The following is a 68,002-nucleotide window of genomic DNA, read 5'->3' as shown; positions in this document are numbered from 1 at the left end:
GCCCGCCCGCCCCGCCGCTGCGCCTGCGAGCCGGGCTGCTGCGAAACCTTCGCTTTCTGAGAAGCCAAAGTAGAAATAGGCTTACGGCTCCTTTAGATCCTTTAACGTATACTCGTGGTGTATACCGGGAGGCCTGTGGGAGGCTTATTTGCCCTTCTGTGCTCCTGGTTAAAGAGAAGTTGAGGCTCGCCGGTCACGTGTGGCCTGGGCCGGAGAGGCTCCGGGTTGGAGGGCGGGTACTGCGGGACTCGGCAGCCTCAGTCCTGTCAGTCTGGGCCTAGTCCCCTCTTGTGCACCTTTCTGGTTCTCACCGAATAAACCTGTACACACGCTTTCCCCACACACACTCCTTTCTCCCCAAGAGTTTCAAAACAGTTTCTTTTAGCTGGATTCTGATTTACAAACTCGGGATTTTACTTATCTTTCTCCTTATTGCTTGCTCTCTGAAGACCAGTGAGGATTTTGCAGGTGGTCTCTAGGCGCAGAAGGTGGCTGTGCCTCAGGTGGGGCAGAGAGCAGCCAAGAAAGGGTTTCTCTTGACATTTCCTGTCTGCAGCTCCTCTTCTGCTGATGGGGGTGGGGAAGGAGAAAGGGCTGCTAGAGCTCACTGACTTCTCCACCCAGCAAAATCCAACTGCAGTGGGGGAATGAGTTAATGTCTGCATTCTGCCTTTAAGGTATGATAATTTGGTCAATATGAGTAGGTGGACAATTAGGTGGAGGAGACACAGGGCGGGCATCACGGAAGATGGGAAGCAAAGGACAGCTGGTGTGGAACAAAGAGGTCTCAGTTATCATGAGCAGAGTTCTGGAGGCCATGTTGCATGGTGTCAGTGGCTATGCTCCTGTCTCTAGCACAAGCATTGTCATTTTTACAGAACTAATATACAAGTTAAATGATTAGCCCGTGGACAACTGAGAGTTGGCTGTTTTCATTCACCAAAATTGTTGATATAACTCCTAAAAGTGAGCTGTTGAATTGCTCTCTGATACACTTACTTGTGGGCTACTTGCAGGGACAACTGAGTTTCAACTGTAGCCATCTGAACAGCATTGTTTGCTGTCACAAACGTAATAATGTAGTGGCAAAACTTAGTGGCTGTTAGGAGAGAAGCTAGCGCAGAAGTTTGCAAATGCACTCCAGTTGCTTTAAACTGGTGCATGTTGTGCTTTTTCTTACTGTAATTTTAATCTTACAATTTATTGTCAATATGCATGGGGAGTCCAGAAACCTGAATATGAAATCAGTTCAGTTCTTATCAAACAGTCATCCTCTGCCAGATAGGCATACATGTAAGGAAGGCCGTGCTGTCAAGTGGGAAATTACTGGAAGAGACAGGTGACCTGATTAACATTTGGCCAGATCTTGATGTACAGTTGTAGTCAAGGGAAAAGTATGCAATGTGCAGCTGACCAGCAGAACATAATCATTGGTTTTCTGCACCCACTAAACCAAGCTTTGAGTATTTGCCAAATATTTACTATAACTCTGTCTTCTCCTGTAAGTAGCCCTCCCCTACCCAAGAGGCAGAGTCAACTAATGCTCAAGATTATTAATGGCAAACACAGAGGGATGGATGTCTTCAGGGCTGCACCATGTGACCTCTTCCAGCTGTAACTGATTTACCTGGAAAGGCCACTGCCCTCAGCTTATCCACAGGTGCTTGCCATCCTTTCACAGTGATCTTTGTTTAAATCAGTTGCAGTCAAAATGCTCTGGGTTAGATGTGCAGGGCAGGCATAGTAGGTGAATGGTGTGGCCGTAACAGCATTTTTATTAAGCAGCAGCATACCTGCTTGTGGCTGTTTCTAACTGCTGGCTGCTTCAAAGGGAGAACTGAATTTCCCTGCCATTTGCTCTCTCACTAAATACATACCTGACATACATTAAGTACTATATTTAATAAGTAGCTGTCTCTTAGCTGGTAGCAGTACTCCAGGACACGTTAAACCCTTGCCTTTATCTTTCATGGTCTAACAATGCACACATCTTCTGTGGCTTAGGCACTTTGACTTTTGAAGGTTTTGACAGCTTGTGCCAGCAGCTTTAACAGTAATTCAAATTATTTGCCCTGTATTTCACAGAGCATTCTGTAGGAGTGTTTTCTAACAGGGCTGCCTAGTGGTAAAATATCTTTTACTTAAAAGTATATTATTTGAGTCCTTTTCTCTGTATCTGCTATTTCTGTGCTTGCTACCTGATGTCATTATTTAAGCAAATTTCTGGAGCTGCCATTAGAGAGCATCTATCTGTTTATCAGTAAGCCAAACGCTTATCAAATCATGGTGTATAATGTTTTCCCATGTGATTTTTTTTTTTTTGTAAAATAAATACATTTTTGTAAAAGCCCTTAATTAAACTTCTTTGTCTGACTGTCTTCTTATCACTGTTCCTTAGTAGAAGAACAAGGTGTTTACTTGGAATAAACAACAGGTACATGTAACACAAATAAAAAGACTGATTTACATGAACTAGTCAGAGGGTCACTAGTCTAATACACTGATACATTTGCCATCAGACAGTTGTGTAAAGAAGGAGGTTAAAGAATTTTACAAGTTTGGCATTCCACAGGGACCATTTGCAGAGCCATTCTTGGGTACTTGGGTTCACCGTGATGCCTGCAGGGGCTGTAGGAGTCTGCCTCTCCTGCTCTGCTCCCAAGGACAATGGAGTATAACGGACCAGATGCTTTATATTTTGTCACCTTTCAGGAAAGCATCAGATGCAACTTCTTAATGCGACTTCACAACAAAATAGTGAAACACATCAATGAGCATCTGCTTTGTAGTGTAAGATAATAGCATACTCCTTTGGTTTCACTGTGGAGATGCTGACATCTGCTACAGGGGTTTTGTGTTCCTTTCGGATGGAATTTTGATGCAACAGCATTGTGGAGAAAGACAGACATTCAGTAACCTTTGGTAGAGGCAGAAAATGGCAAGTAGGATGTTTAAAACCAATCAGATAACACAGCTTGTTTGTGTGGAGCATGAACTTGTGCCTAGATACAAGTCTTTCTTCAGGCCACTCAGTAGAGAGATTGGAGGGGGGAATGGCCTGAATTATAACACAAGGTCACATGGCAAAACAACAGTGGAGTTGATTGCCAGTCACATAGTTTTATCATTTATTGTACTGGTAAAAGAGTAAATTGTGCCTGGCCAACCTAATTGCCTTCCATAGTGAAGTGACTGGATATATATGGACAAGGGGAGAACAGTGGATGTAATTTACTTCATCCTTAGGAAGGCTTTTGACACTCTTTTGGAATATTTTGTGTCCAAATTGGGACATTTGGATGGGTGGATGCCAAAATGCTTAAAAACCTGGTTGGATGGTTGGGCTGAGAAGGTGACGGTCAATAGGTCATACTCTACTTTGAGGCTGGTCCTGAGAAGGGTCACACAGGGGTCTAGCATGGGACTCATCGCATGTAACATTTTTTTCAGTGACCTGCAAGAAGTGATGGACTGCTGTGTCATAGAGTTTGCAAATGAGACTAAATTAGCCAGATCATTCAGAGGGACCCAAACTGACTGGGGACATGGGTCAACAGGAGCCCAGTGACACTGATCAGGGCTGAAGGCAGAGCCCTGCACTGGGAAGGACGGGCCCCGGCAGCCACACAGGCTGGGGCTGCCTACCTGGGGAGCAGCTCTGCCCAAAGGCCCAGGGGCTGGTGAGCAGCGAGCTGGGCATGAGCCAGCACTGACCCAGCAGCAGAGATGGCCGCTTGACCCAGCAGCAGAGATGGCCAGTGGCCTTCCAGGCCGTGCCAGTGGCAACACGTCCAGGAGCTCGTGGGAAGGGAGGGATTGGGAGGGATTGTTCCCTCTGTTCAGCACTTGCTAGGCCATATCTGGAAGATTATGACCAGTTTTGTTGTCTCCCAACAGAAGAAAGAGATTGATAAACTGTCACAAGTTCAGCAGAGGGCCACCAAGACGGTCAGGGGCTGGAGCACCTGCCCTGTAAGGACAGGCTGAGGGAGCTGGGCTGGGGAAGCAATGGCTTCAGAGGTTCTAACAGCAGCCTGCTTATCCCTATGGGGAGTGTATCAAGAAAGAAGAGCCAAGCTTTTCATAACATTGCATGATGGGATGAAGCAAGACAGCAGGCTTGTCTTGAGACAGAGAAGTTCATACTGGACATAAGGAAAAGCTTCTTCATGAAGGACAGTCAGATTGTGTGGCAGATTGCCCAGAGTGTCTGTGCAGTCTCCATCCTTGGGGACTCTCAAAACCCAACTGAATAAAGCCCTCAGCAGCCTGGTCTGAACTCAGAACTGACCCTGCTTTGCACAGGAGGTTTGACAAATGACATTCAGAGATCTTCCAATCCAGATTATTCTACGATTATATGTTTTTTTACCTCTGTGTGTGTCTTATGTGTGTGTGTGTGTATATATATACACATATGTATTCTGAGTAATGAATAATTAGTTACAGTTGTTTTGCAAAATATGTTCTTGGATTCTAAAAAGAAAAATATCCGTATTGCTCAGCCCTTCTAGTTGAAGGGCCAGAAATACATTCATTATATTTCAATTGATATTTTTAATTATAGTTGGTATTTCTGAGCCATTTACATGTGAGAGCTAGCTAGCCTGTTGGTAAGTGGCATTTAGATAATGAAGTCTTGCATCTCTTTTCAAGATAACGTAATTTTGTTCTAATATATTAATAGCTAGTTTTAGCCTGTACTGTGGCTCTGTTTTTTCAGTGTTCCTTTCTAACACCTATTGAATCTGCTGCACAGTTTTAATCAAATTTGAAGGACAGATAGATGTCTCAGAAATAAGTAAGTCACTGGGTGGAGTGCCTGCATTAATCCCTCTGTTGAGGGAAGGGCAGACACAGCTCATCAGTTACAACACTTCTGATTATATCTTTTTTTGGGGGCTTTATGCAAGTAACAATGTCCTGTTTTACTCCATAGCTGTAAGGACCATAACAGGACAGCTGGGTTATTGGGGTGAGGAGAGGCCTCTGGAGCCAGGAGAGAAGAGAGGAACAGCAGAGGACTTGGACCTTCAGAAAATCAAGCTCCCATTATTCTGCTGCTTGCTTTCTGAGGAAAGGCTTGTCAGTGGCTTTCAAAGTGCTTTGGAGGATACCGTGATCCATTTTGTGTGATCAGCATGAACACTGTGTGATTTCACTAATGTCACAAGGTAGTAGAGCTGATTTCTAGTTCAGGACTCATGCCTTGGTGTTGTGCTTTGAGTGTCTGAATGCTGATGACTTGGAGATGGAACTTGTCTCATTTAAGGAGGAGCCATCTGAAAATAAAACAGGTCCATAGCAAGAATCACTGTGAAAAAATAACTACAGCTTCTGTCTTGAAGAATCCGAATAGCTCCCAAACTTCTAAACAGCTTATGTGGTAAGATAACTGTAATGAGACCTGATCCTCAAGCCTTTTCTCTCTTTTCAGTGGCTTTGCTTGGCTGTGTATGGCCAGCTGGGGTCAGGTTGTGTCCAGCTGAGCGCCTCATTTCTCCACTAAAGGTTCAGGACGCAGTTTCACTGCTTCTCCAGAAATAACAGCTTTCATCGCTTCCCTTACCATTTTATCATGTGTTCATGGTAAGAGCAGGAGCACACATGCTGTTTCTGGCACAGAGGAGGAAATAACCGGTTAAGAGGACAGCTTCTTTTGGGGAGAGTGATGCCTTAAAATGCTTGTGAAAGTACAGCCTCAGGCATTCTTGAGCTTTCTGTTTCACCATCTGAAGGGATGCCATCTACACTTTTTTTTTTTTTTTAAAAGCTTCTGAAAAGCTTAGTCTGTTTTATGAGGGATGTTAGGTATCTTAGATATTTATGTAATTATACTAATTAAGTGCTTTTATTTATTGTCTTATAAGGAAATGCTTGGTATTTTTGGATTCATGGTCTTCAGAGAGGAGATGAATTTCCTGCTAAGGTTTGGAATATGATTTTTTTCAGATGCCTTCAGAGAAAAAAGTAAACTTGAAGGGTGATTACAGAATATTGGCTAATTAGCTATAGTGTAACTGCTTTAATTACTTTTATCCCTGAAGCCACATGACTGTGCAGATGACTAGCAGATGACTTATTTAAAAAAAAAAAAAAAAAGACGTGTTCACACTGCAAGGTTAATGAGCCTAATTAAAAATAGTTTTCCTTAGCCAGATACTAAATCATAAAGCTTGGGGGAGGGTGGGAGGGGAAGAATCCGAAAGCAGTCAGTTCTATTTCAAATAATGGTTTTATTCTGATTTTTAATGGAAAAAAAAAAAAAGCTGGAATTGTGAGTGATTTTTCTGAATAGAGACACTTACATTTAAAAATTTGGTGAGACCTCACATGGCAAAATTTGAAAGTCTATTTAGAGACAATTTCGCTGAGACATATTTGTTTTCACTTGCCCACTGCTTTAATTAATGGAGAAGTGGGCTTGAATAAAAGGTCTGTGTTAGATAGAAGTCTCCATCTGCTGCTGGGTATTACCAGAACCTTTGTCCTTCCTCGCTGTGTGTTTTTTTTTATTACACTATTTTATTTCCTTTAGTAAGCTGCATAATTTCTCACATTAAGTTGTACTGACAGGATCGAATTCTGGTATTTTTTAAAAATTAAACCTTTTTTTAAGTTTTCTGCCTGTGCTGTGCACTTCTTTTTTTCTTTCTCAGCAGGTTTCAAAAGTTATCTTGATCAATTGGATTATGATTAAATGATTCTACCTGACTACTTGGCTTCCTTCCTTCCTTCCTGCCTTCCTGCCTTCCTGCCTGCCTGCCTGCCTGCCTGCCTGCCTGCCTGCCTGCTGCCTATGGTGGCCCAATGGAAATTTATTTCTTACCATGTTGGAGCCTCAACCTTAGAGCAACTGCAGAGGATATAGAGGTTTCACTACCTTGTATTTCAACTGTCTGTGTTTCTATGGTTTGCAATTATTCATATTCAAACCCAAGGAAAGTTGTAGTCATAGGTTTTGTTGCAATAGCTTTTCTCACCTGAGCAGATAAGCTTTGAAAGTGGAGGGAAGTGATGAGGGTTTGTTGTTCAGTTTGCAACTTCACAAGCTCCTCCTTTTCTTTGTTGCCATACAGTGAGACTGATGCTAAATTCTTAAATAAATCCTTAAATTCCTTAGGATTCCTTTGAAATGCCTTCTTTGATTTACTTCTTCTGCTTTTGGCCAACATTTTGACCTTGTAGGTACTGCTCATTAAATTACTTGTATGTGATAATAGGAAAGTGGTAGCAAGGTGGCTTACTATGCTCAGAACAAGATTTTACTTAGCTGTGTTTCATGCCTTTGTCCTGCATTTCCACTGAGTCATGTTTACCCTAAATTGGTTTCTCCAGAGCTTTTTGTAAGTCTAATTGTGAAAACAACTTGCATTTACACATATTTTAGCTACTATACTAGTTCTGCACTTTTTTTGGTCATTATAACTATAAAGTAGGAAGAAAAAAAATTAGGATAAGATATCTGTACAAAATTAGTGATTCTGTTGATTTTTTTTAAAGTTTTAAACCTCTTTTAATCAATGTGCTCAAGGGAAATGCAAGTTTAATACAGTACTAAAGAAGACTCATAGAGATGAGATGCTCTTAATTTAAGTCACCCAGAATTATTATTTTAGTATCTAAGCCCATGTCCATATACTCACCTTAACTGATGGTGATACTTGATGATCGGTGGTGGTAACTTGATGATTGGTGATTAATGATTGTTGATGCTGTTCTCAGAGTATTTTCATGGATTGCTTATATGATTAAAAGAATTATATATGATTTGGGATATGAGAGATTTTAAAGATACTCTGATTTTTTTTTCCTATGTAGGTCTGTGAGAAGTTTGTGTTTATTAACATTCAAAATGACACTTTTGGTTTATCATACTAAGCAGAAATTTCAAGATTCAAGAGCCTGGACCCTTAGTTCTTTATCTGCCAGTTACCCTTCTTTAAGCAGTGTCCAATTTTTGGTACTTCTGTTTTTAGACAGTTCAATTATTTTAGTAAACATTGAGCATCTGCTTCTCCGTGGGTCTGGTTATTGTTTGTGGATACTGAAACTCATTGAAATTGTGAGCTAGGTTGTCTGCAATGGTCATCTGAAGGAATTCACATCTTGAAGATGTTGCCCCCAAGTCTTCTTGGGTGCTTGGCAAAGTGAGCACTTCTCAGGCAGGCATGCATCTCAGCAACTTCCAGGCAAGTATTGTTGCCCAGGAATTCAGTGCTTCAGGAAAATTGTAGTTAGTCAGGCCCTAGTAGCAAATTCAGTAGACAATAACAACCCAAGTGCTTTCTTATGTGAGTGTATGTGCAGAGATTTTGGTGACTCTGTGTGGTACGGTTCCTGTAAACAAAGGTTCATGCACACAAAGAATACTGTCGTATCCTGGGTGCCAGCAGACAAGCAAAGGACTGAATAAATGTTACCATATCTTGAAATCAAGAAGTAACTCAGCAAGCAATGACAGAAGGCTGTTTTGTGTTTTTTTAATTTTTTTAAAATATGCTGCAGTATAATAAACTTAATAGTCCAGGATTGGTAAGACAGTGTCATGAGCAATAAGTTAATTCAGTTGTAATGGCAAACAAAACACCCTGTGTGAAACATCCAGTTCACAGATCATACCCTAAGAGAAGTTAATGCTATTATAATATTTTGGACCGGTGATAAGTATGCAAGCCCTTAAAAGGACATAAAAGCACAACGTGCTCTTCAGAGGTCCCAAACCAAGCTACAACTTTCTTCTGAAGTCCCACACCATATCTTAAAAGAATACAGAAATGGATGAGACTTTTTCTTCTTTTTTTTCCCTCCCCAGAACTTGGCTGGATGTCAAAAGTGCATGTGAATCGACCTGCAGTTGTGAGGTATGCAGAACGAATTCAGAAATGGAGAACTGTGAAAGGTAATTGGCAAGTAAGTGCTCTTTTTATGCATTCTGTTCCTGTATTTTTAAAGCAGTCACTCTCCTCTCCAGGCTGCAATATTGAATTTTTTTTCAAGATGCATGTAAACTTAAAAGATGTGCTTGTCCATGTCTTATTTTAATAATTTGTATTTGATGATGATGGGATGGAATAAGGTGACGTATTTATCCAAACAAGTTAAAAACCTTATAACTCATGAGTGGCAAAACCGCAAATGAATTTAAGTCATCTTTATTCATGAGTGGATTAAATTGTATATTACTATCCCACCACATTTATTCTGTCTCCCAGACAGACTTCTCTGCACGCTGTGTTCTTATTTTTTAATTTTAAAGCTGTAAGATATAATCGTGGTCCCTGTCAAGTTTGACCTACCTGGATGATTTTTCTTTACTTAAACATCCCCAATATGTGTGATTTCTTTGCTTAACTAGTTCTTACCTAAAGCTTAAATATTCAGACTTTCTATGGCATTAGAGGGGAGAAAGAAGGAAAGAAAGAAGGAAAGAAGGAAAGAAGGGAAGAAGGAAAGAAAGAAAGAAAGAAAGAAAGAAAGAAAGAAAGAAAGAAAGAAAGAAAGAAAGAAAGAAAGAAAGAAAGAAAGAAAGAAAGAAAGAAAGAAAGAAAGAAAGAAAGAAAAAGAAAGAAAGAAAGAAAGAAAGAAAGAAAGAAAGAAAGAGGAAGGAAGGGAGGGAGGGAAATGTTAAGGGGGCTGACTTCTCAACTCTTCCATCTTAGTATAACATAGATTCAGGTAAGTCACCACTAAAGCCAGTGCTGCGAATGACCTTCTCTTCAAAGCTATACATTTAATGTCTCAACTGTTACTGTCAGCCTTTGCTGTTATTGCCCCCATGGCAGAACTGTCAGATAACTGGGCCAGTATGCATTCTGGTTTCTCTATGTATGTGAGAATCATAATGCAAAGCCATCAGGTCAACAATGTAATCTAGTATCTTCTGCAAAGCAGAGACAGTGAGGCACGGCTGCATGGTGGTTCCGCAGCAGGAGAGGAAGCACTGAGAGGGGAATGGCAGGCAGAGCTGGCTGCAGGGTGCTAAAAATGCTTTTCCAGCATTCAGCCAAGGGCAAGGTCCCTGGGAAATGCTGTGGAGGAGACCTGGAACTCCTAGTGAGCTCTTAGCTGTGGCGTTGTAACTGGTGTCCAAAGACAAGTTGATTCTTCATTCATAAAGCAGCTGTTCTGCAAGGAAATGTGTGTGATTCCTTCCCTCTGCATGCTAACAAGTTGTTTACTTCCAACAGTAGCTGTTAATATGGAAGCAGGAGGAAGGAGACACTCAAGGATCAATCTTAACAGTCCAACATAGTATAATAAAGCAAGAATCATTTAATTATACTTAATTCTTAAAAGAGCTGTTCAGAATCATTGGTATCCTCAGCTTAGCATGTCAGGCAGTCATTCTGGGGTGGCTGAAGCTGCGTTCATAATGAGCACAGGTCTTGCAGGTGACATTTTGGGGATAATTTGATGTAGCTATAAGGTCCTACTGGAAGGTGATAGAAAAAAGCTTACTTCCTGTTACATGAACCTGAAAGTTTGTGCTTTGAATGTTATGATTAAATAAAAAAGGGACATAAACTGAGGAAGGTTAGACATCAGCTCAGCATTTCTCAAGAGTTTCTTATGCATAAAAAAGCACTTGATAACAAGTTTGGCAGTCCAGTGACTCTGGGTTGGGAAATAGCATCAGTGAGAAAATCCAGAGGGTATTCCATAACCTTGGCCATCTTCATATACATCAGGAATGAAGAAGTTTTCTGATTTGGCCAAAGTTGCTATAGAAAGAAAAAAGAAATAACCACAGGCTTTGATTACAAAGAATCATTGGGAAGAAAGGGATTTAGTATCACTCCCTCAACATGGCTGTAGTTCAAATGTTTGATTATTACTAACTCCATTCTCCTGTGTAGTAACACTGGTACTGAGCTACTTACGTAAGGTTTTATTTTGAAGAATGCCAGAAGCATCTCTCCTGTATTTAAACACTGTCATTGGAGGATAGTCATGTGCTGTTTATTTCACAAGAGATGATTTTGAACCTTTACATCTTTGAATCTAAGTAGCACCACAGACTCAAATTTTGAAGCCCATTCCCCAAAATACATATTTGAAAAACTCTTTAAAAAAATGTTCATGCCAGTTCTTGGGACTCTCTGACTACATCTGTCTTGATGACTTTATGATTCATGTCATAAGAGATAAGACAAAAATTCCCTCAAATGAAGGACAAAATAATCCAAGTAAAAGAAACTTAAAACCATTTAAAGTGAAAAACCCTTCTGAAGTATTATAGGGTGAAAGTTAGAAACAAGCAGTCAAGCTTAGACTGACAGAGGCCAGTAGTGGTTCATTACTCTGTTCAATCAGCCCAAAGCAGTTTTCAGTGTAACATTTACTGCAGGTTCGGAAAGGAGACTCCTATCAGTGAAGTATGAAGGGTTTGTAGGCTGCCAGCCACTTAAGATTTGCAGACTCCATGCAGAAGCAACAAGTTTTGCTGCCTGTACTGACCAATCGTGTCACAGAGCAGAGAAGTCAAGATAGGGACTTTATGGTCTCAAATGGACTTTGCCATTGCGAACTCTCCCCTTGTTGAACAAATGCCTGCTAAGAGATGTCAGCTTTGTGAAGTCATTGCTGTAAATGAGAATTTGCTGGAAGACCTTCAATGAATATTTCAAAATAATGTCTTCAGCTCAATTCTTGTTCATCAAAAAAACCTCAAAAAAATTTTAGTTTTGCTTCTGTTCCATTCTCTGATTAATAAATCTTTTAAAATTCTGTAGCATTTTCATCTGAAGAGTGCTTTAGCCTTGTCACTTAGCTCTTACTTCTTTTTTTTTTTCTCACCAAATAATTACAGATGCTTTTTATTCCTGATTCACACAAAAGCATGTGGAAACATCTGGAGTCTAGACCCTAAGTTTTAAGAAATCTGGGTTCTTACCCCCCACTGATTCCATGTTTCACTCTCACAGCAGGAGAAGCATGCAAGCATGCAAGTGTGCAAATTGCTGATGTGTAGATTCATTTGGTTACTGTGCAAACCTGTGCTCCTCTGGAAGGATATGTGTAATTTCTCTTGCATGCAAGCCTTAAAGATTCAGACATACTATATAGAATGGCACATATTATAACAGTGAGGTTCTTCACTTTTTGTCCAGGTGAAAATGTTTGATTCTTACAGAGTCCCATTTGGCAGTTAGCTTTTGCACCAAAAATTGGAATTTCATCCTTTGATTCTGAGAGAGTGGACTTTTGATTCCAAATCCTTACTGTACCAATACTGCTCGAGACATGGAGACATGAAAAACTGTCTGTCAACCCTGTCTGTCATAAATCATTCTTTGCATATCCTCCATGTTATATCTCCTGTGTTTCCTTATTCTTAGAGTGAGAGCCAGGCTTCTGATTCCTGCATCTTCTAAGTCAGTTTGGCTTTGGAAGTGTAAATTGAAATACTGTATTCCTTGCTTCACTCCCTTTGTAGGCTGCTTGGTTTCTGAAAGCTGTCACCTGTATAGACCTTACCACTCTTTCAGGAGATGATACTCCTTCAAATGTTTACAGACTGTGTTTTAAAGCAAAACATCCCATCAGAGAGGATCTGCTGAAAGCCTTGGACATGCATGATAAAGGTATGATAGTTTTTGTTGTATGTATTTTGTAGAGAAAATGTCTACATTTCCTCATTATTTTTTCAGTTTTCAGAAAGCTGTAGAAATGGCCTCCTTCTTCCTGTAATGGAATCAGTTATGGTAGGCAGTACTGCAGAGCTAATAGTCCTGAGAGAACAAACTAGGTCCTATATGGTCTTACTCAAAGCAACTGTCTTAAGTTCTAAGTGCAAAATACCTATTCCTTTAATACAGGAATACAAGGAGAAAAAAAACATTTTCAGTTTGGCAACCAAAGGAAAGCATGGACTCAGGGCAACACTGTAAGTTATGATACCTAATGAGCAAATTTGATGTGGAAACCAGTAGTGCATAACCTCAGTGTATGTCTTTTAATAACAGTGCACTAAGGTGAAACTAATTGAGCATTATGTTAATCTGCTTATGTCCTTAGTAAATTGGAGAAGGGGGGAGTGTTCATGTGACTCCTTTGGATTTTGTGCTTAGCTGCTGTTCTGTTTGTAGCTACCGAGCCTGCCATTTTGCCTATCAGAAAAAAATGCATTCTACAGTCCTAAGAATGTAATTTTTCCTTCAGAAAATACTATCTTTTACCTGCTTGTTTCAGTAGTTAAGACAGGAGACATCTTTTCAGCCCATTATCCTTTAAGGAATCAGTCCTGTAGTGAGTGTATGCAGTTGTGTGCATATCCATGTATACACACACACACACACACACACACACAGAGTTCCCAGCTAAATCAACAGAGCTGAAGGGGCTGAAGACAGTCCTTAAGAACTGGTCATAAAACTTTCATTGACATTACTCAGGCAGGCTCCATCCCAGTGTTACACTTAAGAGTGAACAGAGACTGTCAATATAACTATCAATAAAACTTCTTTATATCTGAGCAGCATTTCTGAATTTTTCTAGATGTAATCACTGATGTGTCAGTGAATACCATTTGACTTTTGTCCTGTCATGTTGGCCTTATGATCTATAAAAAGAAGATCCCAGCGACATTTGGGGCATGCTTTTACTATTTCAGTTTTACACAGGCATTGGTCCACTGATTGAAGTCATATGATGTAGAACCAAAGGGGGATCAGGCCTTTGGTTTTAAGCCATACAGATAAAATATCAAAGATTAGTGTTTTTTTAAAAACTTGGATTTATGAACTCTTCAGATAGCTGAAGTATTAAATATGAGGTCAATTATCTGAGACTTTGAGAGAATACCATTTTAACTAGAAATGCAGTAGAACTACATTAACATAAAGACTGCTCAGTTGCTGCTGGGCTCAGTCTGGCTCAACAAGTAATGACAGAGCTTGGCAGTGTGGTTTCTCTCGCAGCAGTTTGCTGACTAAGCATGTCTTTACTGTACGTGTTGGTTTTAAACAGTGAATCTGTTGATAAAAATCTTGGCGTTTTAACTCCTGCTAATGTAAACTTGGTCCCAGGATCAGGTTAAAGAACATGAGGGAGGGAACAATATGGAGAATTACCTGAACCGTGTGAGCAATATAACAGACATCCCTAGTGTAGGTGCTTAAGATCCATGTGCGAATGCACAAGTGGGAGGTGAGAAGAATGTGCACATCCTTATAACATGGATTACACTCAAGAAGGTGGAAATCTATATGTGAAAAGTGAACTGTGGCTTTTGCAGGTATTACTGTCGGAGCAGTTTGTGTATATCCTGCAAGAGTCACCGATGCTGTTAATGCCCTAAAGGCTGCTGGTTGTAACATTCCAGTAGCTTCCGGTAAGCTTTATTCAAACAATTAAATATTTTTATGATATAAAATATGTAGAAAAATCCAGAAGTTTGGACTTGCTTTTGTTTCAGAGAGTAAGGTGAAAAAGTATTGTATCAGGTAGAAGGAAGGGAATGGATGGGAGGATTTGCTTCTGGTATAATCTTTTGTTTTCTTTCAACTTCAAGCTTATCAGGAATGCCAAATCTGTTTTGCTGGAAGCTCTTCAAAGAGGTCCTTAAGATATGTCAGTGTTTTCCTCACCCAAATAGAAGAAATTGAGGTAGTATGCTGGACAGAGTATCAGGAGACACTAAGTAAATGATAATAATAATCAGAACAACAATAATAATATTGTGATATGAGCTTTAGGAGTTCTAATACAAGGGGATTTTTTCCCTATCAGTTTTTTGGCTTTTAAGTATAATCCTGCAAGCTGGATTCAGTGAAGCTGTATGCAGAGGCAAGGGTTATTGTCTGCTGAGCAGCACAGAGGTTCAGGACTTGTACTTCCAAATCTAGTAGTGCCAGCTCTTCCTCCAGTCACCACACATGAGAGAAAAGTCCTGAATCTACAATAAGCAAGAGGCAGAATCAAAGAATTATGTAGGTTGGAAGGGAGCTCTGGATGTCATCTAGTCCAACCTCCTGCTCAAAGCAAGAGCTAATTTTGAAGTTATATCGGGTGTTTAATGCTAAGATCCATGTTTTCTGGTAGTGTTGTTTCACTGTTGTGTAGGGGAAAAATACATATTAAATGCATTTATATGTCAGAGAGAAAAGGGATTATTTTTTCCATTTCTGAAGTTACCTTTGGATTTTGTACTTGAACATCATTAATGTAATCTTAAGTAGACGTCATTGAAAGAAATTTTTGTGATATTGTGATTTAGCTGTTAAATATATTACTAGGATTTAACTTGAAATACTACTTAAAAGAATGGAGGAGAATTAATGTATTGCTTCATGTATGAGTTCAGTCCTTGTTTGCTCAGTTCTGCTGGAAACAATAGATATTGTACTTTCTCACGTAGGCCGCTTTGGAAAAATTTAAGTCACGAGAAAGAGACCTTTTCACAAGGTGCACTTAGTATCTTGCTGGACATTGGTTCTTGAGGGAAGAGCTAATGCTTCTGGATGAAGAGAGGGCAGGATGAGGTGCCTTTAGATTTTTTTGAATCATGGTAGGGATAAAAAAAGAATAGCTTTCAAACTCTTTGGTGTATTAGAGGTATATGCAATTTTATGGTCAATTAATAAAACATTTTCTTGCCTCTGCCTGCATCCCCTTTCTTGATAGTGGCTGCTGGTTTTCCATCTGGACAAACTCCTCTGGAAACCAAACTGGCTGAAATAAAACTAGCTGTGGAATATGGTGCCAGAGAGATTGACATTGTCATTAGCAGGAGTCTGGTGCTGACTGGCCAGTGGGAAGGTAAGTACCCACCCTTTGGCAAGGAACCTAAACCTCTGTGAATGTACACATGCAAGTTATATCTTTGTCTCTTCCCCATCTCCACACCAGTCCTTGAAGAATTGGTCCCTCCCCTAAGAGTATTCTGAGGCACTGAACTAAATAAAAGCTATTTAATTTATGATGAATGGTTGCATTTTTTGAAAAGAATGCTGTTACAAGCCCTGTCAGGCTGGGCATGTGGAATGACTTTGTATTTTGAAAATTCAGGTCTATTCCTTCTATGCCTTTAGAGGATTTTGTGTACAGGATTAAAAAAATAGCAAGTGAAGTGGAAGTGAATGCCTAATTACTTGACCAGTTTTGTTAAAACCCCCAAGGGATTGTAACGTGGATGATACCTTGTTAAATATACCTGTTTCAACTCTTGACAAAAATATGTATTTTAGTTGATCTCTTTTTCCTGAAAATTGAGGGTACAAATTGACTGTTCATATTATTATTGATGTTCTTGTGTCTGCAGACTACTACTAATTAGTAAGAACAATAATGCTGAAGATGATTTTGCTCTAATTGCCCCCTTAATGTATTGTGAATGGTTTGCCTTAAGTGCTGATAGTGGTCCTATAACTAATCTCCATGTGAAGGTAAACACCTCATTGTCTTGGAATGAATTGTCCATTTAGTTGTATTGCAGTGCTGTAATTAGTCTCTTTGCTTGGAAGACTTCATAAAGGACCGCAGGTACATGAGTTTGGTTAAGGAAATACAGTTATTATGATAACAGATCATATTTTCTGATTTTGGTTTTTTTTTTCAATTAACAGTTAGAATTGAACCAACAACCCCACATGTTTCTGTGTCTGTGTCTTCAGGACTGATATCTCGGTTTCCACTTGCTGTAACATCTTGACGTCTTTTGTAGTATTTACCATCTCCATCCGTTTTTCTCTTAAATATATGGAGCTTTACAAATATTTGATTTCTTGAGGATGGGCATCGTTGCATACATTTGTTTCTTTCAGAATGGCTGTCTTAAATTCAGGTATGGCCTCAGAAATTGCTGTAATAAGGAGACTGGGTGAGAAGTTTTAACTAAGACATAATGATGGATCAAGTTCTATACCAGCTGGCAGCAAGACTATACGCACATCTTCCTACATTGTATCTTTGTTAGTGTCTACACTACACTACACTACTCTAAACTGGAGGGTACGCCCTTCAGGAGCTGCATTCAGCTGTGAATGTGTATTGGACTTGGATACAAAGTGAGCTGAGTCAGTAATCTGTCACTAAGACTGAAAAATGACCACTAAACTGGATTTAAGCAGCAACTTGCAATTATGTCTGAAAAAGTCCGCCTTGTAGCAGTTTCTGACATAACTGCGGTTGCCATACTTCAGACTTCATGGTACAAACCGCTGTTAACTGCAGGTTGCATGGAGCAGAGATCAGAAAATCAGCGCGTGTAGGCAATTGAAAATGCAGGCTCAAGGTTGTATTGCCTGGATTATGTGAAGGAGAACTCAGAGAAGAAATACAGGTCTGGATTTAGAGAGAAAGTTTGTATCGGTGATTGAAATCAACTGGACATACACTGTTAAGGTTTTCCGTGTCAGAAATGAATTTGGTTTTGTGATCACAGATTACAGGGGAGGAGTACACAGACATAGCAATGATGGATGTAGTATAAAGCTGTCAGTTTACTAAATGAGTAAATCAAGGGGTGACTTTTGATTCGGTATGCGTATTCTTTTATCCAGACTTGAGTCATGACAAGGTTGAAAGCCATCCATTTTTTTTTGGCAATGGTTAGTTAACATTTTTTTTACTGAGGGCAGAATTGAAATTATTTCCAAATATTTTCTGAAAGTTTATTGATGAACATAAGTCTGTGTGTGGCACATATTTACACGGTCTTGAAAAAAGCTTCCTCATGTACAGAATTTACTTGCCATCTAGATAATAATGCTACAGGGTGAAAAATTATACTATTTAACTTGCCTATCAAAAAAAAATTACTTAATTGGGTGTTCCAAATGCTTTGGTGGAAATCTAGTGTTCTCTCGTCCTGTTTAGCTTTCAACAGATGTAATGTTACCTGTGTGAACATGCAGCTTTCCATCTCTATCTAGTGGTTAGATATGATACACAGCAATGTATAAGGTATGTTTAAGGAAGCTAGAAGAAGGGATGAAGAAGTCTTTTTTAGGATGGATCCCTGTATTACATAAAATTGAAGAGTCTAGCGCAGTAACTATGCCAGTGTTCATTCAGAGTGCTTCATTAACTAGACCTGCCTTGCAGTTTTGACACAACCTCTGCGTATTCTTAAGATGCTAATATGTTTTTATTGCTATTTTCTCACGCTGCCTGTCTTCACAGCTTCAGGAGTTATTGACAAAAACATGTATGTGGTAGAGTGCTTCATCTTACTGTTCCTATATTTTTACCTTTTCTTCTATCCTGTGCAATAATTGAGGTCATCATGATAGAATAGTTTTGCTTTGTGATTTGTTTCAAAGGCTTGTTTGGTTATTAAATATTTTAGTGTATGTCCAATTATGTCAAGTTATTTTAAAGCACTTCTTAAATATTGTTGGAGCTCTTTATAACACTTGGAATATATTTTGTAGATCTTTATGAAGTAATTGTTAAGATCTTTTTAACAGTGCTGCACATGAAAGCAGCTTTATTGAACAGTTAATTTACACTGGAAAATAACATTAAATGAGATTTAAGTTTATGAACTTATATACCTTTTACAATTTATTAGCTTTTAAAGCAATGCTACTTTACAATAGTTTACTCAACCATTGTCTTGTATCACTTGACAATGTATGGGTTAAGCTTAAAAATCACATTTTAGATAGTCTTTAGGCAGAATGTGTCGCCTGTATGTAAAGAATTATGAAGTTGACTAAAAAATTGCTGAAAAAAAATGGATTTATTTCATTTTTTTCTTTTTTTTCTTGTTATCAATGAATATGTTAGAGTTGCTGTACCTTCTGAAGCTGTGTGGGGTGCTGTAATGTTACTTCTGGTTCCACAGCTTTTAGCAAACACCTGGACATACTACATTGTTGGTGGCTTCAGAGGTATTGTTAACCCATTGTTTGCTTTATGTCAGTTGAATTTTCCTACAAGAAAAGGGTAAAAAGACAGTACATTCTAAGCAGTTTGAAGATGGTTGCATGCATGAAATACATTAGGTAACCTCATTATGAAAGCTACTGTCTAATTCTGTTAATACGTATTCAACTGTGAGCTTAGAGGCTTTGTTCAGGAATTGGGGCCCCCTTTTGTGCTACATACTTTACAAAGAATGCAGAGGAAATACACTTCCCCCTCCAGAGACTTGAATAAGACTCCACATGTTGTTCAGAAATATTATAGTTGGATTTACTGTTTTCTAGATGTGCAAGCTGACTTCGAATCTTGAAGTCTAGTTGCACAATTTCTGTCTTACATTCTTAGCAGCAGCTCAGACTCCTGAAACCAAGCTCTATTTTCAGTTTCATGTGAATCACTGGAGCCTAGAGTTGCACATATGTGGCTGAGAGCAGAACTGAAAGAGTCGTGTTGTGCTGATAGCCTTGTGCTTGTCATTTTGTTAACAAACCTGCCATTAATGTGCAAGACAGAAGGGACTCCAGCTCTTTTTTCAGTTTCCCATCGTGATTACCTTGATCTTTCGGTCTAACAGAAATCAAAACATCTTCCCCCCTCATCACAGTTTCTACCCTTAACATCAGTCAGTGTGACTGACTAAAAAATAAAAACAGCAAATGAGCTAAATTAAAAAAAAAGAAAAAGTGTTTTTATCACCACATTTTTGGAGATGGGTTGTTTCGTAAAAATTTAAGCTGTGTTTTTTTCCCCTTAATATGAGTTATCCCCTTTATTCTGTGATTTTTAGGACAATATTAGACCAAAGCAAGAGACCATCTAGACAGTCTAGGGCAGATTATAGCCATCAGTAATTGTCAGGGATTTTTGCTTGAGAAATGTGGAGGGGGAAGAAAATTTTCTTTGGTGTATTTAATAGCTGCTAAAAATCAATATAATGTACTGAATAGTTAGAATTTAGGAAAACTACAAAAAAAGACACCTTCCAACACTTATCTTTTATAACAGTGAAATTAAAACCACAGCTATTAAGGTTTTTTTTTTCCTATAAAATCTGAATTTTTCTGACTTCTATAAATGCATTCAATAAAGCGGATCTAAAGTTCATGAAAGCAGTAAGATATCTTAAGTAAGTGGATGCAAAGTAGAAGGATTCTTATGTCACATCAATTTTAACAGTTAAGTCAGCGGAGCTACTAGTGACTACATCAAGTGAGCATCTGGCTCCAGATATATTCTGTATAGGTTGCCTTGCTTTGGGGACTTTTCTGGTGTTTTTAAAACTTTTTTTCCCCTGCTTAAGACTTAGACTTCTTTTGGAATGGATAGTATTGGTGCTGTGTTCAAGATGCTACACAGTACTGGCCATTTGCTTTGAGAGCTCTTGATTTTCTTTGCTTTGCTTTTAGCAGTCAGAAGGCGAGTCTCTTGTAACCTTTTCATCGTGGTCGTAGCTCACAGTTGAAAATATGCCTGCAGGGTTTTCTGTGATAGAGGTTTTTCCTAAGATCTTTGTGCCACTGCTGCTAACCAGAGAAATGCTATCTGCTGTGTCAGTTACTGGTGTTGTGCACAGGTTGCAGATATTCCCAGAACTGCAGTGTCCAGCTCTGCTCCAGCGTCCAGCTCTGCTCCTGCTCCTGTTCGGCTTGATGGAACTGAGTAGTTAAGTGATGGACTTTTTGGCAGCACTGACTCCAAGAAGCAGTCCAGGACCCCTTGAAACACTGTGTTTTCAGGTGTGATTAACTCCACCCATACTTTGCCAGGAAGTGTCAGGATAATCAAGTTATTTGTGCCTTGATTTAAATCTGACTGAGTACTGAAACATCTTTTTTTAATTTTGAAAGGAGTAAGAGTTTTTGAACTTGTTCTGTATCAAAGCAGTTCCTGCTTGTACTGGGACTGGGACACTCTGGTTAATATTCTCTGTCCTAGAGGTAGTTGCATTTCTATTTGTGCTTTTACTGTAAGGTTGAGAATGTCCAGCTATTGTCTGCAATAATTGATCTCTGAATAAGGAGCAGTGTTTATTACCTACACACCTACCCCATTAAAGTATGCCCACTTTTCCACCACCTCAGCTAACCTGATAGACGTGGATGATTGAAGATCCTCAGTTGTTCTTGTCCATGGGTTGATGCGTGCTGTCAGATAGCGGGACTGTTCAAATGATCTTGGCACTAATGGCGTATAAAATTACCTTCCAACAATAGGGAGGATGCTGTAGCTGTGGTACTAACTTGAGTGAACAACAGCTATGAAGATGCAATTTCTTTTCATGGAATCCAACCTAAATGTACATTTTGTTGATTTTCTTTTTACATTTTTGGTGGCATATCTTAAAGGTAGAGAAAACTCTGGTATTTTCTTCTTATTACCAAAACTAGAAGAGCATGAAAGCTGCTTTCTCTGGCTTTCCAAAATCTTCAGGAAAGAGTTACTCCACAAAAAGAGAATGTATTTGGATCTAACATGAGCAGTGTTATCAAATGCACAAGAAAATAGCACAGGTTCTTTGTATTTCCTTTTTGAGTCTTGATTTGATGTAGGTTTCTGGAGTATGATCAATTGATCAATAAAACATGTTAGACTGCATGCTAGTACTGATTAATTCACGCCTTTGGTACACAGTAAGAAACAAGGTGAAGCCTGGAGTCTATAAAGGGACTTGCTAAGTGCATTAGCCAGTTGTCTACTAATGCGTGTAGAATGTCTCAGAGGACCACCCCAGCAATTGCAGCCCTGGCCACCTGGTGTGCCGATGGCATCAATAGAATGCAGCAGCATCACGGGTGGAGGGGATGTCCAGCCATACAGCAGCTAACAAACCCTACTGTATGTTTCCAGCTCTCGCTTGAGGACTGAGGGGAAAAGAAAGCTAGTATTGCTGAAAAAAATGTAGTCTTCATAGCCATATCCTGGATTTTTTTAGCAAGAAAGATTTATTAAAAGCTGTATTTTAGCCTTCCATAAAATAACTTTTTGATTATATGTTTGAAGATTATGATTTGTGAAAAGGACTGTCATGCAAAGGATCCTGTTTGCTTATTTTGCATCTTTTTTCTTTTTTTTTTTTTTTTTTTTTTTTAGAAATGGTGGCTGTAAACTGTAAGAGCTGCTTTTCTCTCCATATTGGAGGAGTCTCAAACATCACCAAGTGGCCAGCTTCTAACAGCTGTTTTGATAATTTCTACCTCTTTTAGTCTCCCTATGTTTAGCATTTTGTGGGAGCACTGCTGAATTTTACCAAAAAGGGTGGGAGAGTTTCTCTGTGCTCTCTGTGTTGCCTTACCTGACCAGGTCCACAAGGTCTAGCCTTCTTATTTGGTCTAGCTGTTATGTCCAAATTTATTCTGGTCCATACTGAATCTGTGAAAATACAAAGCTGTTAGAAAGTTAAGCATGCCTCTGGCCATGACACTTTGTGAATCCAAAAGCAGGAGTTTGTGAGGGGGTGGTCTGCTCTAGACAATGTCCATGAGCAGCCAACTGCTCCAACTGACTGCTTGGAGATGAGAGCTAAGGGAGAGCTGTAGGTCAGAAGACAGACTGATAGCAAGAGGCCTTCCAAAGGCAGTGGAGCTCTCTGTGAGGAGCAACTCCAGGTCAGGGTTTGCTTTTTGTTTTCCAAGTAGTGTGAAGATAGAGAGATAATGGTTTGCTTTATCTCTGATCTAGAAGGCTTTATATGTCAGTCCTGCTGTCTGTGGCAGTGGGTGGAAGTGCTTGTATGTTTAACAGTGGCTAATGACAAACCTCCTTCTGGAACTCCAGCTGGCTTCCTCAGCGAGCATGGGCATCAGAAGCAAGGGTCCAGCTCAGCCCTTGGAGCTGTAGTTCCACAGCGTGCTAGACAGATGTTGTGCTGGCCCTCCTGCTGCAGTGCTTACTTCACCTTTGCTGGCACTGTCTGAGGTCACAGCACAGGATGGTCCAAGTCCTTGGTAGCCCTGTGGGCAATGCAACTACTTGAGGTGGTTTGTAAACACAGATCCATGTGGATTTGATCCTTATGGTGTGATCTCAGGCCTTGGTCTCTCCTCATCAGGTTTGTTAGAATTTTTTCAGAAAATTCTTATTTTTAAGAAGCTAAAAGTAGAATTCAGATGCCTAAACACAGACATCAAACTCCATAATAGAACTTCCCGAGATGGTCTCATGGCACTAGGGGGAATGGTAAGAAACCAGGGGGAGATGTGAAGCCTCCAGGAGTGGCAGCTGGAAGCGTCATGGCATCTCAGGTGACACTAATGTTTGTAATTAGACAACTTTGTCACAACTTTGGTGTCTTAGGCTGAGCACTTTGGCAAATTTGGCTGAAGGGGCTGAGAGGCTGATGATGTGATGTGGACAGGAAAATGTAACTGTCCCTTAGTACTACCATATTTATTTATATTTATTTCTGAAAAAGCTGTTTTAAAATAAATCTTTACTATCATAGCATTTTTTACTCCTGATGTATTCATGAGTGTTTGGCATACTGTGCACATTCTTAGTTTTGAGAGAACCGATATTAATAGCTATTAAGTCAAGTCTGAAACTGTGTGGCATTGTTAATTACCTCTAGTCATGTAATTTATTGAACTTACAAAACTCAAGTTCTTGAGTGCTATGACTAATTATAAGATTGGAAATTAATCCAGAAGTGGAAATTACAGCCATACTTGAAAATGTCTCTCAGGCAACTTTGATCATTTTCACATGCTTTTATCCACAGGTCTCTACGAGGAGATCCGTCAGTGCCGTGAGGCCTGTGGAGAAGCTCATATGAAAACAATCTTGGCAACAGGTGAACTGGGTTCCCTTACTAATGTCTACAAAGCCAGTATGATAGCTATGATGGCAGGTAAATATATGTGGTTTTCTTTTTAAGCTAAGATTGTCTTTGCTGTATTATTTATGAAGCTTAAAAAATTCTAGTCGTGAAAGTTTAGTTTTGCCGATTGTAGAAAAAACTATTATGCAGCAATTACTGAAGTTGCAGGCCTAGTAATGGAGTGTCACTTGTTTTGTGTAAACTACAAAAACTGCATGAAATGTTAAATATTGCTTAAAACTGCTAAATGACAAAATTCGAAGGAACAAGCAATATTTGTTGTCAAATGTCTGATCCTTGGTATGTTTAATAAGGAGACATACATTTGGGGCAGATACACAGTATCCAGGCAGTTGTGGTGAGCTAAGAATGTGGTGTAAGTAGATGCCTTGTAAGCTTATTTTAAATGCAGGGGGAACTTCCCTGTGAAGGTTCATGCTGACAGCTCTTGTTTCTGGTTTGCAATCATTTCTAAACACCCCTATGAGAGTGCAGTTCGACATACCAACTGTAGTGGAAATGCAGCGAGGGGAAGAAAACTCTGTGCTCCAGCAGGATGGACTAGGTTATAACTGGTTTTAACTGGTACACAAAAGAAGTGGCACTCACTACCAGCAATTAATTGGCACTTAAAAAGGTGTTCAGTCTTCCCCTGTCTTTGAAAACTCGATTACATCTGACCTGGTGTTTGGGATGCTGTCTTGTTTTTTATTCTGAACCTTTCAGCTGAGAAACACATTCCCATGAGCAGGATAGAGTTTTAGGGGCTACGGATAGTTTGTAGGTATTACTTTTTTGCATAGCTTTAGCCATTGCAGACTGAATGTAGCAAAGCATCCATTTGAACCCAGATTTACAGCAGTATATTCTCTCTTCAGCTTTGGGTTTGCACTGGTACAATTTTCCCTAGTTTAACCAGGATTTTAGGGTTGTGCTTTAATGCTGTCTTTAAGATGCAAAATTGGCAATTGACTGATAAGTCTGTGTTCTTCGAACTCTGTTCTAGACACCTGTTTCTTCCACTGTGCTTGAAAGAGGGCTTTTCAAGTATACTGATAGGGAGAAGTGTAAAGATATACTAAGAACCACTTGGGTTAGTCTGTCTTCTAAACTTTCCCTCATTTTTTTGTTGATTTTTTTTTTTCTGCTGTAAACTCTTCAGACCTGGAATTTCTTCTTATTTTAGAGCAAGAAAAAAATCATCCAAGTGTCTTGACAGTATTTAAATACATATTCAGCTTGCTGCTGACCTCATTGTTTCCTTACACAACACTATGCTTATCTACTTCAAATGGAATGGGAAGCATTTCAAGCTATTTACTTGTTCAGCTATAATGTCAGTTAGTATCATTACCTATAGAGGATCAGTATTATGCCAGTAAATACTGCTTTTCATTAGCAGAGGTGTAAGAACTACACATTTCCTGTCATTTAAACTGATCTACTAATCATTATGATCACTTTTTGTAACATGGAGTAGTGAAAAATTCAGGTTGTAAAGCGTTTTAACATTTTCAGATATTTTGCTGGTGTAGTTTTTTTGAAATACAGCAGATGGCTCTATTGTTAATGATTTTCCTTGCATAGTTACTTATTTTACAAGCTACTTATCCATCTGAATATGTGCAGTTATTTCCTTGTTTCAGTCTCTTGCTTATTCTTTATGGGTAGGTGTAAAAATAAGAATTTTTTTGTGCCCTATGTACATGTATTGAGGGTCAGATTTTCAGACTCTGACTTGTCAGAACCTCAGATTCCAGTTGAATTTTGTTTGATTTGGGTATTTGTAGCATTTTGGGGAGAAAGTAATTTTGCATAGTAGTTTTAAATTCTAGCTTTAGTATCCTTTTTTTTTTTTTTTTTTTTTTTTTTTTTTTTATGATATAAAAGAAAAAAAAACAAAGGAAAAAAGCAGATAATCTTGTGGATATGGCAGGCCATGGCAACTCTTTTCTAAAGATAAACCAGCAACAACTCTGATAAACTTGACTCTAGTAATTAGTTTTATATGGGGAAATTAGTTACACAGTATAGTGAATTCAACTGCAAAACTGGCTTTAGAAGTTTTTGCTGCCTCTGGCTAATTGCTCCTGCCCTTTACACCAAAATTGGGTGTTCCTTCAGCTGTGCTGTTAGAAGTGCTCGTCATGCTGCATTGTAAGCTGAGTTTGAAAATTACATTTTAAGCTGACTTAAAAATTATTCCAGAAAAGGGTTAACTAGTGTGCTGTATGTTTTTTGTCAGTGAGGTTTTTTTTAATGGGTCACAGCCTCAATAATCTGTGCACAGCCTTGCCTTGCATATGATTGTATCAGTGCAACTGAGGACATGGTATGTAGTCCTTAAACTGTTTTCACTTCACTATGTGTAATGTAAGCCTATGATGTAGGGAGTGCAAAATCCTAGATATACAGGTGTTTACATTGTCCTTGCTGAGCATGCACACATTCACCTACATCCTGAAGCACAAAGTCACTAGATGTGGTGCAACATGTATATGCTATATATGTATTTCCCATGGATCTCATTTGTGAGACTCAGAAGACAAGAGTAACACAGTGCTGATTTATCAGTAGTTCTGTGGTTAAAAAGCTTGCCTGTGATGTCTGGGACTTGATCTCTCTGACTGAGGTTCTTTACCCACACAGAGATCAATTTTACAGTGTATTTGTTGTTAAGGATCTCAGTCCCTCCCGATAAACACACAAAGCAATTAACCAAGCAGGCAATACAGCCCAGATGTCTCCTCTCCCAAATAACTTTCCAAAATTTCTATACAGTCTTCCTCATGCTGGCTAGAGGAAATATTGGTGCATGCTGGGAACCAGCATGTTACGTTTGGTTTGACTTAGCTAGCAGGTGGAGGTTCAGCCACTGGACACGAGGCCAGTTGCACAGATCACTGACTTGAAAAAGGATGGTAAAAAATGTGCACCTCCGCACAGGCTTTTGGAAGTATGCTAAGAGCTGTGCTCCGGCTGGGGTGCTGTGCCCGTGCACTTTTATATTCAAGGCAGATTGCATAGGCCGCTTCTGTGGGCAAACAGCTGTACTCTGAATCACAACCCATGCAGGACTCAGCAGAAGCCATTCACTGTACGCCAGTGAGTGAGGCTGAGCCCAGTGAGACATACAGATCCCAGCAGTGCACTGGAGGTGGAGACCAGTTGTAGAAACAGTGCTTTGCACAACATGCCTGTGTACAAGATGTTAATGCTTGCGCCTGCAAGAACTTGGGAAGAAGTGTTGCTTCACAGTGTGGTATGAGAATAATTTGCCTCTATTTGAAGCAGTGGCTCTTGGCTCCTCCTGTGTCTGCTATCTCCAAAGCACCATGACTATCTTTTCTTCCTTCTCTACCACATAAGGAGAAAGACATCAGAATGGGAACAGGCACCCAGTTTCTTAAATTCTTTTAACCATACCTTTACAGATTTGACTGACATGCAATAAATTCTTCTGGAATATTTAAGAACCTATTTCTGAGTGAAAGATGCTGACAGCCATCTAAGGACAGTGACTCACCTGGCAAGAATAATCCTTGCAGTGCTAAGGAGGACATAATAGGTAGGATTGCACATCAGAGGCTCTGTGTCACTACCAAAGGAGCACATTTTTTTCAGAAAGCTGACCAAGAGAAAATCTCAGCATTGAATCAGGGAATTTTTGGTCATTGGTTTATAATGTCCACTGCCATTTCTTGAGCTTCTTGAAGTTCTTGGTGGTAGTTTGAGTACATTAGCTTCTTAAGGGAAACTGTCTGCATCTTCAACTCTACCAGACAGCTTCCAGAGAATGAGTTGAGCAAACTATTCAGTGGTTTTCACTGTCTGGTGTATACTTGTGTGTCACATCAATTTCTACAGGAGACACTCAAATCTATGTCTCCATAGCCTCTTGGATTAAACAGTCCTAAGGAACACAGATGGGAGTGCCTGACTCCCCCATACTAGTGGTAGCTATTCTGGTTTTTCATCATGGTGTCTTTAAAAAAAAAACCCAGATCTTGTACAGAATTCACTTATGACAGCTAGGCCATTTTTTAACTTTTGTTTTTGGACACAAACGTCAGAAACTGCCAAGGAAGCCAGGCAAGGAAGGGGAAAAAGGTGAAGTTGCAGTGGGAAAGGAACACTTCAGTAAAGGTGTGGGTGACTTAATTGCATATTTCAGTCATATGTAAGGGTTTTATTTTGGAAAATCACATTTTAACCATATTATGTAATTACAAAATCTTTATTGTTTTGTGTAACAATTCATATTAATTAAGATATACAAACTGGAGGGGAGAGGTGGAGAAAGTGATTAAGTAAATGTACTGTACTTTAAAAGTGAAAACTGCATCTGTGTCATTTTGACTGTGAAAGTTGGTCTTGATAGTACAGCTCCTTTTATGTCACCTTTGGGAAGCTAAACAAAACAGCAGTGACATGTGAAAGATATTAGATATACGTAATGAAAACAAAACATGTACCTGTGGAAAGGTCAAGAAGGAGTGATATATGTTCTGCAGCTCTACTAAATGTATGGGTTTAAAACAATTTTTTCATAGGTCATTAAGCAGTTAGTCAAATAAATTGTAAGTTGAGATACAGACTAATTTAAGAATTTAATTTAGAAAGGGAATGAGTTAGTGTTAAAACTAACTTCTAAAGACTCTAGAACAAAAAACTGCAAAAAGTAGCAAAAGATGGCTGAGGCAATAAGGTCTCTAATGCTGATAGTCTAGAAGGAGAAAATTAAAACACATTAAATGTGTGATCAGAATTTTTTTTAGATGCTTTGATACTGTTCATTCCAAAGTGAACAGAAATAATATAGCCAAACAGTGAGGAAAAGCTGTGCCTTGCAGTTCTCAGAAGAGCCCACTATCAATCCGTCCAGGATTGATCCTGCTTTACATGAGTGGTTCCAGTTAATACACACTTACCATTTTCACAGCAAACCTTACCAAAACTTAAAGGCACAAGTATGCTGGCCTTGTGGTAGATCCAGAGAGACTGGCTGAGGCCTACAGTATCCAGTCTTTGTCTCTAAAAGCGGAGAGTAGTGCCACAAGGTTCCTCCAAAACAAACTCAGGACACAGCAGTACTGCATGAAGAGGTTTTCCTCAGAAATCCTCAAGATCAGAACATCCCACTGCACAAAAGCCTAGCCCTGAATTAGGAAAACAACAGTTTAATGATTATAAGAAGAGAGAGCAGAGAAATATGGTTTGGAACATCACAACATAATGCCTAGCTACACAAAGCTTTACCTCAGCTCTAAATAAAGTTTTTATACTGTATTTAATATTGGTACAAATTCACTTTTAGTATGAATGATGGGAAGACAAATTCTATGGTACCAGTAGCTGTTGTTGCTTTGAGCAGTGTCTTGTGGAGATTTGTTTTGAGCAGGGTTAGGTGGTGTGGCTGTAAACATCCTAGCAGCCATCTGAGTGCTAGGGATGACTTACTTTCTGCTGGATGTGGACTGCCATGATCCAAAACTTCTACCAAGCAAATTTTTAATGAAAAATGGAAGAAACCAAACTAGCAAAATTTGACTGAGGAGCTAGGCATGCTTTTTGCAAATGTGACTAATGTAGGAAACAAGACTACTGAATAAGTAATAATACTTGGCACTTAGATAGCACTTTACGTCTTCAAAGCACATACTGACATTAGCAGAATAAATCTTAACAATCACCCTGTGAAGTATGAGACAAAGATAATAACAGACAAGTCAAAAGTCAAGCTAAGATCAGTTGTGAGTTCTTGGCTTTAAATCCCACGCTCAAATCAGAAGTCAAAGGTCCCTCAATAGCATGTGACTTGTATTATGTATTGATTTACTTATGTGTCTACAACTTCAGCTGTGATTTGATACTAAATCAGTCAGTTATTAGAGCCCAAATGAAAGGCAAATCAAGGGAGGAGGGTTGGTAACACATGTAAATCAAGATTTCAGTTTGTGTCTGGTTTTACATGTCTGAAATACAACCAACTGTACTGAGTTTACAGTGTATCTGTAAAGGGTACACTTTACCCTGTAAAAGGTCTATCAGGAATCAGGGGCAATGCATGGCTGTCACCTGCTAAAAGCAGACTGGATCAAAATTGGCAGGTCCTTTCTATAGATGTGAACTGTCTCTGAGTGCTTTCTATTTTAACAGATGATGTTAAGCTCTGGTCTGGAGGTCCAATATAAGGCTGGGGACAAGCTAGTAAGTCCTTACTCTTCTGAATGTGTGGAAGGAGGGCTTACTGCCTGACTGGTGACAAAGGCTTTCTCAGTTACAGTCTGGTGGCTGTTTCCTCTCTCCCTCCAACTGAGCAGGAGTCGGAGTGAGTCCAAGGTGTGATGGGGATTGCTTGCTATTCTATCTTGGCTGAGCTGCACTCGTGGGCTGGGAAAGGTGGATTTGAAATGCAGCATATTCCTGAATTTGACTGCTTATCTTCAGAGAACAAAGCACAGTGCAGAGGGAGTTCTCCCACCTCCTTTGTCAAATAGTAGAGAATAATCCAAATTCTCTTTGGCTGTGATCTAGCAGTACAGATTAGATCTAGCGTGGGCATGAGCATATTTCTGAATTTATGTCAGTTTACTGAGAGCACATAAAATGATGTTTATGTCAGCTCTCTTCTGTGTGCATGCATGTAGACAATACCTCATTTGTCCAAAGATCTGCCCATTCCTTCAGAATTTTTAGATAAATTTGAACTTGCAGAGTTTGTACTACTTCAGCACTTTGCATCATGCAGATGCAGTGTTGTATGTTGTTTTGGTTACTGTCTTGAATATGTAGAAGTGGTTGCAGTTGGCTGCTGTAAGAGGCTCATCAGGACAGTGATTAACACTGTGGAATTATATTAGTAATTTATAACTTTCCTGTCTGTTTGCTGCAGCAGATGTTCTGTATTCTGCATAGTCTGTGGTTGTTCTGTATGTTCAGAGCTCTGGTTAACATCACCGAAAGTTTAGTGAAAGGAACAAAAATGAAACATGCTGTAGAAAACTAGGATACAGAGCACGTCAGAGTGAGACAGTTGTCTCAAAATTTTGAATGATATTGTGGACTAAAAAAGTTTTAAAATTAGGAGTTAGATCAAAAAGTGGATGGTCTTTAAATACAATCAGTCTAAAGGAGATTTCTACAGGAACAAGTTGATTTCATTTATTCTGGTACAGAGTGGGGGGAAATAAATAAGCCAGTAGTATAAAAATGCAGATAGCGCTATGTTCAGTAGGCTGCTCCCTTAAATGATGTAATTGCCTACAAGCTTAACAGTGATACTGCACCTAATCACTAGAAATAATGTAGGCATGACAGAGAAGCTTGGAGTGGAAAATTTCTAACAATGCAATTGCAGTATCCTCAGGTTTGAATTACTGATGAGGGTCCATACAAAGAGTAGTAACACAAAATAAGAAGTTGGGCTTGGGTAAAGCAGACCTTGAAGGAATGAGAAATAAGACTTAAAAATCTGTCTGAAACTCAATAGTGTATGTATAGGGAATCAGAAGTGAAAGGGCAGGAGGTGTTTGAGAAACACTAGGGCAGGCTCTAGTGAAAGGTCTTTTCAGTAGAGTCAAAAGAGCAGCAGAATCCTGTATGGGTAGGTAGAGGACAAAGTAATACCTAAGAGAAACAGATGTTGCAGGAAAAAAAGATACAAAGAGTCTGTGAAGGGAGAACAGAGTTAGAGTGTATACAGTAAAACCTAATTTGTTTGCAGTTTGTTAAGCTAGAAACCCAGATGTGCACGCAGTGCCACATTTTGTTATTCATTTATTTATGTGCTTACTGAACTATGCATTAGCCTATACAGCCATATTTGAGGGGAGATAGTTGTCTGGGGATGTTTATACTTGTCATACCAGGATGCCTGGCAACTCAGTTTGCTAATTTTGTGAAAGGTCTATTCTATTAATAATATTCTACTGTAATCAGAAAATAGCAATATGCACCCTCTACTGAAGTCAAAGAAGAAACACCAGTGTAAAACAACTCTGTAAAACGGTGTTGTCAGCACTGTACCTGTTTGATTTTGAGTTATCCAGAACATGACTTGACTTTCTTCCTCCACCATCTCAATTTACAAATAGAAATAGTCCTATTTCCAAGCACTTTTCACCAGAAGAATATCAAGTTAAGTCAGAAGATGGGTAGGATTGTTTGAGGTAGCAGAATGACTCCTAACTGATCATCACGTTTGACAACTCTGTTAGCGTCCCTGTTTCTCCATACGTAAAATTAACATGGAACATTTTGTAGGACCTCTGTGAGGTCTAGAAGATTAAGATATAAGCAGAAACTTGTTCCTCTTATTGGAAGGCAGAAATTTACCATGACAGTGCATGAAGATGGAATGCCCTTCGTCACAAATGAAATTGGGAAATGGGACAAGAGAAAGCCTGGAAATTTGCTGGTGGGAGCTGCTGACTGATTTTGTTAGTACAGCCAACCCCAGGAGGGACAGTGGAGGTGGGAGCTGGCACAGCTTGCTGTGGTATTCTGGGATGATGGTATTGTGCACAGCATGATTGACTGGTACTGCCCATAGGAACAGGGAGGTTACCTTCCTTCAGCTGTTTTCATAGCACTCCGCTCAAAATTTTCTTTTAAATTAAAGATTGTTGCCATGCCTCCTGTACGCCTGTTTTGCTGTGGTTTGGTGTTCCCCCTGCCCTGAGCAAAATGGAATGAGCAGTATGCCCCTACAAGAAATCATAGAGGAGCAGGAGCATGATAAATCCCCAGAAATCCCAGGGCCTGTCACTGGATCTCAGAGAAGGGTTTGAACCCTGATCTGCAGATTTCTGCTTCTTGACCTGTAAGAAAGTAGCTATTCTTTATGCTTGAACCTCTGAAACTGTTTGTGAAATAGTTCACAGTGAGTAAAAATTTACTGACAGTATAACATACTGTTGAGAGGTGTCAACCTTCTATTAACAAACTGTCCTAAATGACTGAATAGCATTTTTCTTTTGCTGATATTCAGGATTTTTGCAAAGCATGTTAATTAAGGAATATCTGAATGGTATATTTTCAATTTATAACAACCGATGCAGAGAGGTGAGAAAGCACCCCTGTTGCGTTAATTTTCCCCATGAATGAAACCTTGTTTCTATGTTAAATAATTTGTTAGAATTTGACTGAAAACTTCTGAAGTTTCATATCACCTCAGACTCGGAAATCATTGCACAGTTAATAGTTCTAGTCAAATATGCCATCAAAATAACACGGCTTCCTAGCAAAAAACTTTGCATCTATGAAGCTCTGGTATTGAAGGTAATGGTTTGGGAGAATGCAATTTTAAAACATGGAAATATTATGTAAAATCAATAGATGTACAGGGTACTATTTATTTCTCTGATACTTCAGGTTGGTTTTTTATTCCGTCAGCAGCAGGTGTTAACTTCTACTAAACCAGTGAAAAATAGAAATAAATATTTAATTTACTGTATCTATCAATTATACAAAATTGACTTATGAAATATTAAAGTATCTTTTAAGAGATTGCAAGTAGGAACACTACTTAGAAAATCCAATCCCTTAAGAGAAAGTTAATACAGATGTGGAAATAAACTAAGCATGATTTTAAGGTTGTAGGTACTGGGATTTTTTTGTTGCTTTTTAAGGTGGCAAGACCTAATGATCATTTCTACCAAATTTGAAGGTATATGCTCATGACAGCAGATATGTGAAATCAGGCTTCTAAAGAGAAAGATCTTGAATGGAAAAATGCACTAGGAATATGTGATCTTGGAACATCAATAGGTTATTTTAAAACACTATGGACACTCACCTGAATGTACCCATTTAATTATAAGGGACAGGAATACAGTGGAAAATAAAGCAGCATAACAAGAGATAGACACAAACATAAGTGAAGTACATATTGAGACATAAAAGTGGGACAAAAATTAGTCACATGAAACAAGAAATTTGCCACAAGGTTATTGATAGTTTCCTTACCAATAAACTGGATGGTGAGATCAATAAAGACATCCACTAACTTTTAACAGATTGTGTCCTAATGGTGTTGATGTTCACAGTGTTACATCATTAAGTGCAGAGATAGAGGCTGCATACCCAAGCTGACTACTGGGTTGCATGATGCTACAAACATGTTCCTCACTGAGCTAAACAGGACTGCCTGTTCAAATGCAAACATTTATGCTTGTGTTTAACATTTTCTTTTCCTTATAAATGTTAGTTTTTAACTGGAATTTAAAAGGTCTTCTTAATAGACTTTGTCAGTCTTTTCTCAAGGGAAAATATTTATATCAGAATATGACCACAGGATATAGCAATATTCTTCAGGAATGTGCTCATTTCAGTGGTGTTTGGAAAGAGAGCTCCATGGCTTTTTTCCAGTGTGCCTCTGTGGTTGCTTGCAGTATTTTTGGTGAGTTGCACAAGGTACTTGAACTTCCTTGATAGGTACCTAGGAGCTTGTCTCCTAGGCTTTGTGCACTCCTTTGATTCGTGTTGCCAAAGTGCAAACTGTGTTGGAAGGTGTTGAAAAGAAGATACTCCCCTCTTTGATACTATACTTTGGAATTTCATCCCCTGGGAAATGTTCCTGATCTATATTTTTGTAATTCCCTTTCTGAAATGGTAGTTTTTAATTTCATCATCTCTAGATAAGACAGTTTCTAGTTTCTGACCACACTTACTTTATAGTTACCAGAGACAATAGCTTTGCCAGAGCTGTCTGTAATTGTCCTGCTTTTGATATAATTTTTTCAAAGACAAAGATGACAGCAAAGTCCATAGTCTTCATGGCAAGTTCAACAGGGATCTCACATCTGATTGTAATTTTCACCTTTGATGTTTCTTCCCCTCTAGCATTCGTGCTATAAAGTGATTTCCCCGCAGTGTACAACTGCAGCTGATTTCTCAGGTTGAGTTCTACCTAAGTCTAAGATGTAGAAAAGATTCCTCCTTGATGATACCAGGACTTTTTCTTAAGCAAAAAGTCTTCCTTCACCACCTTCACAGTTACACTGCCAATCCAGTGTCCAGTTTACCAGCCTATCCCAGACATTGCAGAGGTGGAGCCTTGTAGTTTATCAAGATTTGTTCATCTCTTAATGGACCAAAAAGGAAACAGATGACAATGTTCCATATTCTGTGCAGCACATTGAACTTAAATTATACAATACAAAATTATGAATCATATATCTTCAAAAGCCTCCTTCCCATTGGTCCTGGAAAATAGTTGTGTAGCGAGCTCAAAGGAAACACAAAGTCTCATGCATAAACGGAGGTTTGAAATGAACCTGAGTCCCAGGATGAGAAAGCAGCTTGGTGCGGTGTGATGAAAGGGGCTGGCACGTTTCTCATGACTTCCAGTGCCCTGTAAGAGGAGGGGTAGCATTTTCAGGTGTTGCTCTGGTAACAAGACACCATAACTTTTGATAACATAAATGTAACATGCTGGTTACATTTATGTTGTAATCAGATAACTGTGTTTGCAGCTACTCTGGATGTAAGCAAATTTAAGTTCACAGCAGTTTGCTTGGTTGCCAGTTGCAGCGCAGTTGTGGCTTTGAGGCAGGCTCCTCTGGGAACTTCAGCTGAATGGACCCTGTGCTATTGTAATGATGCCATTTTCAGTGATTTTCAGCGCCTGGGTTAGAATTACAGCTCACTTAGCTTTAAACTAACTGTCTCTAGAGTGTACTGCAGAAATGCTGGTTTGTTACTTGGAAGTAAAACAAAAAAATCCTAGTAAAATAAACAGAGCTACTCCATGCTTTTGAACAACTTCTTCGCAAGTTAATTTGCAGGGACTTGCTTGTATTAGGGAGTAAGAGCTGAAGGCAGGAGAGAAACCTAGGAAGAAAGGAATATATTTTTCTGCTGAAATGTTCAAGAGATTAAGTTTTTAAAAAAACATGTTAGTGAGCAGTAAAGAGAAACCTTTAGGTTTGAAAGGTTCCTGTGCCTTTTTTACTGTATTAAGGACACAACTTTGGAGTGAAACACAGGAACATGCAGAGCACTTTGCAAATCTGTTTGTGAAAATGATACAGATGAGAACAAATAATTATTAATTAGTAACATTGCTGCATTTTGTTACTCGGAAATAATTTAGAGCAGGGTTCTGCCAGTGAGGTTATTGTCTAATGTCTAGTCCTTGAAAGATAGAAATGCAGGAGAGGATCTGAGATTATTTGAGTGAAAGTTTTACATGGCAGAAGGCAAAGGGAAGGTAAGAACAGAATCCGTTCAAGTTGGAACGAGTCAACTAATACGGCATTTGAGGTATCAGTGATGTGTTCTGTATTATTCACAGCCATGACTCCTGTATGGCTTGTAGGTTTTCTATGCTTTCATTTGCTAAATTAGGTGGGACATCACATAAATAGTAAAGTAGTCAGTGAAACGTAGAAAGGTTTAGATCATCATGATCATGCAAAGCTTGCAGATGCCTTTCCACAAAATGTGAGTTGCTACAGCACTGATTTTTATGTTAATTTACTAGTGAATAATTTAAAAAGACCTGTTTATTTTTTAATAAAAAGGAAAGATAGAAATTGGCTGAGTGTTCCTAATGTTACTTACAGCTGCCATTGAGCAGATGTTAGGGATTCTTAGTGGCGTGCTAGACCAAAATAAGTTTTATGAATAAACAAACAATTTCTTTTTGCTACCAACTCTTTCAGACTGATCCTCTCCCAAATTCACAATAAATAGCCTTTTTAAGTCTCCTCATAAATAATTACCTTTCTTGAGCCACTTTTTTCTAAGCGCTTGGATTTTAATTATAGTGATGAACTGTTTTAATAAGTTGTTACATAATTTTATCTTTTTTAAAAAGGCTGAAACCATTTTCCATTTCTCTTCAACTTATTTGATTCCTGGGATTTTAATCCTTTTAATTTTTGCTAACTCACTTGATGTTGCGCTTTCACGCCCCTTTATAAATTCACACTGGAGAAACAAACAGCATGCAGAGGCATCTTTTTCTTCTGAACTCTTATGCACATACACCCACCTTAGCTTGCTGGTTAACCATGGTCTCTTGTTATAGTAACCATTTTGTTTAACTTAGTCATTTTGATCACAGTCAGTTTGAAAAGATAGGTAATTAAATGGAGACAATGCAGTTTTGCTTTGGGCTAATGTCTGGGGTCTTTAAAACGCTATACAGAAGATATTTAGCGAAGTGAATACTGTGCTTAGTTGATAGGTAAGGGATATGCAACACTGTTATACTCCACTTCAGACCAGTGTTTTCCAATATAAATACTTATTAGATACTTTTGTATGTGATTTGATGTACAGAAATGCTGAACACATAATTCCTTATAACTTCAGCCGTGATTCAGTATCTGTGAAAACCAGCTGCTTTATTGAAAAGTTCACATCACTATTGGGATGGGGGAGAGAAGAACCAAGTGACATATTTTTCAACTTCCTGATTTTTAGTCTCATGGCATGATGAAGATTTACTTAATTAAAAATGACTGCTATTAAAGACAAAGACCCTACAGGTTGTGTTTAAACTTCTATAGTTTTCTTAGAGATTATGGATGAAACACAAAACATAGTAGTATGTCTCATGATCCCACTCCTGACACTGAATAATTGGAGTCACTACAGAAAATACTACCGATTTAGATGTTAGAAGTCATAATTAAAAGTGTGGATCTTGCAAGGCTTTACTTTTATTGGGTTAGGGTCTGTCTCTTCACATCAAATATCTGTTTCTTTGGGATGCAGTCTTGAGTAGCTTTGCTTACTGTTATGCTCTGTATAACCTAAACAGAGCATGCTTAGGACCAAGCTCCAATGGAGTGACAGTACTGCAACTTTTAGCTATTTATGTCAGAAATTCAGGATTACAGAGGGAAAGATATAGGCCAGGTGGTCGTGCTTCCTGGTGTGATGGTGACACCATCACTACCACTGCAGTTTGGGAAGTGAAAATTCGGTAAAACACAGGTAATGTTTTGCTTGACTGCTTCTGTTTTTGAATGTCTAAGTGTGGGTGAAGAAGCCAATGATACCAAAGTGAGGCTCTGAAATAGCACCATGCAAAGCTACACACTTCAGACAGAATTTTTTTCTTTCTGTAAGAAAGACATGAAATGTACTGTCTCAATGAATAGTGACATTTAATAACTTGCCACTAAATACCTATGAGAATATATATACATCTAACACAAAGAGAGTTTGATACTCAATTTCTTTCATTGACAGTATTGCAGTAAAACAAGTGGAATGCCAAAGTACAAAATGATAACATATATTTTGTGTAGTTTTTTAAAAAATATAAAGCCTATATATAAAATGTAGATTTGAAGATTGAAATACCATCTTCATTTTGCCAGTGAACTAATGAAATCTGCATTCTGTATCAGTTTCAATTATTTTCTAACCAAAACCCAGGCAGTTTAATCCGATTGTTGGTACTTCTGGTTTGAGATGCTCAGCATGATTGCAGTCCGTGGCCAGATCAGCACACATGCTGTTGACAAATGGAGGTGGAGAAACAATGCCCCAGCATATTAAATACCTTTTTATGAGTTGCTGCCTATTTCTGACAGCGCTTAAGGGGCTTTTTGATTTCCTTCATTTTTTAGAGTAGTGCTCAATAGATTATTATGGCAGAAGAGTCTGACTGAATTTATCAGCAACATGCCTTCATAAAGCATCTCTTTGAAATAAAAATATTAGTTCTACCATGTAAACATCATTAATAATACAGTTGGAGGAAAAAAGTTTTCTTAAAAAAGCAGAAGTGTGTCTTTCCCTGACCCCCAGCAGAGAGGTGCCTCCTGCTTGGAGTGTGGCTGCACAGTCAGGTGTTTTGGTTGTTTTTTTATTGAAGGGGACTGGCAGGCTTTTTGACATTCAGGCTACCTGAAGAGCTAGACACCTTGTAAAACACCCTACTAAAAGTGGTGAAAACATCTGTCAGTACCTGGAAGTTCTACCCACATTGCAGCCTATACACATGGGCTTTTGCAGTTTTGCCATATGACAAATTATAGGAAGGTGGGGAGAGAAGAAGGAAACACTCCGAGGGGCAAAAACTTATGGGAAGCAGGAGCTGTGAGTAAGATTGATACCTTTTAAAAACAACCATAGCTTGTCATTTTACTGTGCTGCCTCATGTGTAGGTAAGACCTTCCAGGATGATACCCTTTGGGTATTTGTTGCATCAGGACAATGCCCAGCACCTGCACCCCAGAAGTCCATGATAGAATCTACGTGTTTATAAGTTGATTGTATTGAAGACTTCAAAGTGTAATAAAAATTAAAACTGAAGGTGCCTAACATTTTCCTAGTAATCATATGATTACTGGAAGTGGAATATTCAGCCCTCTGTGCAAGCCCATATGTAACCTATTCTACCTGATTCGTAAAAGCCAGGAGGAAACAAAGACGTCACAGATGAGTCTAGTGAGATCTGGCACCTTATTTTTCTTTTTTCAGGGAAAGCCAAAATCTTAACATTGGCCAAAACGTGCTCTTGGGAAATGCCTTTGATACTGGAAATCCCCCCAGTGCTGAAGCCTCCACCTGTGCCAGCTGCCTTTTTATGTGTAGGGAACAGTGTGAAAGAGGGGCTGATGCTGACTGTTTGTCCTCTACATGACAAAGAGACTGGATGCTGGACAGATTCTGACTGTGGCATTAAGATACGACTTTTAAATCTCAAAAATAAATCCTGCCTTTCTCTGGGTTAGAGTCAGAATCTTAAACTACTTTTATCACAGAGTGTTGAAAAAACACTCAAAATGACATTGAAGTGTCATGATTTTGGCTGTATTATATAATTAAAAAAATATATATTTCATAGCACCTTCTTGATAAAGTAGTCTGATTTTCTATTTGTATTGTTCAGCGTGGAATATTTCCAAGTGGGTTTTAAACAGCTATTTCTTCAATTTGGGTAAACTTGTTACAAGCCAATAGACAATACGTGAGCACACCTGAGTTTTAATGTTAACATATTTGTTTCAAAGTTGCTATCAACATTAAAAAGCACAAAGCTAAATGTGGTTGCTGAAACATGGTATGCAATATGCCATGTAGTGCTGTGATTCTAAGCAGTCATGCATATTTATTACTTTCTTCCAAATTGCAGTGCTATTACTGGTAGAAATATGAGGCTTTTAGCCTCAGTCTATAATATGTCATCTTCTGGACAACATTTTGAGACACCAAAATATATTGATCCAAACCCAAGACTACCAAGAGGGAAAAAGCCCGACCTAGATCAGTGCTGTTATAATTACATCACAGTTTAGGATAGTTTATCATTGTTTAGATTAGTTTAAGTGTGAACAAGTAAATGATGCAGTGCAATTCAGTGTTTGTAGAGAAAGCTTAATGGATGAGATTTTCAAATCAAGTCTAGTTTCTCCCACAGCATTTTGCTTTCCACCCAACCCAGCAGGAGCATGTGGCTCAGTACTGAGTGCCTGCATCTAACCTTTATGTTGCTCCTTTATGAAGCTGCTGTTTTAGCAGCGACCTGTGTGTTACTGGTAAGGTGATGAGAATGAATGTTGTGGTTCCTTCTCAAACATCCAGCATGCCTTTAGCTGCTGTATGTGCAACACTAACACTCTGCCCAAGCAGGGCAAGTCACCATTCCCCTCCTGGCCACATCCATATCCTTGTACAGAGACAATGTGTTATTTTATAACCTTTAGATTTTTTAATGCAAATGATGACTTTGAACGTTAGGGCAATCTTCAGCATTCAGCCATCACTATCTTTGCAGCAGAGTTAGAACGAGGTATTGAAAGATGTGACTGCCTTTTTTGTAGGTAGCTGCTGTGCAGATGATGGTGGTGGTGGCAATGAGAGGAAGCAGGTCTGCTGCTCTGTGTCTCCATGCATGCTGTGGAGCACTTTCACTAGATTTTATGCAGGTGCTGTGGCTACTCTCACCACTAGCATGCTATCCATTCTTTTTTTCAGTTGTTTGTGGTTCTTCTACTTCTTTCCCTCTTATTCTTCAGGTATTTTGGTAGCTGATGGAACAGCCACATCTTAAAGCTAATAGTAACTAACATGCTTCTGTCTCCATGTACCACTTCTGCTATTCCTTTGACCCTGTTCACTCCTCTCTCCACTGGATAAAATGCACCACGACTGCCTGCTTCTGTTTTGTCATGGGTATATGTGATAGTTTAGGCCCTGCTGGGACCGGAGACCACGTTGCCGTTGTCCCTCCCCCACCCTCAGACCGAGTAGGGCACAAACCCTGGGTTTAAAATAAGGAGAACTTTAATACAACAGTGTAATAAACAATCTGAGCAACAACAATAGCAATAACAACAATAAACAGTAATAACAGTAAACAAGACAAAAGATATACAGAGAAATACCGCAGTGAATACATCCAGCCCGCCGCACGTGCTTCCTGCCACAAAAGCCACAAAGGAAAGCTTCCTGCGCTGCCCAGTTGGACCTGACTTCAGCATGGTATGAATAACCCGGATGGAGATCCCTTCTCCCTGCTTGGGAGAAACTTAACCCTATCCTAGCTGAACCAGGATAGTATAGTGCCAGAGAGAGCCATGTGTTTGGGCATCTGGAGTCAGAGCTGTGCCACCAGCATTGCCTCCTGCTCTGGGTGTGCTGGGATGCGCTCTCAAGCTGAGCCTGTGCTAGATTAGAGAGATTTGCACTGATGTCTCTCATATTTTATGTCTTGCTCAAAGTCAGAAGGGGTGTGGCAAAAAATAGCCCACAGAGTAGTCTGTAAAGGAGAACAGCATTGTAAGTGGATAAGCTGAGAGGAAAGGTGTATTTTTTCTCAGTGATTATAGTAAGGATAGGTTTAGGTGTTGGGATGCATTGATTTATTTCTTATTTCTGCCTTTGGCTTGTCATGTGTCATTAGGCAAACTGCTTAGCCAGTTCCAGTAATGTCATCTGCAAAATGAAATAAGGTTAATATAGGTCATAAACTGTAAAGCTCTTGAGTGTAATACATGGTACACATTTTTAAAGAAGAAAAATGAGATCTTAGCCAAGAACCGTGAAATTTAACAAGCAGATAACAATACAGCTATTTGTTAAGCTTCCTTGTGGTCTCACTAGTCACTCTTGGGAGAATATCCTGCTGCTTCCTTTTCAGAGAGGAAGAGGAATGGCTGCTCCAGCAGTACGTACTTGCCTGAAATGCTCACCCACCCTTGCATGTCCCAACACTGGTTCTGCCTGGCAACACAGGATGGGACTGGGAGCATGTTTCCTCCTGCGCTTTAGTGTGGTTTGAAGCCTAAAGCCAAATGATAGGGATTCCAGCTGTGGTCTTTGAGCCTGAAGCACATGTCAATTATTTATATTCTCTTTCACCAAACCAAATAGGGCTTGGATTGGAAAGAATTCTCTAAAAATAGCAAGAGCCCATGGTATATGGCCAAGCAACAGAAGGTGGTATGGATCTTTTTGTTGAACCTTCTAAAGAAACACATTTTAAATGAAAACACAAGAAACTAATACTAATTAAGTAACAATATTCTGTGGAGACCTATGGTAGACACTATAATAGTGCATTAGTGAGCTGTGTATAATTCAGGAATGCTGAATTCTTTCAGACATAATCTACAGGATATTTTGCGTAAGTATGGATTTAATAATTTGTCCCTTCATGTACATGCATAAGTTTTCCTAGGGGCATCATTTGACCTGCAGATTGCCTATTACCAGAGGTGGTGTGCAAGAGAGGAAGCATCCATTCTGAGTCTTGAATACCAAGCTGAAATAATAGGAGATGTTGTCTTACTTGTAACCAGACATTAAACGTGGAGCCCTCTGATATGATTTATTTTCCCTGCTCTGTGCAGAAACTTTTCCAAAAAGAATTAAAAAAAAATAGGCAGTTCACAAAAGACCAAGTTATAAGCTAACATTTTTCAAAATGGTAGCTTAGACACAGGTGTGTGAAAACACGCATAAGCACCTAACCAAGTGATCTGGCAGTATAGATGTGTGATGGAGTTAAAGCTACTTTGTGAGCTACTGCTAAAGTGAGTTGCCACAGCTTCCTGTTCTCTTCTCCTCCTCAGTGGCAAAGTTAAGCCAGCAGGGAATGTATTTTATCTTGCCACTGGAGTAGGATAAGTGGGCAGTTACAATGACTCAACTGACAAGAATTACCTGCTACATTAGCCTTTTGTACCTTGCCCTGCCTCTTATTTTCAGACGGTTGATAACCTGGTCACCCCTAGTCAGGCTAATTGTGTGTGAATCTTAAAACCATTATTTTAGGTACTCATAAGATAGAAAGATGACTTACTAATGCGACTTTATGCACATTTGATAATGTACTATTTTGTCTTTGCTACCTTGTCAGCACAAACAGCAGGGGCTTTTGCAGGTCCCCTCAGCAGCATGTCTCTTTTTGCTACCAGTCCTAGAAATCTTGGAAGGCTATGTGTTCACCTTATGTCACCGCATACTGTTATATCTGAGGTGCAGCAACCAAGATATATTTGTTCTTATTGCAAGTACTTACAAGGTAGCATGGCATAATTGTCCCTCTGCAAGCATCTCTCTCTAAACTATTGTTTAAAATTGCCAGACGCATCTTTGTTCTTTATTAAGAGTAAGACAACAACAGAGAGTCTAGTTATCAGGAGATAATCATTCCCCAAGGGCATTTTAAGCACTTGACAACCAAAAGGTTGTGATTACTCCACAATTGCTATACTGTTTATTATTCCTTATTGCTTAATTATGGAACCAGAGTGTGTTTCCTAGATGCTGTCATCTACATAAGATTCTTCAGTTCTCATGCTCTGCTTCAATGTTACATGGACTGGGAAGCTTTGTAGCATTTCTAGATGATGTAGGGGATAGCAGTAGGGCAGACCAGTCATGGTAGCTCTTCTGGCTTTTGGGAGACGAGGGCATCCAATCCTTGCCCTGCGAAATGCTTGCTGAGGCGCCTTGGGCAAATCATGCAGCTTCTGTATACCTAAGTTCTACACCTCTGTTCAAGTGCTACCATAAATAAGGCTGTGGCAGTATCTAGAATAGAAATAATATAATGGACTTTGTCTTGATCTATAGGTACAGACTCAGGCAACACGCTATGAAGACAAGGATGTTCTTTTTAGCATGTGCACATTCAGCTGGCTTATTTTGTGTGGTCTTTGGTGGAGTGCAGTGGCTGAGGGTCTTGTGTGCGTGGGGGCTGAGTGCATGGGAATAGGGGGTTTAATTGCATAAAATACTCTATGTGATTTCACAAGATGTGTGACTGCCAGCCCAAGTGGTCTGGCTCCCAGTGGCGCTGATAGTTTGGTTGCTTGTGACCAGAAAGAGCCTCCCCAACAGGGGCTGTTCACATTTCTTAAGCTTTATTCAGATTTCCATCTCTGGTTAAAGTAAGCCAACACAGTTTCTGCTTGTGGTGCTGTAATGTATCACACCCAGGCAGGTTACTAGTTTGGCAGCAAGCACACCTGAATCGGCGTGTAATGCTGTTGTGTTTCAAAAAGGCTTTGATGTCTCCACTCCCTACTCGTTCAGTGAGTCTTACGTGACTCGCTGCCCTGAAAGGCAGTGTGCTGTTGTGGTTACACATTGGAAAAGAGTAGAATGTGTGGCATTTTCCAGACTCACTGGGCCTAGAAATCTATCCTGAAGAACTCATTTTTTTAAGTCTTTGATTTAATGTTTCACTGAAACATGTAATCTACTCTAAGGAGGGGGAAAGCCATCCAGCATGTATTTTAACATTAGCCATGATTTTTTGAGCATGTACATTAATGGGAAGATGAGAAGATGGGGGATAAATGAAGTTTCCAAATCATCACCTAAATTTTCAGATGAAACTCCTGCTGAACTTCATTCGTTAAACTTGTTTTTGAAAACTTGAATAAGAAATAGACTGGGTGAATTTCCACTATTATTACAAGGTTGGCATAAAGTCTACTTAATGAGGGGCTTTTTACAGCAGTAGTTGATTTTTAAATCCCCCTTTTCATTCCTGAAATTTAAACATTAATAGTACATTGTGGCACTCCGTGCTAGTGTGCATCTTCTGTCTTCTGCAAGAGGCTGCATGCAATCCTCCTAGCGAGCTCTTGTGTCATAAATAGAATTTGTTCAGGAAATAAAAATGTATTGTTTTCATTGTTAGAGGATGCTACTAAATTGGCTGTATGTTTGTCTAATAATCACATCTAAAGCTGATTATTCTGGTAATAGCCTTAAGATATTATTTAAAAATAAATATATAAATGCACTACTTTTGTACTAATACTAGTTTTTAATCTCTTCTTGTTTCTATGAAGTCTGAATGAGATTTTCAAAATTGGATAATAATTTGATCCGTTAATCTTTTGAAGCTAGTAATTTTATTTTCCCCTCTTTGCAGTCTCTGAGGCTCGCAAATGAATAGAGCTTCATTACTGGAGTCTGCATTTAATAACCATTATCCATTATCTTGTAATTAAGACTCCCTGTAACGAATCATGAGGACAATGCAAAAATACATAGTACATTTCTTTAATGAACTGGAAAATGTTCATCTTGTTCTATTTAGTAATGAGTTGCTGAATAGTCGTTAAATCCACTGGAGAATAGAGCTAGATGGATTTTGAAGACTATCTTGAGTTTGTGGTTAATCTATTAGAATTAAAATTTCATCTTCTATTTTTATCAACAGCTGATTAGAAGTCATTCTGTTTGACCAAATTGATTAGAAGACCATATACAAGGGCAGCTGTTGTTTAATGAAAGTTTTTAATGAAACTGTACCATAGAGACTTGTAATTATAAGACTTATAAAAGCTTTGACTTACCTTACACTAGAAAAAATGAAAAGTATTATACTGAAGGACTTTAAGTGCTACATTTCAAAAGGGAAATTAAAAATATAATTTGGCAATGTTGAAGTTTCACTTCCACTGTTACTTGTTTTAATGTGACTATCAGATGTCTATAGTGTCTATCTGGAAGGAGTAGCTCTGAAATATGTAACTCAGTTGTCTCTCATGTACTTCATTCTTTGCAAAGCTCAATCAACTGTTAATTGGCTCTTTTGCACATTGCATTTTCTCTGGAGTTAGAACTTTTTTCACAAAAAACCTGTTTTTCTTTAGAATGGAAATTGTCATTGGAGAGTGCAATTTAATCACCAGTGGGCTGAGTTAGTGCCTAGACAGGAAACCTACAGAGAAAACTATGTCTTACCAGATGCAATGTTGGTGATATCATTTGATTATGTTTAGATCAGAGGACACAGAAACGTGCTCGCCTTTGTCTTAACACCACATCAGGCTGAGACCTAGCTGTGTGTCAGTCCGCTGTGTCTTCAGGAAGACAGGTCTCTGGAGTGTGCCACAGCACACTGTCAGAACGTAGTCTAGGCCACTCTTTGCTTTGAGCAAGTAGTGACACTTTTGTTGCTTACTCTAGGGGATGTTATAGAGGCATCATCATTCAAATAAGAGACAAAATGGACCCTAAGCCAATTTTGAAGTGGAAGCAGATGCAGTTCCAATTGACTTAAGTGGATGATGCACTTCTACATGATGTTTGAATTATCCTTCTTCTCCCAATTACTTTTGATAATTAATGATCCTACAGTACACCTTTTCTAAGAAGCAGGTTCCCAGGGATGAAGTGTACCCTAATGCAATTAAAGAAGTTTTGTCATTGTATTGTGTCAGTGCAGGAGCACACACTGCAAGGCAAATTTTTTTTGTTATTTTCTTAGCTTTTTGTTATAATGTGCTGCAGGATTTGTTTTAAGCCAACACGGAATGGCAAGAATGCACAAGGACACTACACAAGTGTTCAGGACAAGCAGTGGAGAATATTGTTCACAAGTGAGAAACCAGAAAAAATTAAGCCAAGTCTAACTCTCCTTCTTTAAATAACACAGATGTTTTGACCTTGTTACAGCATTATATCAGACCATGCCTCTAAGTACAGTAATTTGCAATGTTACAATTGCAAAATGCTTAAGAAGGGAGTTTTCTCCCTGTTTATAGTATTACACAGGTGGTTTTGTAAATGCACATGGGAATTTTTTACTTTCACTTTAAAAAGCAGTGGGAAATACAATACTAGACTGTCAAATGTGAGACTAAATAGGTGCAAAGTTAAATTTTAAAAAAATGATGAAAATTGTTTCTATTCAGAAAGATCCTTGTGGAAATACTAAAATTTTTTTTATATGCAATATTTGTTTGGATGAAATAATTTCCATTGTTGTGGTTAGTTAGACACATTCCTATTAATGTAGATATACAAATATATTGAGTGTCCATACAGGAACATATATTACATTGAACGGTCCTGAAGAGATTGTTGGTCTGATAGCTAGAGCAGAGAATTAAGAGCTGGGATGTTTATTTAGCCATGAGATGTCTGACTTGCTCTGAAACTGAGTGGGTATCATCCTCCTGCTCCAGCCTCGACCAGAGCAAGGTTAGCACCAATGTTACAGGGATGTATGTGAAAAGAAATGCTTCATAATTGCTGTGAAGCATGATGACATCTTTGGAGGGTGTGAACTATGTTTGTGCAGAGTGATTCTTGTTCTAAAACTACCATAAAGCTATTTACTTCCTTTTCAGGTTCTGATTTTATAAAGACGTCTACAGGAAAGGAGGTGGAAAATGCAACCTTCCCAGTTGGAGTAGTCATGATGCGAGCCATTAGAGAATTCTACTGGAAAACTGGCAACAAGGTAATTCTCACTACTTTTATACAAACTGACCAAACAGGCTCACTCAGAAGGAAATAAGACCTTAAGTTTCAAAACGCAGAATGTAAATTCACATATGTTATCTTCCATGGCTATGTGAGCAATAGGTAATGGGACTTCTCTCTTGTAGCCCTCATTTGATTTGCTCATATTTGTGTGCTTAAATAATAAAAAAAAAAGGTGTCACTTTTGGCTTTCCTCCCTTGAATAATTATCACTTAATTCCCTAAAAGCTCATGCAATCTTGGTGCATCCCCTGCTGCATTTGGGGTTGAGCTTTGTTTCACAATTTAGGGTATTGAAATGGTCACCTCCATTAATGAAAGGGCAAATCTCAAGCTGACAGTGATTGCCATACTCCAGGTCCAGTTGGATCCTGCTCTCTGGGACGGAGGGAGGCAGGGGCAGGGTCCAGAAGAACATTATGTCCTGGCACACAACATCTATCTTGTCAGGTCACTGTCAAGTGAAGTCAGTGGAGGCAAGGAGCTGGGGGGAATGTATGGCAGAGCCAGTGATGAACTGTCCATGCATCCATCCTTGCTCTGAAGCAGTGAGAAACAAGGAGGTTATCCAGGAAGGTTTAAGCCACCTCTCACCTTCTTTACCCACAGGCAAGTGGGGGCTGCCAGTTAGATCTGGTATTCAGCAGTGGGCTTTGACCTCACCTGCAGCCTCAGGGAAGGCAACCATATGTGTAGTTAAGACCCCCTCCCCATTTCTGAGTCACCCTTTGGTCCTCTCCAGCTCACCCTTCTGTCCTGTCTGCAGGTGGCCTGTCAAGGTATGATGTTAGGACAAAGGATGAGCAGTGGGTTAGGGGCTGAGGTGGTTTCAAGGGACTGTCGGAGCTTGAGGAGAATGTGACAGCAGGTTAGGCATGTGTCCATCTGCTCTCTGTAGTCATCTAGATGAGGCCAGTGCGGATCCCTGGGCTGTCCTCACTCCTCCCTTCCCCAGCCTGCATCTCTCTCTGCCATGCCAACAGCTTGAGCAGCTCTGATAGTCTTGCTTCTGCAGGAGCATTTTCACTGCTGCCAACCTGAGGCAGATCCTTGCTTACATGGGCTCTTTTGCATTAACACAGCTTTGTACCTATAATTGGATATAAATGTTGAATTCACCTTTTGCTTTAAAAAGATGCATTCATGGTATAAAATGTGTTATTAAGAATGAGTGCTTATGTCTGTGTGCATGTGTGTGTCAGTGAATTAGATGTAAACTGACTTTATGTGCTTTTATTAACCGAAGACAATATTATCAGTGACAAGAGATTTCTAAATGGTTTCTTTAACAAACTAATTTTGCTGCTGTAGGGATGCTTTCTAGCAAGGCGTTGGCTGGGAAAAACAGGTTAATACAGAAATTAAACTTCTTCGAGGAAAGGAACAAGTTGCAGGGTAACATTTATTGAATGATAAGCTGTGGTGGTGATATGAAAAGTGTGCAATATAATGGGAAATAATCTTTTCCTGTCATTATTGAAGAACATACATAAATTGGTTTTTCTGTTGGGAAAACCCCCAATCCAGAAAAACTTATTACTTTTAATAATATAAGGTGAAGAGAAAATTCTTGAGGAGATGAACTTATTAAGCAAAATAATGAAATGCTGTGAAACAGCAGGAAAGTGGTAGCTGGACTTTGTACTGCTCTTGAATTAAATTCAAACCCCCCTTCCTTTTTGCGTTTTTATGGCAGTCAGATGTGCCGTTTGGAAAGCTGGTAAATGGAAGAGAGAACAGGCTTGCCCTTGTCAGCTTTTTTGCAAAGAAAAGAGCTTTCACAATTTGCTAAAAGGAGAAGAAATTATGCATGGTGTTTTTAATTCTTTTATTAACTCTGTTTTACTTGGTTTTGCCACAGATTATCTCAAATAGCTGTAATGTTTCTAGGAAGAAATCTAAATTTGAATTTCATTAGAATTTATTTTCCTGAGGGAAAACACATTCCCACTATTTTCATTTATTGTCTAGAAGATGCTTTTCCAGTTGCTGTGGTTTAAATTCCTTTTGGAAATCTAATGTTAACAGATTTATGCATACACTTGCGCATCCATCCGTCCATCCATCCATCCATCCATCCATCCATCCATCCATCCATCCATCCACAAAAACAGTCTTTGAGTTTTGTTTTTATCAAGGTTTTTCTGTTATTTTTCTTTATAATCTTATTGAAAATATGCTGTTATCACAGTGCTTCAGTGTGAGAAAAGGATTTATTCTGTGTTTATTTGTCCTGAAATCACTATAAAAAATTACCAAACACATTTAAAAACAGATACGTTTTGATTCCACCATTATATCCATAAAATACAAAGAAATCCTCAGTGCAGTGAGGTTTCAGGAACGTATACACAGAAATCAGAACAATAATTCTTACAGAAGGAGGCTGTCAGGAAGGGGTACCCAAGGTAAAGGTTTATGGTAGAGGGAAATGCAGAAAGAATCACCATGTGCTACTGTACAGATTGTTCAGTTTTAATTTTTTTTTTTTTTTTGGTGCAGAAACACTTGTTCCTGATTCTCCTTGTTTTTCAAGAGTTTAGTAAGCTGCTGCAGGCCAACATTTTGACTAATACAGGTGACAGAATTTTTGATGAGAGATTTGATAGCTGTGTGTCACAAGCTCTGACTCGGAATGAGATGTGTTTAAATGGCACATAACCAAAAGACTGGCATTAGGGGTGCATGCCAAGTCACCTTAGTGCTGGCTCTGCACAGCAGGTTGATCATGGAATTCAAGACATGCTTTACTTCAAGATAGGCTTTTCTTGGCGTGTGTGCCTCTACATCCATGGCAGTTCACCTGGCCAAATTATGGCATGTATCTCACATCGAGTGGCTGAAAGCATATCCAGCATGCGTTGGGAGAGAAGTTTTTCAGTTCCTGTGAAGCATGAAACTTTCAATTTTTGGTAAAGACAGATATAATATAATTCCCATTTGGAAAATTTTAGTGGTAATTAAACCTCTGATAATTTGAATGTACAGCCCAATCATGTATAACTGTGGTGCACAGGCTTTCTATAAAGTACAGTCATCTCTCACTGCTCTCCATATGAGTCACCTGCCTCACGTGCTTTATTTCAGCATCTGTAGTGTTATGTCATTGTGTGGATATTTGCTTTTATATATTTGGAATTAGATTGTGACATGGACAGTAGGTGATATACAGCTATCCCAGGTCCTGCCTAAATCCTTTGGCCTAGGGATTTGGGCAAAGTACTACCATGAGACCTCAAACCCAGCTGCTGAGAAACTGCACTGGTGTCAAAAGTATTACTCCCTCAGTTGCTGTCCCTTGGGATGAAAATGTTATCTTTTGCAGTGATGGCTGAGGCTTGATAGCTCTCAGCACTAGTCCAGCTTATACTGTTTGCAGTCAGGTACTTCCTGAGTAGAGTTGTTAGATACACCACAGGCACTTTGAGACTGCAGGTGTACAAATGCTGATTGCTCTTCTAGGGTTGCCGATGAATGAAAATGTGTATTGCACTTCTTTTTTCTATATAAAGGTTGGATTTAAGCCTGCTGGGAGCATTCGGACGGCAAAAGACGCTATTACTTGGCTTATGCTGGTGAAGGAGGAACTGGGAGTGGAATGGCTAACACCAGAGCTCTTTCGCCTGGGTGCCAGTAGTTTGCTGGAAGACATTGAGAAACAGGTTAGCTGTTAATGGTTTCCAGCTTGGTGGAGAGAAAAAGCAATCTTTCTAAATGTGCTACCTTACTGTTTTTGCGGAATATGCTTTAGGTGCTGTTTAAAAGATAATATAACATATATCTATTTCATTATTAACAACAGGTTCACTTCCAGCTCAGTATTTCTTTAAATTTGGCCTGCCATTACAGACATCTGGGACTCTTGATATTCCAGCAGCTGACAATTGCCTGGGCCAGGTTCACATTACAGTGAGCAAAGATGCTCAGTTTATACATATGTGGAGTGCTTTGTAAATGCATGGTAGTGCAGTCCCCTGCACTCCTAGCTGTTGCCAGTTCAGCTGACCTTCAGAATATCTCATAGACCCTTTGTGTCACTGTCCCACAACTGTTCAGAGCATGTTTCCATGCTGTGGAGAAAGTCACGTCTCATCCTACATAGGGTGCTACTGATAGAGAAGTTTTTACATATTGATTATTTCCTAGGGATGCAAAACAATTGCCTCCTACAAAGCCTCATTTTTCTGATTGCTTTATTTTTGTGTAGGCTGGTCACTGTATTTCCTGGCAGACAGTGTATGAGGTGCAGGGGAAGTGTGTAGTTCCTGGGGGAAAGAAAGGTTCTGACCTGTGTACCCATGACTTACCTCACTTGTGCAGGGTATCAACACTAAAGGATACAGCATATTTGAGAACAGTGTGTAGTGTCAGAGGAACTACTAAACCATTAGGGCTGCTGTACTTCGCTCCCATGTTCATTAAACCCAAGAGATGAGGTGAAACTAGCTTTAGCCAAGAAAAAAGTTTGAGAGTCCTTGTGCTGTTGCTGCTAGTGGGAGAACATGAGGTGTAGGGGATTCAGAGGAGAAAAAAAGTGTGTTCCCTTTCCCCACCTTTCCTAGCAACTGAAATACTGACATGTCTTAAGAAATATAGAACAGCTGAGAGATATCAAGTGACTGTTGAAAACCCCTGGCTCACTCTTGCAATGAGAGTAATATTGGATTACTTTATTGCCGAACTGCCTCTGCCTCACTCTTGACCTAAAATCATGTCCCTAGTTATGACAAAGCAACGTGAGCTTTGTTGTTGCCACTGCCATTGCTGCAGAGTCTTACAACACAGCCAGTGATTGTGTGGCACAATTTGTTCTGATTTCTTAAGGGTGTCATCCTTTTATCTGCCAGGGATTGCACAAATGCCTCAGTTACAACCAAAGCTCTGCTATACTGTGCCATCTAAAAATATGTAAGATAAATGTCCCAATCATTATATTCAATAAAACAAGCAGATATTTTAAAACCCGAACAAAGAGAGAAAATGGGGAGAACACTACCCCACACCTAAACCAGTACAATTAAAAGAAGAGTTTGAAATGAACCTTATAAAAGCATAAACAATTTTGGATACTTTGAATATAACAAAATAATACTGAACTAGTGAAAATCAGATTTCAGTGAGAGTAAAGCGTTGTCTTCTACCTGTCTCTTTTTGAAAGCTTAGTTAAAAGCAACAAGTCTTTGGGTTTTTGTTTTTTTTTTCGCAAGCAAAGAAGCAAAAGCCCTTAGTTCAGATCCCATAAACCAATATATAAAGGTATATTACATCATATTTTATGCACACACACACACACACACACAAATATCCATCATCTTCATCTGGCATGCCTTTAATTTGTTACTTCCTTGACACTTTCAGATTTATAGTTGTATATAATTCCATCATAAATTTTCTTTTTTCTTGCAGATTTTCTATCATGTGACTGGCTCTTACGCACTCCAGCATGACCTGGCAATGGCTTAGACACAAAATCAGCAAACAGCATTCAGAAGTCTTCTGACAACCAAGTGCATATGATAGAATTAAAGGCCTAATTCTCTCTTCTTCATATTTTATAGTATTTAAAAATATGCTCAAGTCTGCTGGTTGTACTTGATCCAAAAGCAGAATAAATGGTAATTCTGAAATAGTTGATACTTACAGATTTGCGAAGTTAATTTTGCAAAGTCTTTCTCAGACTCGCCTGAAAAGCTTATTAATGACAACACTGAAATACTATGAAAAAGATTTAGGTAGCCTGGGAACTCTTCGCAGTCACAGAATATGAAATATCTATGGAATGTTTCAGATCACTAATTAAGAGCTACAGATCTTGGAATAGCTTTCCATTCACCTCAGACAAGATCTTCTGCCACAGATATGTTGCACTGTTAATTGTTATGTTGATTCAGTTTCAAGCATTGTAATGTGAGAAAATGAAACTTGACTATTACTTTCTTTTATAAAATGTCTCTGTAGCAAAAAGACCTTTTTTTTTTTTTTTTTTTTTTTTTTTCCCCCCCAAACTTGGGCACAGACATCCATATTTAGACCCTTGAATAAAGGTGGCTTGATTTCTAGAACAGCTAAGTATCCACAGTTGCTCCTGAAGTTAATGGGAGCTCTGGGTGATCAGAACAACTGAAAATCAAGCAACCTCTATATAGGTACCTAACTATGCATTCAGGGGCCTATTTTTAGGCATTTCACTCTTAAAATTTTAGTCTAACTTGCTTAGAAGCTCCCATTCCTGTCTCCTGTCATTTTAAAACGCATTCATGCAAATCTTTCCATTTTAATGTAGGGGGGTTTGACTGTCAGTTTGCAGATGTCACTGCTGTACTGGCTGAACTTCAACTTTGCCATTCTAAAGGCAATTCTTTAATTTAAAAGGTGATTTGAATTGTGTCCTATACAGGGTTTACAGCTTTAATGTAAAAAGTGCTTTTCTTAGAGCACATTAAGAATAATACTGAAATCATCAACACCTTTTGAGTATCAGGCTGGAGCTAGTAGATTCATTATTTCAGAACTGCATTCTGTTCACTAACCAGAGTTGTACTAAAAACTTAATTATCATCATGACTAGTCTCACTGACTTAAGTAGGTCTCATCAGGGAAGTAAGAGGAAGAGGATTTTGCTGTAAATGAAGCTACAAGGTAAATTTATTACAAAGAGATCTGTGCTTCATAAAGATAATGCCCCCTGAATCACTAGTGCTCTACAAAACACCTTGAATCGATAAGGAAACTGAGTAGGGGGAAAAAAAATATCAAAGAAACAACATATGCAGAAAACAAAACCCTATATGCAGTGCTCAGTACTAAAAATAGGCCTTAATTTCCCAGGAAGAAGTTCATTCAAGGCACTCAGCCTTTTTCTGGTTTAGGTCTCAACACAGAAAATGATACTAAGCTGTGACTGTATTTTCACACATTTGTTTTCCTGGAAAATGGCCTTTTTTTTGCCACAGGTTTTCCTTCTGGTTTCACTGCCAGTTTCTTGAAGGGAAAATTGACTGCCTGTTTGCATATTTAGAGGAAAATTCTGTTGTTGAGCTTTCAGAAATACAGAGCCTGTTCTATGAAGTCAGCTCCCACCAGGTGCTTGCCAGGTTGACCCTTTGCCATGCCCTCCCAGCAACCACACACTGGATCTTGCTGCTTTTTGTCTCTAACTGTATAAATGTTAGAGTGTGTGTCTATACTTTCATAATGGAAAGATTCACCTCACTTGCAAAGTACACTTTTTTTGTTGTTGGTTGTATTTTGTACATTTAGGGTGAAGATAGAAGCTATTTTTTGAAGATGCTTTAGTTCTAGGTGAAGGACTCTGTGTAGTTCCTTAAAATTGAAGGTCCAACTTTGTTGCCTAACTTTAATGTGAGTACCTCCGAGAACAACCTCACTGTTTCTATGGGAGCTGCATGTCAATTAATGAGCTTGCCAGGAGGAATTGTTTATATTTCTGTTGATGCCTCCCCTTTTGTTTTGATGTTCATGTGGGCTTCTGCTGGTTACTTGGCTTCACAGTGAACATTTGAGGAGGGAGAGTTTCAGCTTTCTGAAAAGTCGAACATAGCCACCTTCCCTTTTCCATGAACATTACAAACGCACCAATGTAAAATACTATGCAGCTCCAAGCCAAGCAGGGTTCTGGGAGAAACTGCATTGGAAAGTAATTTAAACATTTTTTCTGTTGAAACCTGTAATATGGGGGGGGAGATATAAAAGCAACAGAATCTGTGAATGCAATTCAAATAAAGATGATCCTGGTTTTGGGGTGGGGTTATTTCAAGGAATAAGCAGAAGGCTCAGTGTTAGAGAGGGACTGGTTGTCTTTGTTAACTTCTCTCTGATTCAAGTGAATTGTATTCATATGGTCTGTGGTTGTGGACTCCCAGCATAATCCAGAGCCTTGTCTTTCACTCCTCCTACAGAAGCTGCTGGTACCAGCCAGGTATTGGTCTGTTGACAGTCCTAGGTGATACAAGGGGATGAACCTGGGCCGGGGATGCCATAAGGAGCAGCAGGGGACTGGGTTGGAGGTGTACAACAAGGCATGTCCAGGGGGCCCATCCAGGAGACAGCTACCAACAGCGCAGTTCTGAGGTCCATCCCAGAGGCAGAGGCAGGGCTGAAGACTGCCACTCCTGCGGCGTAGCTCAGGGAGGTGCTGAGGGCCATGGTCTGAGCTGAACTGGAGCCCTGCTGGGTGTGTGGGAGGCTGGACAGGGGCAGAAGCATCTGAGAGAACCAAACATGGGGGATACAGGTACTAACGTGTTTCGAGCTCAAGTCAGAGGCTGGCAGGGCAGGACCTGCACTCCTACCCATGGGGAACTGGAAGCACTTGCAGTGTGGTCTCCTTGATTTGCTGCCCTTCGAGTTGACTGGCACTTCAACTGCATTCTCTTCTGTCTTTCCCATCACTGATGGACGTTTGCTGCTATTTAGTTCCCGCGGTCAGAGGGCATTTGAGATTTATTGAGGCTGCTGCGCCTGGTTGTTGCTCCTGCAGACAGCAAGCATGTGAAAGGCGATAGATGGGGACCTGAACTCAGTTAGGAACCAGGGAGGGGGTGGCGCTCCACCACTGCATAGACTTTGGGAAAAGTTCAGATTTAGTGCTGTGCTTCAGGCCATTAGGAAAGGAGCAGGCAATTATGTACTCCTATCTAAATGTATTTCAGAGTATAACATATGTTTTGTACGAGTCAGTCTTGTATACTAATTTATTATTTTTATAACACTTATTCATTTAGGTTTTTAAATAGCTTCATTTTGTAGACCACATTACTTTGCAAAGAAGAAAATAAATTCAAGAAGAAAGTCAAGTAGAAACTGCAAATCTAGAAGATTCTGAATCAGCTTATTTATAAGAAGAGGGAATTGGGAGAGAAGGTAAGCTTTTTTTCTGGTTTGTAGGAAACAAAGATATTAAATAGTAAGTATATGTGAAATGTACATATCAGCTGGGGCAAGTAATACTTTGATGTCTTTATTTCCTCATTTGTATAAGTTCATTCTTTCATTTCCTTTGTGAAGCAGGGAACATACATACAATAGGACGTGCTATTGAGACAGAAAAAACGATCTACTTTTATTTTTCTCAGTTGGAACTTTGGCTTTCTGCCTTCCCTGGGAGGAAAAAACACAGAACAACAACAGCAAATTTTATCCAAATCTTGGTGAGATTTTTCTGAAATTACCAGTGCTGACATCTGGATGATATGTACAGTGTGCAGTAGGAGTAGAAGGAAGGAACTGCTTTTAATTAGATGTAACCTGCCCAGGAGAGAAAGACAGAGAATTGTCCATCTGGTCAGTCCTTACTTAATAGGCAACCAAGGATAAGATTATTCTTAATATCCAAAGACACCATAAGTGAAATTACTAATTGACCATTTTTATTAAAATACCAGGAAGCCAGAACTGTGCTAAATTAAGAGGTGGTAAGACTTGGAAAGAAGTGTCAAGAAAGGTTGCAGTCCTTGCACTCCCTAAAAGCAAAAGTAAGCAACTGATGTGTGACTATCAGTTCCCAAACAGCTGTCCTGTAGATACCTTTTTTCTGTTCTGGACAATTTGCAGGTTGTTCCCCTTCTGTGAGGACCTACAGGAACCACTTACCAAGAGAAAGTGTGCAAGTTTTTTTTTTTTTAATATCATTGAATGAATTTTAACATTGATACAATGAAGGAGTGCCAACAAGACTCTCTAGCCATTCCTAATGAGTCTAGTGATTTTAAGTGGCTCTGTTTTGAGCACTGGGGACATCTTGTGGATTGCTAATTCTTGGAAATTGCAGAAAATTTGCTCTTCTGGAAGCAAAGCTTTCTTGAGGCATAACAGTTTCAGATCTCTCAGATCACAGGTGGTGTTTGAAAACACTGAATTGTAAAAGCATCAATTTAGAATTGTTTCCTTAACTGAGATGAAAACAAAGGATTTTTTAAACAATGTTAACAGTGAAAGCCATACTGGAGTGGACTACACTTGTTTTTTCAAGTCTTGCTTTCTCTGTGGGAGGAGTAGAGAAGGAACTTTGCAAGCTCAGCTGGTGGAGATTAGCATTGCTGCTATACAGTATAGTGTTGTGTAAAACAGAACTGTAGGTTTGCCTGTGCAAATCTCATGACATTCATCAAAGCCAAGTGCACATGGGTTGGGGCAAATCAAAGCACAAATCAGGCTGGGCGATGGTGGATTGAGAGCAGCCCTGTGGAGAAGGAGTTGGAGGTACTAGTGGATAGAAAACTGAATATGAGCCAGAAATGTGCACTCACAGTCCAGAAAGTCAACTGTATCCTGGGCTGCATCAAGACGACTGTGGCCAGTGGTTAAGAGAGGGGATTCTCTCCCTCTACTCCACTCTTGTGAAACCTCACCTGCAGTGCTGTGTCCAGCTTTGGGGCCCCCAAACGTCAGAAGGATGTGGACCTGCTCAAGTGGGTCCAGAGGAGGCCATGAAGATGATCAGGGGCTGGAGCACCTCCCCTGTGAGGACAGACTGAGAGAGTTGGGGTTGTTCAGCCTGGAGAAGAGAAGGCTCTGAGGACACCTTGTAACAGCCTTGCAGTACTTAAAGGGGGCTACAGGAAAGATGGGGAGGGACTCTATCAGGGAGTGTAGGGATAGGATGAGTTTAGGATAGGATAGGATAAGGATAGGATAGGGTAGGTTAGGTTTTAAACTGAAACAGGGTAGATCTAGATTGGATATATGGAAGAAATTATTCCCTGTGAGGGTGGTGAGGCCCTGGCACAGGTTGCCCAGAGAAGCTGTGGTTGCCCCCTCCCTGGAAGGGTTTAAGGCCAGGCTGGACGGGGCTTTGAGCAGCCTGGGCTAGTGGAAGGTGTCCCTGCACATGGCAGGGGGGGTTGGAACTAGATGATCTTTAAGGTCCCTTCCAACCCAAACCATTCTACAATTCTATGAAAACCAAGCCCAAAATGGATGATGGTTTGCCCACAAAGACAAGGGAAAGTTTTATAAGCTGATTTTTCTGTTTCAGTAATAGCACAAAGCTCTGTTTTCATTCAAAGACTTACATGAGTTCTCACCTATGTACTAGTCATAACAAACAAGTGAAGAAGTAAACCATCCAACCAGTTCCCTTCCTGCATCTGGGACGAGGCCAGTGACACGGCTGATTTGGTAATCCTGCAGGTTAGGTGTCCCCATCACTGTTGCAACCTGGAGAGCAAGCGGGCTGATGGAAGAGCCTGCCAGGGCTGAACATCATGTCTGCTGGCTGCACAAACCAGCCTGTGCTCTTTCTGCCTGGGAGGTTGCCCTGGGGGTGGAAGGTGCTAAAACTGCCTGTAGGGATTACTGGTCCATTGAGAACTTTTTATTTTTTCTGCTCTAATGCTCAGACCTCAGCAACCAGCTTCTGAGGAGAAGCTGGAGAATGCATATTCTCCATGATTTAATTTAATTACATGTGAGTAGATTAAGGATGTTATCTTCGTTTCCAGGGGAAATAAAACATTCAGCCGGCATCATGTCAGAAGTCTGGCTGAAGGCTGGCATGTCTCAGCATTGACTGCTTTCTGCTGCCTTCAGCAGTCTTGGTCTTTCTTCAAAGTACAGGCTCTGGCTGACCCAGAGCATGATTTCTTGCTCTTATTTAAAGTCATGAATTGAACCAGAGAAAAGAATGACTATTGAGGCTCTGAACAAGAAGTGCTTTGTGTTCTAGTTAACACAAATATGTCCAATTCCAAAAAACCCCATGAATGCCATCACCCCATCTGATAGCGACTGTAATGAGGCCTCTGGGAGGGCAGTGACAGAAAGCTGTAGATAAAGGAAAAACAGAGGGGTAAAAAGAGAAGTGAGAAGTAAGAGGGATCATCGCCACTGCTGTTTTTGCTTCACAGAAGTGTAATCTTTTGTGATGTCTTTGGAACAGGAGGTAAATAATAAAACACAAGGGAGGGAAAAAATTAAAATAAATGTAGTTTGTGAGTGCATGTTAAAGCAGATGTCAGATTAAAAATAACTGAAAAGGAGATTCTACTGTAGGGGAAAAACTGCTTTTTCCTTCAACATTTTTATTCTACCTTCATTAGGCGGAAAGTGAAAGCACTGTAAAGGAAAAGGGAAACTTCTGTTGTTTCCCTCTGAACGTTAAGAGAAGCCTAATGCGAGCACAGGAGGGATGCTCTGTGGTGCGTAGTGCTGGAGCAATTCTCAGGGTGAAGCCCAGAAGCAGCAAGGATGTTAAACAGATGCACTGTGTGCGCTGAGCCCTGGGACTTGGAGCTTTAAACCTGCAGTGCTGCACATCCAGGTGGTTTCATCCTCTCTCTTAGTCCCTTCAGGGTTGATGAGTCCTATAATGTAAAAAAATAAACCCTGCTCTCTGGTAGGATCACATCATCCAGTAAGGCTCCTCTAACTATAGATCTAGGCACCAGGGACTTCATTCTAGTTTCTTCAGCACTTTTAAATGGGCTGTTTCAGTGCTTGATGACAACAAAGTGTGGTACTTCCACACAAACACATATTTTTGCCCACATGGCAGACAGACCACACTCATCCTTGGAGATGGCAATTACTCACAAAAATACTGGTGCCACTCCGTAAAACTATCATCCCATGTCTCTTCTGCTAAATGCACTTCAGAATGCCTCCTAAAAATTCATGGTCTGAAAAGTGACCTGCCCTGCACCTGTTTAAATAAGACTTTAAATAAATACCTTGAAGACATACTGAGGCTGGACTGGGAACCACTGCAATTCTTGGAGAGCTAGCATGGGTCGTTTGGCTTGTTCAGATTAGCTAATGATATGGTTTCTTCCTTTATTTCTGAGTGTGGGATGCAGGTTTAAAAAAGAAAAAAAAAGCCACAACTCTGTGACTAATACCTCAGTTTACAGGAAGAGTCAGAAATGACAGATATTTTTTGCCTATTGTTAGAGTATGAATGTCCAACATACTCGAACAACTGAATAGGATCCAGAGTGGGTATATTGCTACAGTGTTTGAGAAAAATATCTTTACTTTTCCCTACCATTATCTTGAGTGAATTCCCACAACTCCTGTTTCTTAAAGACACTTAAACTAAGAAGGCAGTGGCTGAGACAGAAGTAAAAGGCATCCTAAAAGGTATCCCCAGCAGACTGAAGGCAAAGCTGTTTCACAACTTCTGAAACTTTTCTTAAGCTTGTCCTGAAAATGCCAGGTAAGGTCCCTGTGCAGAGTCCTCCTGACAAGAACTGCTGATGAGCAGGAGCGTCTTGGCATTACACTGGTTTAGGATTTGCCAGAGAGGAAGGAGCAGATGTAGCCTGAAGCAACTCCCCACAGCCAGTAAGGGTGAAACAGGTTTGTTAAGAACATGGGAGAGTGCACTGCTTGTTAATTGTATCGTGTTGGACTACAGTCAAATGAGGCAGTAGTAGCAAGGTGTAACATTTTCAGGAAGGATTGCTAGGTATTAATGGCCGTGCTCAGTGGACACACACCAGCTCTACCCACAGACTGTCTCTCAGAGACACAGCAGAGAAGCAGGGACATCCCCAGTAGCAATGACTTCCCCAGTGATGGTGGGGAGGCTGAGGTCTTCAAGGAGATTTCACCTGCACAATTCCCACTTATCTAATTTCATTCACCCCTGGCCCTTGCTTCTCACTAAAAAGAAAACTCATGACTTTCTGCTCTGAATAAACAAATAAATGTATAGAGGTCACTTCAGCTGCAGGAGAGTATGTGTCTGTTCTTAATTGGCTGTGTGTTTTCAGAGCTGCCTCCTCCAGGGGAAATTTCTTTGTTAAGTGTTAATTCCATTTCATTTTACTGAACATGTCTGCCATTTTCTCCATTAGAGGGCTGCAGAGCAGTGTATTACAGTGTTTTAGAAAGGGACTTAAACCTCTATCTGTACTTTGGGCCTAATTTCCTGCTGAATAGCTCTCCTGAATTCAATGGGGTGTAAAACTGGTGCAACACATAGAGAGGAAAAAAACCCCAACAAGTGCAGCCCCTCAGAATACATCAGTGCTTTGGGTTTTGCTGACAAGATTAAGAAATGCCGAGACGCTAAGACAGAATTTTAAATACACGTGTGACAGGTGAGGCAGATGAGTAAGTTAATTGCTGCTTGTGTATGTGAACACAGCGTAATTGGTCAATAGGGTATGTTTCCAGAGAAGTGCATGAGCGAAGCACAAGTAGAGCTTTAAATCTTTCCTTAGAAACTGTGCTTATTCTAGGCAGAAGTTAGAGTCTCTAGCACTTATAAGAGTAATAAACATTATATTCTCCATTATGCTCTAATTGTGGCGTTGGTGAGCTAATTGATTGGGCTGAAATTTTCTAGGTAGATGTCTTTCTCAGCTGAACTTTCTTCTAAAAAGGAGTCAAAAAATAAAGCTGAATAAAAATACAGAGTGGGCTGGGGGTTTTCAACCCACACCTAGAAACTTTGGCAGTTGAGCTCTGTGAAATCCCCACATTTCAGAGCATGAACCTGCAGCAAGGGGGAGAATGGTCCCAATCCTTGGCACTTGCCTTTCATAGTGGTAATATGGCTTGTGGTGCCAGCAAGAGGAGTGTAATTCCACCAGCAGGCAAAAGCTAGACTAGAGGGAAAGACACTAGCACAAGTGAGAGAAATAATGGAAACGGGCAGTGCCAGTGTGAGCAAGGAAAGTAGAAGGAAAGGCGTGGGGCAGAGATGCCTCAGAAGACCAGAAGCAGAAACTGGCACCTGCACAGCAAGAGTGAGGTGGTCTGAGCAAGGAGAGTGAAAGTGAACCTGCCAGAAATATGGTGCCTCATCACCAGAGGAGGAATACTGAGACCAAAAGAAAATGGTTCACAGATCTAATCTCCCATCCATGAATTTAATATTGGGAATGGCTGGAAGAGAGAGAGACAGACAGATCAGGGAACAACATTGTCACTGAAAACGATGTTTACAAAGGTTGAGATATGGTGGCTCGGGCAACCTTAGTACTTAGTGTTTTGTAACTGAAATGTTTCGCCCTCCAGACCTCAGGGTTTATTCCTTGTTTCTTGTCATACATGTTGTATATTTAATTCATTGGAGCAATTGACTCATTGAGGCAGGGATTGAGTTTTTTTGTTCTGTTTTCACACAGCACTTACTGCAATGTGTTGTGGTTTCTGGCTAGTGCCCCTACATGTCACTAATGCAAACAGACAATAGCATGTTGATGGAGGTAAATATGAATTCCAGTAGTGGAGGAGAATGCTTTGATACAAAATACTGGATTTATATCAGGTGCACCAGGCAAAAATTACAAGTGGAAAATTTAGGGTGAGTACCAACAAGTCTTTCTGTGAGTAGTTAGGCAAGGCTGTTTGGCAGCCCACTGGGGAAGCAGCAGAAGCCCCTCAGCTGGGACCAACCAAATATGAGACAGCTACAGTCAGAAAGTGCAAGCCTGTGTGGGGAGGCAGAAGGGCTGGATGGTCTAATGGGTCCACTCTGTCTTTAACTTCTCTGATTCTGCACAGCCTTCTCCAAAAGCAGGCACAAAGGAATGTCAAAAGACACAATACATATTCATGGACATTTCTGGAGCTGCAAACTGAAAAGAAATCAAGTCATTCTCATCCATGGGCTGAACTTGAGAGTACACTCTAATCCAAAAGGATACAAGCTCACCAAGTGGTGTATGAAAATCTTATAAAGCTCTGCAACACTCCATAAATAATTTTCAAACAAGAAGCTTTTTGTTTCAGTGATGGCAATACTAAAAAGGAAGAATGGCAAATAGCCGTCAAAAAATGGCTGAAACAGCCTGCACTCTGTACCGATGTTAACTTTAATCACTGCAGGAGTTACACACAGAGTTATCAGTCATTTATTAGAAACTGCAGATGATCATTGTGGAGGTTTAGGTTAACACGGACTGGAGCCTGGTACCTTGCCAGTGGGGCATCACGTGATAGGCAACCCTTGGAATAAACATTCTGGCACATCAGCATGCTATAAATTTTCCAAATGAATGAAATTAAAAAGACAGGAGCAATTAAAAAAAAATTATTTATGATTCGAGGTGCACTTAGGAGTACTTTTATTGTCACAGGAACATCTCTTCACATCCTTAAGGTGACAGACCCACTCTGCTTCCCTCTGGATTTTTTGGGCTACCCTGTGACTGTGCGTGGTGCAGAGGGAAGCACCACGGGACTGTGCTGGGTGGGTGGGTACATGCAGGCACTTCAGCAGCACTCCCTTTGTAGTGGGGGCTGGTTTCTCATGGCCCGAGGGTGCAAAAACTGCAAATCTGTTCTGACATTTTAAGTATGTGAAAAGACACCAGTTGTGGGGTGGGTTTTTTTCTATACTATAACCATGCTCTTAAGTGCACGTATAAACATTTTATAACATGGATTTGGAATAACACTTGAAAAATAAACTTAAGAATAGTTCCTAAGCAGAAGGTATTCTTATCAAAATAGCAGTCGATTGCAAGTCAACCCTTTGCTCCATACGTAAAAAGATGCAGCACTATCTGTTAGTGTACTTCTAGTGTAAATATTACTGTTTCACGAAAATACAATTTTAGTACTAATATAGATATGTTTTCTTAAACAAAAAGTGCTTTCACTATAAACTGAAAGGCAAAAGATTGTAGTTTGCAGGCAGAGTATTCTGTTGCCTGTCTAAAGAATAGCAGCGATGATGTGAGTGAAAGCCTAGATATACTGTATATCCAAGATATGGGCATGGCAGTTAATCCTGCCCCAAGCCAGTGATACCCTGGGCCATGGGCACAAACCTACCTGCAGCGTTGCTGCCTTACTGATTCTACTATGGGTATGCCTTCAGGAGCTTGGCCTTGTGTCTATTGTTTTCTGGGCTGTTCCACACAGGGTGCCATGTACATGTACCCAGCAGGGCCAGCTGGTGTGGATATTTCGATTAGCAAGCCTGTCTGATCATTACTGCTTCTGTCCACAGCTGGAACAAAACTTTAAAATACATAGTCTGCATGGGTGATTATTTCAGTTAAAGGCTTACACATCTCCCAGGGTTGCCCATTTTCTTTAGGTGATTGTGGATGCCTGTATCCATCTAAAAATATTTCCTCCACATATTCCCACAGATAATTTCTTAGAAAGGGTTAATTTTGCATCTATCTACTGATCCTTCTGATGTTCCCATCCTAGGGCAGTGCAGCAAAACAACTTTTATAACTTGGTTGGAGGTCGGCTCTTCAAAGCCAGCATCTGTCTTATAAAACTCTGCATGTGTTTGCCAAACGTGACTTCCTTTGCTGGGCTTCAAACTCCTGCAAGGTTCTTTCATTCCTTTTGTGGGGCCCAGATTCACTTAGACCCACTCACATCCCCACCTCTATCAAAGCTAGGAGGTGCCTCCTTCCCAGGAACACCATGAGTGGACTGATGGAGCTGGTGGGCATTGTGGAGTCCCTCCTCCTCACCCTCACGTGGAGTGGATGTGGTGGGAGGGCATGGGGTTAAAGCTTCTTGGGGTTACTTATGGAAAGCCTTTCTTGAATTTGCAAGTGTTTATTTACATTTTGTAAGCATCTTGTATTGTGCTGTATCTGTTGTGCTGCTGATAATTGACCCTGGATGTATAGTTCCCTGATTGCCAGTTAATTACATGTCATTAATAAATCAATAACCTGCTTTGATCTTGATTTGCTTTAAAGCATATTAATTGAGCAGCTTTTCCCTACCACAACACTAATCTTTCTCTGTCCATTTCTCAGAAATAAACCAATGAAGTTGTAAAGCAACACACACCCCCGCCCAGCGAATGCATATATCTCTTTGCATGTACCATACCCTGTCCACCATGCTGAACAAAAGGGGCAGAATGAGACATAAAGGAGCTGTGCACTAAGAGAGAAATTCCCCATGGAATGGGAAATAAAGGGTACACCTAAGTGTTTTCCAGGGTAGGAATAACTGGGTGGGAGAGAAGACCAACAAGTGCTTGCAGCACAGGGAGAGTACTGTAAGTTGTACAAATTGTGCTAAGGGAAACTGGAAGGACTGGAGTTGTCTCAAATTGAGTGAGTGCAAAGAGGCCTTTAAGTCATTCAAGCTTCCTCCCTGCAAAGCCTCAGCTGAGGCACTGCAGACTTGTAGCTCAGTAGCTTTGTCGTCTCTGTACAGGTGTTTGTGCATCTAGTCTGGTCCTGATCTCTTCCCATTTTACTGACAAGGCTGCTGAGCACTGTCTGCTATGACAGTAATAGGCACTTGTGGGTCCCCATTTAATAAGAAATAACCTGAAAGAAATTCTCCATCTGCATAATATGTTAATGTTTCTCCTTTTTTTTTTTTTTTTTCTAATATGGATTGATTTAGAAATGCTAAGCCATAATTTTAATAAGACAGATGCTGCTAGAAATGGAAGATGCAACAAAGTGATTTAGTCATTTTAGCACGTATCATCAGCTCCATAACAAGTTCTCCACCCTAAGTGGAGAGGCATGTCTGAAATGGTTGCCTGGGAGCCAGTCATTCTCCTCACTGAACTGAGGGGCTGTGATCCCACTGCACAACCCTATGCACCCTGTTTGGTATTTCAGCATTAGAATCTGAACTGCTCATGTACGAAGTATCTGTGGTTTTGTTAGTGCCTGTCCCTCCCCAACCCATGAAATCCACATCAAATCTCCCAGTGGACGGACTGATCTCCATCCTCAGAGAGAGATCTCACTTTCACAGTTTGTAAGGATGTATGCCTGATCTCATGGGGTCTTTCGCTCCCGCTGTCTCTCACCCACCCCATCAACACTCCAGCATGAAAACGGGATGCCATCAGGCGCAGTTATTAATACACAATAGAAGAGCCATGTGTGATTGTCTGTGAATGCTCCAGTGTTTTATGTAATGCAGATTTAGAGATTTCATTGTAAAGTCATTTTAAACTCTGAACTAATGGGTAGTTTGGCAACAGCTTCTAAGTATGAAATCATTATTAATTCCTTTAGTACCATAATAACATTGATTTAGATGAACTCTTGTAACATAGAAATTGTACAGTATTTAGCTGTAACTAACGTCCCCTAATTAGCAAGTGTTGCCAAGTAGTTTTCTCTTCTGGCTCTGTTGTACTTAAGTGCAGCTGGATGAAAATTAACCACAAAGGGAACAGCTTGTGTTTTATGTGAAGTTTGCCTTTGATTGAGTAAAAAAATATTCCTTGGTACTTTATTTTATTATCAAAAATGGTGCACTGGTTTATCAATGTTACAGAGAGCCACAGAGTCCACATGCTGTAAACTATACACACATTTGTATAGTATATAAGCCCAATGACTTAGCCACACATTCAGAAAATTCACAGATTTTGTCTCAATTCCACAAGTTACCATAATAAAAGTGAATTGATTTTAATGTGGCTGTCATTAATAAAGTCTGTAGAAACTTAAGCAGAATTAGCATAATTTAATGTCCACTCAGAGGAAGGAGTCATGCACTGCAAGCTGAGAGGCATTTGTTGATGTGAAAAGTGCTGACATTTTTGGAAATTAAAATTACAAATGAAATACTGCTGTCAGTTTACTGTGCAACTTCGTAGCATATGGTGCTTCTGCTGGTGGGTGTTATTTCAAAGTTTGCAAATCACACTATGAGAGTGTCCCTCTGGTGAGCTTTTGCAACGCTTAGCAACTGTGAATCAAAAGTGACAGAACATAGAAAGAGGGACTAAAAAAAATGTATCTCTCTAAGTCAGTATAACAAAGTATATGATAAGTTAATACATTTTTACAGAAGGGAAAAAGGAAGCCTACAATGATAAAGCTAAAAGAGATCCAGTGTCTTCATTCTTGAAGAATAATGCAGAAAGTCTTCTGAATTGTTAAAATAAAAATAAAAAAAAAAAAAGGTTTCTCTCTCCCAGTCTCTTTGACTTTGGTATGACAAGAGAATTAAAACCGCTGACAGATGGTTCACTTCAAAATTAGGAAAATTTCTTCAAGACATAATGCAACCTCAGAAGGTCCAGATGTTTCTTTTACCCATCTCTCTGAAAAAGTTCCTACGACCACAAAATACCATTCCTCATTTGAAAAGTATTGTCTACCCAAGGCTGTCAACAGAGGAAAAAAGCCAGAAAAAATTTAAATGTTGTATTGGCCCAACAATGTTAATTTCAACTAATCTGATAGAAAGCATACACTGATAAGGTAAATATAAGTAGTAACTGAAATACTACAACACCCCACACGATGGTTTTCAAGAATCTGTCACCCCATGACCCTTTAAGATGCATATAAATTATCAAGAAGTGAATATAAAATTTTAATTCATTGTGATTTGATCTGACCGTGGTTGATGCTCATTGTTCTGCTCCAGATAGTGATTTTTGGTACCAAGATGGAACCGTGGCTGCACGGTACAGACCTCAATCAAGCTGGCTGAGAATAGAAAGTGATGGAGCTGTCAGTAGCAGTTCAACCATAAGCAATTCTAAACTGAGCAATTTGGAAATTTAAATAGTTATAATGACCAAGATTCTCTATGTTGGCCCTTAATTACTGGAATGTCAATTCAGCTGAAAATTGCCTTTCCCAGGTAATGAAAATTCTTAGAAAAGTCTTTGCTTATACACCCACCCATAGCACTCATTAAGTCAAGCTTCTTCCTTTTGTCTGA

General features: G+C 39.7%; 1 protein-coding gene across 1 annotated transcript; it reads left to right on the top strand.

Annotated features, from left to right (window-relative positions):
* The first annotated feature begins 8,819 nt into the window (after positions 1–8,819).
* On the top strand, positions 8,820–52,968 carry DERA (deoxyribose-phosphate aldolase). Its single transcript, XM_026868106.1, has 8 exons — positions 8,820–8,913; positions 12,440–12,587; positions 14,240–14,335; positions 15,628–15,762; positions 23,591–23,719; positions 47,260–47,372; positions 50,908–51,057; positions 52,802–52,968. The coding sequence occupies exons 1-8, from the start codon at positions 8,827–8,829 to the stop codon at positions 52,856–52,858; spliced, it is 915 nt and encodes a 304-aa protein (XP_026723907.1). The 5' UTR covers positions 8,820–8,826; the 3' UTR covers positions 52,859–52,968.
* The last annotated feature ends 15,034 nt before the right edge of the window (positions 52,969–68,002 follow it).

The sequence above is a fragment of the Athene cunicularia genome (genome assembly GCF_003259725.1).
Source record: "Athene cunicularia isolate RWA chromosome 1 unlocalized genomic scaffold, athCun1 chr1_part2, whole genome shotgun sequence".
Lineage (NCBI taxonomy): Eukaryota > Metazoa > Chordata > Aves > Strigiformes > Strigidae > Athene > Athene cunicularia.
The sequence above is the reverse complement of the archived record's forward strand: the minus strand, read 5'-3'. Positions and strand labels throughout refer to the sequence as shown.

Excerpts from the sequence above, each read along its gene's own strand:
- DERA (XM_026868106.1), top strand. The coding sequence starts at position 8,827 with ATGTCAAAAGTGCATGTGAATCGACCTGCAGTTGTGAGGTATGCAGAA. Across the intron at positions 12,588-14,239 it reads CTTGGACATGCATGATAAAG|GTATTACTGTCGGAGCAGTT; the intron begins GTATGATAGTTT and ends TGGCTTTTGCAG. Across the intron at positions 14,336-15,627 it reads TAACATTCCAGTAGCTTCCG|TGGCTGCTGGTTTTCCATCT; the intron begins GTAAGCTTTATT and ends CTTTCTTGATAG.